We start from the raw sequence: 72,089 nt of genomic DNA on the forward strand, positions 1-72,089 counted from the left end.
CGATTCCGGTGAGAACACAAAAATTAAATGTGATTTTTTTCTCAAGCTGGTCTTTTGTTTCAAAAAATAAAATATGTAAATTTATAAAAATAGAGTTGTTTTATTTTAATATTATATTAATTAAAATAAAGCTCACAACTCTTGGCAGGTGAATAATTAAACTTGTGTTTAAACTGTTGTTGTTGTTGTAAACTTATCTGGTTTAAGAGAAAGACATCAGCTGAGAATCTGGCTTTTAGAACGTGGTTTTTTATTTTAAGATTTTTTTGTGTCTTTCTTTTTTATTTGGACAAATTTTTATTTTCGATGTACATATTTTTATTTTTTTCCATAGTAATAAGAGTTTTTATACGTTTATAGAATTTAAGAGATAAGATTATGTGTATATATTAGAACTTAACTATAAGCACCTGCTGACGAACTGCATTTTATGCAGTTCAGTAGGACTTGATAATTTATATGTTAATTTTTTTGTATGCTTTTGAAAAATAAATATTTTTTTTAAAAGTATCATTTATGACACTAGAGAATCCTTAACCTTTATGCGAAGTATCAACATTTTTTTGTGTATTTTTTTGTAATAATTATTAAAACTAGAAGGTACTTCCAAATATGAAACCCTTTTGTAAACATAAAAATATTTTGAAATATTTATGAAAATTCAGTGTTGCTAATATTAAAAAAAGAACAATTAAAAAAAAAAACACTATTACAAATTCTTCTCGGCTGAAGAAAATCTTAAGTTCATTTAATTTTAAGGTCATTTGTATAAATGAAACATAGCCTTTGTAAATGTATGTAGAACATTGTAATAACATCCCGCAGTGTGTTGCAGGTTGACTGGTTGTTGGTGCCCCCAGGGGGCCAGCCCCCAGCGCTCCGCCCCCGGCCAGTGTGGGAACTCAGTGCTAACGAGACCGCAGTGTGTGTAGTGCGTGCCCGCGGATATTAATACACCATGCCATTTACTTTTACCTATTCATTATTATTACAGACATTGTATATTCTAACTCGGACAAAGTATCTGATACTTTCAATGCGTCGATAGCCCCTCCGACTACAGCGGACAGTGTTCACTCAGTGTACCCATCCTCTCTGTGCCGTGTCTAGTTTTGTGCCAATCTTTTGCGGGTTGTGTACTCCTACTGTTGTAATTACTGTGTACCATTTATGTCCAGATCTCGATTTGTAACGGTTCGACAGTATTAAATTAAAATGATGTTAAACTACAGTTACATAGTACAATGATTTAATTTAACACTGTCAGAGTATGTCGATAGATATTGCGTACAAATATAGTACTAATAATACGCGGTTTTATACTAACGAGGGTTTGGGAGTATTGGGTGCTCGGTGTAACGACTACTTCCGTTTCTTTCGCAATAGTATTACGAGTAATAATTCCAATAATAGTATAGCCATTGCTAGGTCCAGATGGTAAATAAATCTGCCAAATTGTTTTTGTTAATAATTTTATACTTTTTTGTGTAACTTGTAGCGAGATACGATATTTTCTAATCCCTAACGTTTATTTCGGGTAAGGAACTCAGTTCATCCGTTGGCTCCATTCGGGGTAACTCTGCCTCGAGACGTTCCCCTAGCAGAGTCGCCTTAACTCGACGCCAGACTACCGATAGTACCTAATTGATTCATCACCCGCGAGTATGTATTCCTTTAGTGTAATATTTCGTACTTGTGATATCTGTAGACCTAACCACTATTATCTGTATCCTTAAATATATCAACTCGTGCACTTATTACTAACATTAATCTCGCTTTGGCGCAATCAAATATGTTGCTTATTCCTTTCAATATTTTCCAATCAAATAGCATCATTAAACTGTAAATACTCACTATATCCATATGTATTTATTTTGTTATTGTGAAACTGTATTTTTGGCCGCCCACTGTGAAATTGTTCAGATGGAAAGATCTATGTGTAAATGACAAAGTTTTGTATAAATTTTGATGGTCAAGTTTTGATTGCTGTATATCGATTTCTGTATATTATATCGTCGTTTGAAACTATTCATTTTGAATAATTTTATGTCAGTTATGGATAGCAAATTGTACCTAGTTTATAAATATTTTTTTGCAACATTTTGTCGACAAACAATACCTCACACGTCGAGTGTTAGGATATAGAGAAAACATTAAAGTAGATATAAGTTGCTCTTTTTGCCACCCAGTTCTCCCGCCACGCCTACGACAAGAATTATTTTTGTTATTTAATTATTAGGTAGTGCATATTGGCATATTGGCGACATTACTGGATTATTGTAAATTACTAAAACATTATTATTTCTTAGATAAATATAATGGAAGCAAACTTAGCCAATAGGTGCGGAAGGAAGGATCTCTTTCGATACTTCCCTGCTTCAGGATAAAAGGGACATTCTCGCTGTCTCTCCATACATCATATTCTGTATGAAAAAGGAGCACGGACGGTGTTCCCTTTTGCGTAATCCGATGTTCAAAGTAATTTCTAATGTATATTTTTGCTTCAGTTACAAATGGAGAGTGTTTATAGATTTATTGGATAAAGCAATAATGAACATGTTTAATTATAAATCTTTACTATAGGAACTCGAATGTTTCCACCTTAAGATGAATATAATTTACTTTCTAAATAAATAGTTTATATTTGTATATCTTTGAGTTTATTCGCTACATTCCGGATTTCTGTAACTATTATTTATGAAAGAATTTTCACCTTTGGTTTATTTCCCTCATTAACAGAATTGTAAGAATAAACATCCTAGATTAGGTTAGTACAAATACTCAGCTCGGGCAAGCCGAGTTGCGTGTATTTATTCTAATATTGTATCCGGAACATTCTGCGGTGCGCTTGGTTTGTCTCAGTGAGTGATTTGCTAATGTTGCCAGCCTGCAGTATATTCTGCTCGAGTCCTCATCCAATGTATTTTCAACAAATATGGGATTATAATAAAAAAATATAAAGCGAAGTGCGACTTTTTCATTTATCACCTTCCCTTCCCCATTGCAAATTTAACAAACATTATTAATACAATATTTTATTGTGTCTATAAAAAACATTATTACAATAGAAAAATATTCACAAAATATTTTCCTAATTGACAAGATTGTTTCACACACAAAGTATTCAATTTACTAGGACGAGTACAATTCTATATAAAACAATACAGAATGTTTTGAAGTGTTCATAATTTTCTTCATTTGAGTGCATTTCACTGTGATTTATCTGAAATTAAAATAACTTTTATTGAAATTTGATGCGAAATCAATAAATCCATAATAAAAGTATAACAAAATTACAACATAGATACTTAATCAAGGAAATTATTGGTTTGAAATAATAATTTTAAAAATATACATCTTTTAGTTTCATTCTGATGTTTTTAAAAATTTTTCAGAAAACTTTGCACTTAATGATTTTTTAATGGTCGGCCTCGTGGGTGTAGTGGTCAGCGTGTTTGCCTGCCATGCAAGAGGTTTCGGGTTCGATTCCCGACATGGTTGATATGAAATATTTATTTGATTAGGTGTTTTTACGCTTGAATATTTCATAATCCCTAAGCCTACCTTCATGTAGGAAAAATGATCAAGATACACTGAAATTGGTGTGCCAATGCAGTGCCCTGTGCACAATTAGGTGCAGAAAGGGAATGAAGAAGCTTTTTAAATTTCTGGAACCTGTTTTTTTTTCAATCAAGTTTCAGATAATTAAAACCGCGACTGGATACTTTTAATTAGTTTTTTCATAAAGTAAAAGTCAAGATTTATTAGATGAAAATATTGAATACACCACAATTTGTATCTTATTTATTGAGTATTGGTGATGAAATGATATACCATTGATTGGGCGACATTGGCTGCTATCGCCTATTACAGCCAAACAGAAACCTCACTGTTTTGTAGGAAAGAGCCCAAACATAATAATAATATATTCAATTAGACATCCTGATACAGCATTTAAGGTAACTGCTACAGATTTTTTACATTTACTTCATTATTAAGAAAATCACTAGGATTTCAAAAAATAAAATCCAAAAGTTTTCAGTATCGGTCCCTATATTCAGAGGAGCAAAATGATGGTACAAATCACCTTTAACATATTGTAATCAAAATATAACAGGAGTATAAGTAGACGTATTTAAGAAGATATCCATGTAAATTTTTTTTGAGCATAATTACACATAAGTATTAGGCGTTAACATGAATTGTGTCTGTTTTTTCGAAATTAAGAGAAAAATAGGACAAATTACAACAAATTAGTCAATAATGTATTCTCCTTCACTATTTCACAATAATGTATTCTTCTTATTCTCATTTGATTTCTCCTTTATTCCCTCGATTGAATGCGAACAGAAGCGGATGTCAAAAATTCTCACTTTCGTCTGCTTGACATTCTATTTTGAAGGCTTGTAATAATATATGTAACAAAAGCAAACACAACATCTCGTACGGCAGAAATGATTATTTCGAATGCCACGTACCTTTACCAATTGTTTTACTTAATATTTTACGTAATAAGAGCACCAAAGTGCTCATTTTTTAGTTTGAATAAAAAATGGACAAAACATATATCAAATACAAGATAAAGATATTATATGGAGTTAAGTTGGTGCCCTGTGCACCACTATAATTGGGCCTTCCGGCCTGTTATGAGGCACAAACAAATTAATAATAATGAAATTCATCTAACGTGTTTCCTTGTTAATAACATGAAGAGCCAGGATGAGGATCTTCTCCGCCGCTGTCTTCACCAGGTCTGTGTTGATGTTGATATCTATGGCTCTGGTGTGGCACACCAGCATTGCCAAGCGGCTCTCATCCTCTGTCACCAAACCTACACACAGTGACAACTTTACAACTTTCATACTCCAACGTCCATACTTTGACAACAATCAGAAAATGTTGAATTTTTCTGTGCTATTTGTAAAAATAATAATGGGGGTTTTCGTTAATTTAATCGTTATTTAATTCTGCATTTTACTAAGCGTTCACTTGCTCGCAGAAAAAATATTTGTTTTTTTTATCAATTTAACAATATTGTAGGTAGCTTTACTTTACGGGTTGTATAATCTATTACATAATATAGACTGTGAATATCAGATTAAATAACATTACAATTGACAAAGTTAATATTTTTTTGTGGTGCCGTAGTTAGTGTTGCGGACTCACGGATCAAAGGTTTGAGGTTCAAACCCCACTCTACCCCGACCCGATTCCCATTTTCTAATGGTGAGTTATTTACGACTCATTGAAAATGGCCCAAAAAATCTAAATATTTGGGTTAATAATAAGAACGAAAATATTTCCCTTTTCATTAAAAAAATAAAAATAAAAAACAGATAGCCGCTAAATTGCCAATATCTACAGAAAAATATGCTCATATTATGTGTAGAAGCCGTATTCAGCAAGAAAATTGTCCTATTAATGAATGAATTCTGACACGCATTTGTACGGTTTTGGGTGCGTGAAACAGTTCATGGGATCGCGCTCTAGTATAGTTATTGGGAACATACAAAATGATTTCTTTCAGTATATTTGGATAACACGTACTTTCAGAAATCAGCTTATATAAATGTTTTCTGAGATCCAGCATCCCTGCAAGAAAGATGTACACAAGAATGGATATAAATTATTCGAGACCGCATTGTATGCATATTTGCATATTGTATTTGCATTTTTTGGTTATTTTGACAGGTTTTAGCATATTTTACTGAAAACCTGCTGATGGGGCATAGTTGCTATATTTTTACAGGTCGTAATAGTTGTAACCTCAAAGACGCTACCGCTGTAGAGCCGCCCAGACGGACAAAAATAATTCTAAAATTATCAATCACGAAGTTAGTTATAGTTTACAGAAAAACAATGGGCCGTACGTACTTAATTCAAGAACCGTAAGTGCTGCGACGAAATTGTCCATTAAATGTTTGTTGTTAACCCAAAAACCAAACTAAAAATTTTAAATGCCGTCTCTTCAGCTGTGGCTCGTTATTACTCTGAGGTTGAAGCCGACCTAAACAATAAAACACACGGCTCAAATGGGCCTGAATGAGGAACTTCAGCCGTATGGGAAATTGGATACAATACATGTTTTTTTACGCGCGGTAAAAATTGAGCATTAAATTGTACGGCAATGTTTCCCGAAACTGTACAAAAAAAAAAAATATTTTAATAAAACTGAACTACTTTAAACGACGTCAATTTGGAAGATGTTAGTCGAGTAAAAAACAAAATAGAGTTTAAATACATCTTTTAATTTCCATAAGTAATTTTATTTTTACCATAAAATACAATTGTACAAAATATTGCTAGTTTTAGGCAGACTGGGAGGTAATTTTGTTTTCTTCATAATTTTACTAGGGGGTTTCACTGTAAATTTGACAAATATGGACAGGAAGAAAGGGGTTGAAAATATGCCCCAAAATTATTGTGATATTGAATGCCCGAAATGGTAAACAATAAAATGCAACTGTTATGTACAAAAAAAAAGACATGGGATCTTACTTGGTTCCTTGGCCATCCGCGGTAGTGTGGATATAGATAGCGTAGTGGCGTCCATTCCGCGGTGTATGTGCTCCGAGATAACTTGAGTCATGACTTTCCGCGATCTCACGATAGCACGTTCTAGAGGAGACTTGGCATTTATTTCATCATTATTGTCTTGTTGTAATATTTGCTGGGATTCTGTCAAAGTTATTTCACCCTAGGGGCATAAGTTTGAATGCATCAGAATCAGCCATGGCTTTGATAGCAGTATAAAATAAATGTGTAGCCAACTCTAAGGAGTACTAAGTTACTAAGGTAAGCACTCGAAATTTAAATAAATATTGAAACAACATAATCTAGGCAAGCACTGTAGTAAAGAATTGTCTCATTTCAAAAAACCTTTTAAAATACGGTTTTGCTTTCACTAAATATTACGAATATTTGTTCAAATAGCAGTATCATCAGTTTGAGTATGTCTAACTCTTTGTAGACAAGTATTTGTTTTCTCCTAAGGGTTTCATAAAAATTAACAAAATGTATCTTCAAACATAAGCAGTATAATGAATATAGTTTAATTTAATTGACAATTCTTGATGGAATTCCATTGTAATGATATAATTACTTATATTTAAATTTAAATAACCAATTAAAAATACATGGTACACTTTCACTTATTTATTTGACCAATTAGCGCTTTTACCCTCTAATGGGCAATCTTCAGACTGGACCAGTCTGTTAAACCAATAAGTTATTATATCAGTATAATGAATGTTATACTGTGCGTAAAGTGATTACCTAAACGAGCTAATGATAAACCCTATATAAATAAATGCCTAGACTACCATATTTTCTTCTCAAAGTGGTTTTCCATGTCCACGTTAAAATATTTTTTGTACATTTTAAGTAGTTTGAGTGTTGTGATTTTCTAGGAACTACAACATGCTTATATTAAAACAAGACATTCAAAATGTCTAATTGTAATTATAATTGATGTAAATATTTATCTTCGTGGTGTGATGGTCAGCGTGTTTGCCTACCATGCGAGAGGTCTCGGGTTCGATTCCTGACATGGTTGATATGAAATATTTATTTAAAAGGGTGTTTTAAAACTAGAATATTTCAAAGTCTCTGGACTGGTATCTGAAGCGTAAGACTGATCATCTTACCTTCATGTAACAGAAATGATCAAGATACGCTGCGATTGGTTTACCAATGAAGTGCCCTATGCACCATTAGGTGAGGAAAGGTAATGATGATGAAATATTTAGAATAGTTAACTTCACATTTGTAAAGCTTTGTAGTTGTAAATCTTCATCATGTCCCTGTGGTACATAAAGCACTGCAGCGTATATTAATCACTCTTTAAATGAAGGTAAGGTGAAGTCTTACGTTCCAGGAACAATAAAATATTGCAGTGCAAAACCCCCTTTTAAATCAATATTTGATATCGACTTTCCAAGGTGTCGAATCCAGGGCCTCAAGTATGGCAGGCGAATGCGCCGACCACGACAAAAATGCTAAAAACGTACCGTAAAAATTAAAAGCTTACAACCAAAACATTCTTTAAAAAAATTAAAGATATAATTCTATAAAAATAAGGGATGAACTAAAATATTCACTGTTTTATTTTTTAAAAACGATTATTGATGGCGTAATTTCGCAATTTTTAAAATGCCCCAGCAGTTCTTTAGTTCAATTTATTTTCTTTAAATTATTTGAATAAATTTTACTTTAGTTCGAAGTCTTTATATGAGAATATCATTTACATACCAAAGTTTGGTCTAAATTTTAAGAGGCGTAATCTGCCAGTAGAAAAAAAATAGTTTTAGGTGTCCAAAACTTTTAACAGAAACACCTTGAAAAATTATTGTTTGTTTCTAATGCAAGTTTATTCAATTTTTTAAATTGCGTGATTTTGAAAAAAACAACGTTTTAAAATGGCTAAATCATATGATTTACTTGCTTTTTATCAGATTACAGCCTTAAACTGCTCGGATGTAGAGAAAAATTCATTTGATAATACTAAATTTACATATGTGAAGATTATGTTCCGAGTACATATAAATATTACTTTATAACAAGTACCTTTCTTTCCCTTTTCCCTCGAGTTAACTTATGGTCTGGGCTAAAAGAAAAACAATAATCACAAAAAGCAGTTTTTGTTTGTTATATTAAACACAATATCTTTGCACGCTACACATTAAGTGTAAATACAAGAAATGTCTTTACTTTGCGGATTGGGTTGCAGCAGCAATGAAGTTCTTAAGGATGTGAAGTGCTCTGTTATATACTTCCTTCAGCATTTTCCCCACGTGGTGTTTGGTATTTGTTAAAATAGTACGCCCCATTACTGCATTCAACGCAGACCGGACTGGGTCAGGCTACAATAATCAAACAGACTCATTTAATACAAATTAATAGACTACAAGATTTGGTATACCAGTATATCTCTTATTTTAACTAAAATAAGTTAAAATCGAAAAAATAATAAATAAATAATATATCTCTCATTTTTTAAAAGAATAACGTCGAAGTTTGCTATAATAGGCCAAAATTATATGATAATTTTAATAAATTATGAAAAACAGATTATTAAACACCACATAAATGTAATGAATTTTTGTTTTTAAATTCCTATTTTAAAATATCTCATTATTTGCTTAATGTAACACGACATTACAGCACCATTTGCAGGGGGGTTTATAGCAGTCTTTTAAGAATTGATAGTATCATCAAAATTATCACGATCATCCTCTTTTCTGCTCCTCGTGGTACATAGGTCACTGCATTAGTAAACCAAATGCATTGTATTTCAATAATATGTTATTTGAAAGTAATCTGAGCAGACCTTCATTTCAGGTCCCAGTCTAGGAACAATGAAATATTGATTAAACTTCTTAGATTTTCATGACCGTTCAGATGCACAAGAAGTTTTTCCGGGTAATAACCGGCATAATAATGCCGTGTGTCTTTTGTACTATTTACCGACGTTTCAAATCGCATTACAGCGTCCAACATCAGGGTTGATGAAGTGATACATCAATATTGAGTTAAAAAGAAACTTTTATAGCAATATTTCACATCCATCCTGCCAGGAATCGAACCCAGGACCTCAAGAATGGTGGAAGAACGCGTCAACCACCAAATAATGAGGCGGACTTATCTCCACTCAATTGACTTATTTAGGATTTTTACCAGCCACCGAGTCTAAAACACTCGTCCATGGTTTTGGTTCTATTTCAGATACAGAATTCTATTCTTCATCCGCCTGGACAGAGACATATTCAACAATTTATTCAAATATATTTTCTATTTCTTTTGAATATGCTGTGTACATTTACTTCCATAAAAATATTAATTATTAGCATGAAAAATACTACAGATATTGTGTATAAACATACGATTAAAATTAGAGAATTATTATAATACTCATGAAGAATTTTTTAAAACATCATAAAAAATAATCTCTTCAAAAGTAAAGCTTTCAACAAATTCAGACACAATTCAGACTACCAGATGAAGACTACTGATTTACATCATTGATTGATTGATTGATTGGACTATTATTCATAAAAGGTAGTAATTATTATTGAACTTTTGCCCTAGCTTTTAGTTGTATTTTATTTCAATTGTACCTGTATGTAAATATCATAAAAAAATGTATTAACCATTGTTAAATGGACATAATACGTCCGTAAATAAATACATAAAATGTTATGTTGTATTTTGATACAGATAACAGAATTCCGATACAAACTTATTAATAATATTACAATATACTTAGTATTAACATATTTTTTTGTGACTACAGCGGGTATTGTTATTCCGGGTAGCACACGGGCCGTCCTGTGCTCTCTATTGTTTTCTCTGCAGCTCTGTGCAAATCGGTCATCACAGACTTGTATTTTTATAAAATTGCTATTAATTAGACTAAACATATGTGCATATAGATCACCGGAAGACATTCTTTATTGGGAAGAATTACCATTTCTTGGATCCTGAATATCTTAATATGTAGGTTATGCGAATAAGCAATGGATTTATATTGAAATAAGTAGGTTCCGAAAAATATATAATAAAAATAATATAATATAAATAAAAAATAAAAAATAAAAATATATATATATTTGATTTAGTACATTGAAATAAGCTGTGCTATAAAGGTGATTAGTAAAATCAGTGAAACAATTCAATAATATTAAACTCAATTTTAGGTTGTTGTATTCAATATGACGTAGGGGTGCTTACCACATTCTGCCATCGTTTCATCCAGAAACCTGCACGGTCCAGCGTTGTGTTAGAAGAACTACGTCCACATACTCCACTCTGGACAGCCTCACGGAGTACAGAGCGGGCCGGATATGGCTTCCTCTCTTTCCTGAGAGCTGGTTGTTCCTGCTACACTATGAAAACAAAATAATAAGGTCTATAACAAAGCAATATGTCAAGATTACTTAAACATAGGTTCGTTAGACAGTACAAAGAATCAGACACTTGCTTACAAGAGAGGGGATAATAATATGCTCCTATTAATTTTCAAACATGTATATTCTCAGCCTCCCCCCTCCTTATATCCACACTGTCACTGTAGCCTTCCTAATTTTGTGCCGTTTCATCTGCTAAAATAGAACTGGGTTGCTTAAAATTACTCCAGTCATCCCCATTCAGTTCAAACTATTAATTTATCATCTGTAATATTTTTCCTTCTCTTTTAAATTCTTTTAAAATTATATCACTGTGCCAAAAATATTGTTTTCACCTAGGTGAATCTAGGAATCTAGATTCCAAGACACATTGAAATATCTGGCATTGAAAAAGCGGGTTCTCTTACAAGATGGGGTTTTGAAGTTGGTAATTTATTTATTTATTTTTTATGGATAACTTATATAGTGCCATTTTCGTAATAAAATACCTCAAGGGCGCTTTACATGGTGATTCTATTGTTAAATTAATTTAATTGAAGCTTTTAAATTTGTAATTTAATTAAAATAATTTTAGTTAAAATACGACAGGGTAAATCGCTCGGATATTTCAGATCTGATCTGAGAATTAAAATTTTAGCATTTTTGCCTCCACATTCGCAGGCATTGGAGATATAAATCACATTTTTTTAATGTTCTTTAATGACTGGGTTGCCAAAATTATTTGATATTTTTCATATGTAATTTATAAAGTTTCCAATTCATGTATCTCAAATTCTTTCTTGCACAAATTGCTTATTGATCAATTCTGTTTATAATTCGTTGTGTTCAAATTGTTCCTTGTTATGATACACTCGCATATAATATTTGTTCCATTTAAATAATACTTATGTTTGAATTATATTTTACAATAAATTTTGTTTTAATTTTTCTAGTCATTAAGTTTTATCTGCCTACATGTTGGTAGTCAACGGTAGAAGGGACCGAACCGGACCATCTGTAATTTTTCAGGTTTTTAGTTTTTTAAAAGTTTTAGTAAATATTTCAGTAAATACACTTACAAAATAAAATGGCACCCTAAAGGGTATTCTAAAGAATGGTAATTTATTATTGAAAAGTAACACTAAAATATTTTCGTTCGTGGATTGAAGTCTTGAACTCGAGTCTTATTTCATCTCACCTGAACATTAAAAAAAAATACAGATGGTCCCTTCTGCCATTTGACTACCGATGTATTCTACTGTAGGTTTTTGGTGGGTTTTTCCTGTTAGTGCCTATTTCAGTTTATGTGCGAATTTCGTTAGTTTAGTTGTGCGAGTATGTTTATTATTATAATTATCATTTTATGTTATTCTTGTGCACATATTTTTGCTGTCTACTGTTTGTATCCATGTTGTCATTCCTCTCTGTTATTATAATTAAATCATTATAAATTGTAAATCCATGTAACTTGTTTTGAACGATGGCCGAGCTTAATACAAGCGGCGGGGTGTTCAATTTTATTCGCCATTTCAAACAAGCACCAAGAAGCAAACACAATGGTCAGATAACTCATCAATAGGTCAGGGTAAGTAACATGCACGAGTGAAATTGCCAGCACAGTGCTGCGACGGCCGGTGATACAATTGGAACTTTCTGGATATACCTCGTAATATGAATCTAAAGTATTTTCTATAGACGGGTGAAAAAATATTGTTTTATGCATGGCATGGCCAGAGGCCAGACTGTGAAGACGAAATAGAGTGGGTGAATGAAAATACGAGTGTAGTTTATGTTTACTGAATCTTGGACTCGCCTCTTCCCTCCACTTGTTGGACAGCTTGTGACGCAGCTCCCTGGCGTAGTCCCTCTCGCGGTCCGCCCACGGCTTCATGTTAGTCCGCTGGATGACCTCGAGGTGGCGGTCGCGCTGAGCCTGGGTGGCGGCCTTATTGCGCAGGTCTTCGGCCACACGCTTGTTTAGCTGCTCTGTGTATGCCTGTAGCATCTCTGCTCGCTGCTTCGTGCGCTCCTGTTGCGAGCGCCACAGCTCATTCCAGCGTCGCAGATCCTAAAAATTATTCCAAAGGTACAATTAATATCTTTAAAGGAATTAATAGTTACAAAAAAACTAAAAGTTTTTTTAGGGACATGTAGCATTAAAATATCGCTTTTCCACCCCATTCGTAGTAATTTACCCCGATTGCTGAGCCTAGTTCAAAGTGTAATAAATTAATATGCATATAAAAAGTATTTCTCTGTTCTAAGATTTACCCATACTGACTAAATTCACAATAAGAAAATTAAGAAACTTTAAAAAAAATAATGATTGATAATGGCAATCATATTAATTTAAATTAAAATGGATTAAAACTCGACCAGTTAAATGAGTGGTCAGTAAAAATATTGTCTTGTAGAGAATAAATTCTCACCCTGAATAATACCTACTGCAGGACATTTTGATGACGGACTGTTTCCAATAAAACGATGTAGTTTTAAGAAAGGCTTTTTTTTACCTCTTCTTGCCTTTTTTTGACTCTATCGTCCCTCGCTTGTTGCAGACTCTTCTTCATCCTAATATCTTCCAACCGCATTCGTTTCAGGTTTTTCACCTTCTTCATCATGGCTATTTCCCGACTTGCTTCCACCCTCTTCCTGATAACTTCCTGTCGAGCTCTTGCCTTCCTGGCGACTTCCTGCTTCCTCTCTTCCTTCATCTCCTGAACTCTGATTATCCTCAATTCTAAGTTTTTTTGGCGTTCCTGCAACCTGAAAAACAGTTCGTGAATAAAGTGAATAGTAAGATTTTTTGTCACTGGACATTTTTTTAAATTAGAAATATAAACATTCAATATGAAAATTTTAAATAGCATTCTTAACTGCAAAATATTTAAACTAGTCCATTAAAAAAATCTGTTTAAATATTCTATAAAAAATTTTGCTTTTTAAACCATTTTTAGTTAATTTTTTACATTCGATTAAAATGTCAAATTAGGATTTTTGCTTTAATGAGAATTGTTTTTATTCGATTTTCTTCTTTTATACTCACTCCCTTTCCTTCTCTTTGCGTTCTTCTTCTTGTTCCTCCATTATGCGTCTCATGTTTTCTTTTGCTTTTTCGTCTTTAAAATAACGTATTCTTCTTTTTTCTTTTTCTTCAATTACTTTTTTGAAAAGCAAAGCATCTCTACCCACCTGGTCCTAAAAATATATTTAATATTCACTTCAAAATGCATAAAACATAACATACCGAATGTAGGGTATATGGAATTATTTGTGAAAAGGAGGTAAGAGGGTCAGTTTTTCACTTCAGGGACTACGAAATATTGTAATAAAAAATCTGCCTTTCAAATATTTTATGTCAATCTTGCTAGGGATATATCCTAGCGCCCCAAGAATGATGAATTTATGTTTTTCAATAAATCGCCCAATTGTCCAGCCCTCTAACTCGGAAGATGTGATAACATTTAAAAAGGTGTATTATGGAAATTGAAATTAGCTGAAATTTTACCAAAATTGAAACCACAAAGAAACTACCAAAACATATTTTAAGAAGCATTTTTTCAAGATGGCGCGGCGAGCGGCGAAAGTTGAAGGACACAATTCTAGGATTATATTTTAAGTTCTCATGTAAGATGAACAGATTATCTAAGCGAGGAAGATTGGTAAATCAATATTTTTTGTACGAATTTGCCAATCGAGTTTCATACACGGAAGAATAATTGAGAAAAACTAAATTTTCATCCGAAAGGCCGTGAAAATTTTAAAAACCGATCACCTTTTAATATCTCGAATGACTAGACTAAAATAATGAGGTGCATCGGTAATTACCCTTCTCTCCATCTCCATCTTGATCTGTTTGGCCCTGATGCAGTGCTGGCGGCGGCGGTGCTCGTTGTACTGTTGCTGGGAGCAGGGCGGGTAGGGGGGCAACACCAGGGAGCGGCACTGGCGGAAGAAGGGGCGCAGGTGCGGGTCGTGCAGAGGATCGTACTCGGGCACCGTACCCGGCCACGTGTCGAACTCCGACCCCGGAGGTTGCGGGTACAACTAGACATACGCGGACGAAACCGTTGAATTACTTCAAAATTGTCAACATTCCCCAATAGGCAACTGCAACATCATCTTACTGTAGCTGGATTATTCGTTCCATTTGTTAACCTTTAAAGGCCAAGGGATTTTTTGGCGTACTTCAAGGCTCGCAGTTTGAACCATACTTATCTAATAAATATTATGTAGGTTGTTTTAGCTTACGTAATTTTGTTTGTTTCTTGTGAAGTGTATAGATTTGTTTGTCGAAGCGAACTAAATTCAAATATCAATAATTGTACACACAAAAATGTTTTCTTTTTACATGCCATAAATATTAAATAGCACTTTTTATTTTAGAGTTGTTTTTAGTTTTTATTTCCTTTAACCAATTTGTTACAAAATTCCGATTCTCCAAAATAAAATAAATTTAAATTTTGAAACTATTTTTTAATTTTATTTTCATTTATTTATTTACACTGAGAACATTACAGAGTATCCAATTCATTCTCATTACATTACGAAATATACACATCAGATATATTAAATGTGAAAGAGAAAAAAAGCCGTGTAAAATGGACATATATAATATGTATTAAAATTTGGAAATTGCCTTCCTAAGAGAAATCCCACTATCATGAAATTTATCGACAGCCGAGGCGATATGTTTGAATAACACTAATAAGACCGATAGCTCGATGACGGGTAAATTAAAAGGGCAATTTGTTCTATGGTTTGACATGAAACTAAGAAACTAATTTTCAATTTGTTTATCCATTTTTGTTATTTATTTCGGGATTTTACTCTAGAGCCAGGAGATGTTACCCAAAATAATTTTTGTGTAGATGTTTATTTATAATTTTGCCAAATCAATAGCCAATTTGTGCAACATAGTTAAGAGATAAAGTATAATATAGTAAAGAGAAAGCAGATTAAATACAGTAAATAAAAAGATTATAAGATTTGCGACAGTGAAACATCATTGAGGTGAAAGGTGTAAGAAATAAATGAACTATCTTAAAGTGCCAAATAAAAGAAGAAAAGTGTGAATTGATACCTACGTGTTTGCGAAAATGTTCAATAATAAACTATTCATAATTATATATAAATAAACCGAAATAAAGGAAAACTGCCATATTAATAATGAACAGATCTTTGTAAAAAGCCGAGGGCTTTAAGAATATAATAAATACGACTTATTTTAAGCTCAGAAATACCAATTCAAAATATTCCGCAGCGGGACTTAAGTAAGATTTTTTGTCCAAACGTTAATTTATTCTGGGACAAAGAATACGACAAAACACGTTTCCTTTCAACAAAACATCGGCTGCTTCGCTATTTCCATAAACCCTTTTGTCAGAAACCAACATCTATAGTCGCTAGGTGTTCCTGGGTCCTCCCAGAGGGCGCGGGGTCCGCGACTCGGGACTCGGGACTCCACAATTCCACATTGTACAATATTATACCCTCCTTTAATGCCAGCGAGAGAAAAGAATCTCCCCTTCGATCCTTTTACGACATCCAATGATGCAATATTTATATAGCCTTTATAAATTAGGAAATTAATCATATTGATAATATCATGCATTCAAACATCTTAAAGCATTTTAAAAAACAAATGGCGTGAAAATTTCGAAAATAATGCATGTAGGTAGGTAAATTTAATTTGTTTACGATACAATTATACGTTTTGAAAAAATCTGTTATATATTTTGAATTTAAATTATTAAACAAACATTAAATTAAAAATAAATGATTTATTTTCTAAATTGAAAATAATGATAATAAAAAAATTATTAAAAACTTCATGATTTACATTTAAAATACTTTGGTTTCCCTTTAATACGAATAAATTAACAGCAAATAACATAAAACATAAAAAAATAAAAATACATCGAAATAAATGGAGGTGATTATCAAAATAATTGATCGCTCTGGTTAAAAAGTTGAAATATTGTAGTTTTATTCTACAAATGGAGACAATGACATTATTGTTTGGTTCATTGGATCTCTGACACCATTCTTCACCCGACTAATCCCCTGTAGCGACATTTTCAGTTTAATTATTTCACTGTCCACTGAGTTGGGAATGGATTTTAATTATTTCTAAAAAACACATTTAAATTGAATGAACGTTCGTGTATTACAAAAAGTAATTATTATAACTGACGAATTCTTGTATAATGTACATTTTTATTGTGGAAATATAAATGGCAATCCCAGAATGAATTGAAACGGTTTTAAAGAAGTTTCTGGAATACTCCAATCAGAGAAAAAATATATTTTAAATATATTTATGGATTCTAAAGAATTTCGGGAATAGTACGAAATTGTTAACAGAAGAAAAGCTAAATAATTATTTGTCAAGGGTGAATATTTAGGCAGGTAAGGAAAGTTGCGAAGAAAAGTTGAAAAGCACCTAAAAGGGGTAAAGAAAAAGCATTCAGATACAAATGTGATTATTATTATTTGGAAAATATTACTTGAAAATTGACAACATGAAAATAACGAGGAAAAAAGAAATATTGAATAAAAGCAAAAAAGTCGTATTAATACATCAATATTTTCATGAAATGCACTTGTGGATGATATAATTGAGATGCTTTGTTTTGTCCCCTTATTACGTGGGTACAGATTTTATGTTGACCGTGGTTTGAACATAATTCAATTTATTTTATTTACATACTTGTAATATGTAAATGATAAAATTTATCATTTTAATACATATAATAAATAAAAAATCAAAAGAGCCAGAGAGAACCCCGCATCACAGAGAAGTGAAAAACATGAATGCCCAAAGTATGTGATATTGCGTTACTTTACTTCTATTGAATGAAAATCTAACAAGTTGGACTGTTGTGGCCTTACGGATATGAAACGCATTTGCTTTTTGAATAGGAAACCATAGAAAACTATGTATTTTAGGAGAAGCCGGACTATCGACGGACACCAACAATCGAACGGACCTTACTTTCCCCTTCGGACTGGAGACATTTGGCGTACTTCTATTGTTGATTAAAAAAATGATTGTTTAAGAGAGTTTCTACCTAAACATTTTTCTTGAAAACGTTAAGTGACAATTATACTTAAAACTGTTCAATGTGTTGGTTGGCCTGCTTGTTTGCGTTTTTTGCCTTGTTTTGATTTTTTATTTGATTTACAAAAATTACGTAACAATATTATATATTCTCTTAGTGAAAATGTTGACTATTTATGCACACATAGAGTTTTAACAAATCCTGGGAATTGAATGTATTATATGAACAATATTATTTACTAATAAACAATTGTTATTGTGCCCCGACTCAACACGGATTTTCTAGCGAGTCGGGGCAAGTTCACAGGTATGGGTCGTTCCTGATTGTGTCGCTATAAACTGTGTCTCTGTCCCTAATAAATGTATGCACAATGTTATTAATTAATAAAATTAAAAAAGAAACAGGCTAGAAACTTCTCCAGTTTATAAAACAATTTTTTTTTTTTTTTAAATGTTTGTACCTATTCTGATACACCAATATTTTAATTTTGGATAGCATTTTAATTTAGTTGTAAATAACTCTCTATTGGAAAATGATATTTGAATTGTGGCAGAGTGGGGTTCGAACCACGGACCTCCGATTTGTGAGACCGCGACACTGGCCACGGGACCACGATCTGGTTCAATTATTTGACAAAACAATTATTTTGCATAAAAATATGAGATTTCTTATTTACTACCCGAATATTTTAATTTTCAGATATTTTCCCAAAAATCGTACGTGAATTGTGCTGGAAAAATAATTGAGTCGTGGTAGCGTAGGATTTGAGCCTCGGGCCTTTTATCTGTGAGTTTACAACCACTACACCAAACACCGCAGACCGCAACCAAATTTCGTATTTGCACTTTATAAAATAAATCGCCATTTTGATAAAATAAAAATTAAAGCGCATTTGTAATTAATGATGGAGTTTAAAAATTTTGTTTTCAAAGACAGTCTAAATTCTTCAAAAATATCCAACCCCTCATATTGTGTCGACGCTAGGTCTTTGTATGCGCATTGGATTGTCAGTTAAGGGGAGCAATGAGAGATATTTTTATTAAAAACAGAGAAAATGACGAGCGATCAGTAATAATTTTGTCAATTGTCTTATGAATAAGGCAGTTACCTTGTTACCCAATCTGTTCTTGGCGAAGACGACAGACAGGTCGTGGGGGATCCGCGTATAGGGGATCTGGCGGTCCAGCGGGATGGAGTGCCACTGGGGGAGTCCCCGCGGGGGACGCTGTAGGCGGGAGGGGGCACAGTGTCCTCCAGGCGGTGGAGCCCTGTGGGCTTCCGGGTCGACAGGAGGGTCATGTAGTCCATCTGTAACGGGACATGCGATGTAGCTGGAAGGTTTAAACTACATTGTCGGTGGTTTCCAAAAATAATTTTGAATAATTTCGGCGAATTGATCGTGTCCAATCAGTTTAATAGGCAGCGAAGAATTCACTTCCCCATTTTTATTTATTAATTATTTGTTTACGGACTTCTTCAGTCCAAATGTTAAATAATTACTCGATCCAATGAAGTAGCTAATATATTACGTGTATAACCTTCTGGATTACCTTCTCGCAACTAGATTACAGAGAGCTCGTTTGAACATTTTTTGGCAACGAGTAAATTTTCTTCGCACGTGGGCAGCGCAAAGGAGACTCGAGTCTTTAGTAGCTCAATCACAAATAACTATCGACGTGCTAATAAGCGACGTGATAGCAATTTCTCACCGTGGTTCGAACCGGCGCGGCGCAAAACGACGTTTACCCGTATTATTATAGGTGAGTGTAAAAAATAAAAGTACGTATTTTTCTCAAATGTACTTTTGCAGTAGGTACTTGTCGGGTTTATTTCTTTGTAACAATTTATAATTACCAATCTTATTTTTTGAGTGTTTATACCCATTAAATAAATGTAAACATTTTCAAACAACATTGCGATAAAAATCAATTTATTGTAATACAAACAACATTAAGCGAATGAGCAATAATAATATCAGAGTCAACAAAACGAACATGTTGACAAGATTGTGTATCTATGTAGGTGACGTAGAGTAGTTAATGGAGCACGGAAAACAACCCAATGAACAGTGCTTACCCTTGCAAGTGGAGTACCTATTAAAGAGGTGTTATGTGTTGATTACATCCAACAGACTTGACTAATGATTCGCTTGTAAGTGTAAACATTACTCGAAATTACGTTAAATTGTATTCAATTAATTGGCAAAGGAAAACGTGGGAAAATCTCACAAAGGACAGTGAAAATATCTGTAGTGAACGAGATTTTAGGAAAAATGATCAATTATTGCACTGAATACAACTCAGAATCCACGTTTTCATCTCGAATGGGTTCTCGGTTGATAAATATAAATCATTCAATGGCGATAGATAAAAATGGTCTTATTAAAAATATTGTTGAGAATAAAAATGCTCACATGGACACATAGCCAGACGTGACCTAGAAAATCTGTAGAAAATAATAATCAAGGACGGCGGCGGCGCGGCGTGCCGGGACGGAAAAGCGGAGGCGGAGCTGCAGCTCGCCGGGTCGACCAGGAGTGAACGCAAAAGCGCCCGTAGAAAACGATTTTTAAAGAATATTTACGTACTAAATACACGCTAACCGAGCGATTTCTTCGCGCGCAATAATTCCTTTCAGAATTCTAGCCCAGGTGAAAACACAGGCGAGTCTGCATGGAGCCGTAGAAAAGGCGTAAAGCCGTGAAGGATCGTGGCGCATTGTTAATAGAATGGCTGGGAAAAGTACCGATGATCACGACCCTCGGAACTGAGAAATGAATTAAATGAATTAAGTGGATCATAAAAAAATATTAAAAAAACAAACCTATTTTATTTCTCAAAAATATTGTCTAAAACAATGATCCACAAAGTTAGTGCTACGAACATCTGAAATATCGAATTATTTTTTTTTTCTTATGAGAATTTATATTATTACATCTCTCTCTCCAATCTGTGCCTCATGTCTGAGGATGGTGATTACGCCCGACTCCAGGCATGACTCGTCTGTGGACAGTCTCCCTCCATCTGGAACGGTCTTGTGCTCTTCTATAGGCATTCGTCAGTGATGATTCTGATAATTCAGTGACTGTGCCGCTCCACCTTATCGGTCGACGTCTACGCGACCTTGTCCCTTCGACACTTCCCAGGGGAATAGTTTTCTCCAAACTATCAGAGTTCCCCTGGAAATATGTATAAAGAACTGCAAAATTATTTTCTCGCACATGGATGTTAGTCTTTCTCCCATGTCCAGTTCCTGGAGTAAAGATGTATTCGTGCGTCTGGCCGTCCACGGAATCCGCAGCATTCGCCGCCAACACCACATTTCGAAAGCTTCTATTTTTTATTTTCAGATTCCCTCAGTGTCCAACACTATTATATATGCAAACATAAAAAAAAACACACTAAAACTTATTTTTGTAAATGAAAAATATTTTTCAACCTCAAAATTATAAAAGTTATTTCTTATATTTCCTCGCTTTCACTGACTCTTCTAGCTTGCATTGTCTAGATTATAAACAAGCAAGAGTCACTTAACCAAATTTAACCACCTTGCTTCATTAAAACCTTTCCAGATTTTTTTAAATGTATCACAAGGAAAAAGTTACCCGTGGAATTTATTAAAAAAGACGTGAATGTAATAAAACTGTGCATTAAAACCTCCGAAACAACAGATTTTTCCTTGGTCCGCAAACAAATTGTGATTTCTCAAAATTAGGTTTTTTGGTATGGGACTTCTGTCCGAACGGGGACGAAATGGTGCATGTTTTTTTCAAAGTTGACATTTATTTGAAATCTATTGATCTACGGTAATAACGATAATTGTTTTATATCGGTCTAGATGTAGCTGGGTATATTTTATTTTAAACAAACGTTTTATTTTAAATCATAAAATTTTCACGAAGTTACGACTGAGCTATGATTGATTTCATGTCTTTGCTCGAAACAATTCTATGATTTCGAAATCAATTTATGTAGTTCAATTTACATTAGGTTTGTTAAAATAACAGAGAAACAAGTACCGCAATCATCGTAATGAAGAAAGTTTCCAGCCGTTGTTATTAGAACCAATAAAATAGTACACACTTACTTTGATACGAAGGGAATAGAATAAACTTTACAAAACTACTTAAACTTTACTGTTGAAAACTTTCTAATAATTTATATTAATCACCCGCTGAAATATCTGACATTGTACTCTCCATCTCCACTCCACGTAAAGTGGATAATTATTACTCAGTAATTAGTTTACTTTGCAGGAATTACAATAAATAAATAAACATAAAGAGTTTATCGTTCCCATAATTTTAACGACAGTTTATACTATCGATTGAGATGTGAAGCTACAATGATGAATGTTTTATTTCGTAACGCGATCCGAAATTGCAAAGGTCAGGTCGGAAAACACACACTCCGATTTATCCCTTTCAGATTCTGATAAAAGGGATCATACCCGACACACACCGCGGTACGATGCAAATCTATTCAACTTGGAAAAAACACCACATAACACGGGCCCCGATAGATCGATGCTGTGAGCTGTCTGAAACGTTGATAATAATTCATTTCGACACACCGCATAACAGCTATAAAATGCTTAAATTTTTATCAAGATTTTGGTATTAAAGATGTAAAATTTGTTAGCCTTGTAAATGTCTATAGTGAGATTCATATTTTTTCGATTCTTCGATATGTTGATTTTTGTGAATTTAAAGGGCTAAAACCTTTATTAATGCGGATGAGATTCTCCTGGATGAATTATTTTACCTGCATGAAAAGACTTTTCAATTTTTATCTAGTCGGTACTTCTTGGACCAGTTGGTTTTATCAAAAATATTTTGAGTTTGTCCAAATAGTTGAAGACAAGGACTGGATTTCACACCCTAGGGAATGATTAAGATCAAAATATCACAACAGGGATGGAGAATATTCTAGAGAAGGTCAGTAAAGTGCCCACTTACACCGGCCAATGAGAGGTCATAATCCTTGTAGATGCGAAGGTTTATATATTATTATCTCTTAAATATTCTCCGTCTCTGTTGTAATAAGTTGATCTTAATAATTCCCAAGGGGGTGAAATCCAGTCCATGCGGACTTAAAATATTATAATTAAAATGAACTTTACAATACAAAATATTAAACTCATTCTTCAGTGGGTAGTGTATTTTATATATTTTAGTAAGCTGACATACATTTTTTATTTTTTATTTTTATTTTTATCGTTACACCATATATCCATGTTTTCATACTGCTTTTAATGTTTGTATTACTCAACTCATTAACATTATGTTGTTAAATCGTAAAAGGCACATGTGCTGTAGAATAAATAAATAAATTATTAGTATTTATTTTTGAAATAAATTTTTATAAAATTATAAATAAAGCATTTAATAAATTACAGATTAAAACATAAGCAAAATAAAATGTAGCTAAAAAAAAAAAAGCAAAACAGTGTACGCAAGTAATAATAAAAATAAAAGAAATTTGAAATTTATAAAAAAACGATTAAAAAATTGTGTGAAAAGGGGGTATTTTTTTTTTCAAAACTCACCGTCATGATAGTAACTAAGATTTAAATAAATATTGTTAAAATTAAGTAGAGAAATAAACAAAACTGAATTAAATATTAACGTTGAAATTTGTTGCAAAAGAGAGGGAAAACATTTTTGAGAAGGAAACATGGAAATCTAGGCATTTACAGAGCTTAAGACCTGTCATTGGCTAGTTTAAGTGGCCACTTTACAAACTGTGTAATATTCACCATTCTGCCTATGTTTGAAAATCCACGTTTCCTCAACTCTTTCATCTGTTGCTTTTGTGAAGTAAAAGAACTGAAACTATTATCATGCGGGTGAGATTCATCCGGCTGAACCAATTCACCGACTAGGCAACGCCAGAAAATAATTTTCCAATTTTTATACTTCTTCTTTTATCTGGTAGTTAATTCAACAATGTTTTGAGAATGTCCAAATGCTTGCAAACTGGCTTGATTTCCTACCTCAATGACAGGTCCTAAGCCCTGTAAATGCCTATACTTCCATATTGCCTTCTCAAAAATGTTTTGCCTCTCTGTTTTCACGAATTTAAATATGAATTACTCCCTAGGAAGGAAATCCAGACAGTCTCCAAGCATTTGGACATACTCAAAACATTGTTGAAATATTTACATTTGATTAAAAAATAACACAGTCATAAATGTATATTTATTATCAACAAAAGGAACTAAAAATAAGTTTCATTTATTTTTGATAAATTTTACTAGAATATTCGAATTTTAGTATTGAAAAAAAGGTTGACTATACGGACAAATTAATATAGGCAAGTACGGTATTGTGAGAATTAACAAGAACAGAGGCAGATATATTTGAAATTTAGACGTTTTTAAAGAAAATATCGAAGCTGGAAAGGAAAAAGTTACCAAGCGACATAAAGAAACTTTAGAGAAAAGTAATTTAAAGTTTTCTTTTATTATTTAAAAAAATCTCATAAACACGTATTATTTTGGCGTGATTACAAATTACAAATTAAAAATACCAAATACTTAATCAATTAAAAAAAAAACAACCTCAATTGGCTCTTCCGTAAAATTGCCAAATGTCGCTCGGTAACTTTTTTCTTTCAAGCGTCGTTATGTATCTTCGGTTGTTATTTAATAGAAGATATGTCAACACGCCTGAGTTACCAGCTTTATCGCTTGAACGTTTATTACAGAATATATTTAAGACATATTGCCTTAGCCTTAGGTTCAATATCTGGTGAGTTTCTAGTCGAATCAAAAAGATTCACCTTATCGTTTTTTAAATGGTTCAACGACTTCATGGAAATATAACATGGAGCTGGAAAACTTGGTTGTCCGACATCTTGTTTTAAATATCTCACAAATCCACAAAAAACGCGTATATTTCAATCATAAAACGTAACGAGCAAAACGACTGACTTTGACAATAACTCAATGCATAATAACAGGTTACGTGGTTTTTAAAATGTAAATAGCTGTCGAAAGTATCTTTAAAAAATAAAGAATCGCTAAATATTAACACTAATTCGCACAATGTTGTTATATTATTATATGTTTCTATTGTAATCGGGATTCAGGGCCAGAAATGTAAAAAATGTTACCATGATTTGATCGAATCAAGGCATAAACCATAGAATTAAGAATAGTCCAGAAAGATCGTAGAATCATATTTGAATACATCGGACTGTGTCCAATAATTCCCCCGCTATATCCCACTTTCACCGCGCGCGTTCGTGATGTCGCCGTGTGTCACCGTAAGGTAATAAAAAAGCATTCCGTTAAATTTCTCTAAAATTTAATTGTGCACGCGGAAATATTGATTGACACAACAGAGTAAAATGTCCACGATAAAGTTGTTTAATCCGAGATCCTATTTTCATTAGTTCTCTCATTAATGAGCAAAGTAGGGTAAAAAAAATTACTACCTTGGCAGCACTACTGAAATGTTCATTTTGTTTCTTCGACAATTTGACAGATGGAAAAATAATTCAATTTTTAAGTAATGCGTTTGCATACTTAAATATTTGTTTGCTAATTACACATGAAATGTGATACCATCCTGTTTCTTTAAGATCCTAGCAGTATTTCTACACTTTAAAAGGGCACAACACGGCATAGTTGAATTCAAATCAGGAGTTGCGTACTGAGCGACGTCTACAAAGAAACAAATGGGTCTAAACGTAAACCTACTCATTTATGATTAGTTTAGTCGCCTTCTGTTTGATGTGCGTATGCGGTTTCTGGACTATTCTTAATTCTATGGCATAAACGTTATCTGTAAACAAAGCCTACCTACCTGTATATATAAGTATGACGACAAGCGTTTGTACCAAAGTTGTCTGATGATGACAGAGCAGGGGAAACTCCTACTGGAGGTAATGGAATGATTGATAGGTAAGATATTGTAGAGTTTAGGATCAGAATGGGGTAGAGGGTAGCGGATGGAAAAACTTTGGATTAGGTGTTTGCTAGTTTGATGGGGATGAGATATAATCCTAGACAATAAATCTTGGTGTTGTTAAGTAAAGCTCCTGTCAGATTCCATTCAGGCTCCGGCCTCCCAGCCGTCCCGGTTATGAAACTACATACAATTACATTCAGAAACACGCATTTTTTTACTGACCAAAAACCGTACTCAATTTGATCATTTGTTATTTGTTCTTGCGGATGAAAAATACAGTTCTGGATGGGAAAAATAATAAAAATATTAGACGGGTGTTTTTTGTTCAATGGCTACCGTCAGGTAAAACACAAAAATGGACTTTTGGAAGTAAATTGGTAGTTTGATTAATGAAGTGAATTTGTTCTATATAACATGAGCAACGAAATATTTTTCAAAATAAAACTACGTGTTTTCTAAATTAAAAGTAAAATAAATTGTAGGTGTTTCCTAAAAATATTGTTAATTTCCATTGACGTATTATAAATAGATACTCCCTCACTAGCTGCTTCTCAGATTAAGCAATTATTGCGTTTTCCTTAACCCTTTATAGAACACTTATCTTGTGTTGATTTACGTCTTGCAAACCTGATAAAATATGTTATGTTTTAAGAAAATAAACCTATTGCATTTGAAAATTCTGACTGTTCTACCAGAGTTACGTTGACAAATACGAAGTATTAGAAATTTAATACCTCATAGGGAAATATCATTATTTTGAACATTTTTAAAGTAATAAAAGTCAATTAAATACTGTCCTGTAAACAAATATTTTTTTGTTACTTATTAGTAGCATAATAAATATTTTTTTGATTTGTAATTTTAAATTTCCGCAAAAACGGCCATTCCATTGGCCACGCCCCTAATACGTCACGATTCATGTTTATTTGTTTCTGATCATTCAAATTTGTTTAGAACATTGTCACGAATCTTGACGTCACAACTATCAAGGCCAAACATGTCGCGTTTTTCTAGTGATGTATTAAAAAAAAACTTAAATTTATGTACTAAAACATTTCTCCACAATATCCCGATTGATTTTTAAAATACAATTAATTATTATAAACCCATTTTGTTTATTTATATTTATTGGTATTCGTAGTATGTGATATTTCCCTATTCTGGTGGAAACATTATTAACATATTAACAATGAATAAATAAGAAAAACGATTCACAATGCACATGGAAATATTCAAATGAGAAAGATAAATACAATATACATAGGTACGTATATCCTAGGTTTATATTTTTGTTTAACTCATTATTATAGCAACGACACTTCTGTCAGTATTGTGGGCATATAATTATAATATACCAGTAGGCGCGTAGAATCAAGTTTGCATACATCGCACTGTTTCCAAAAGTTTGCCAACTGATTAAAAAAAATAATTTAAAGTAGTTATCTATTTCGCAATAGTGATATTGAGTAAAACACAATATATAAATAATGTTAAACACGATAAAACGTAATACAACGATCAGCAGAATCATTTAAAAAGCATTATGTAAATCTCCACGGAAAGGAAGCCGTATCACGCTTTAAATCGTTTCCATAATCATTTTTAGCAATTTGTATATCCGGACCGTTACATTTTTCAGGCGAAAAATTATAAAACCATATATTTGTGTTAGTTTATAGTTTATCGAGATCGGTGTTGTTTCGTTCGTTTACTAGTTGTGCAATATGTTGTAAAAAATATTATGAATGTAAAATTAACGGTAAAAGAGATGTATGCCGAGAATTTACGGTAATGTAGGAAACGGCGAAGACGACCAAGAAAGACGCGAACTATCAGATAAACCAAAATCTCAAGTCTAATCATGTCAAAGCGGATACAACCGAAGGGCTTGTATGAAAAAATGTATAAATGTGAAAGAAAAAAAGGAATGCATGTCTGAAAAGACGTTGGTGGCGGTCGTATCCTCTCTGCCTACTTCTACGGGGAAATGGCGTGATGGTAGAAGTAGAAGTAAATGTATTATGACACGTGTAAAAATATATTGCGCAGCGCGTGTATAAACAATGCGTTGATAAATTAAAGCTCAAACATTTAAACTTTTATTTAAAGTTTACTAAGTCAGTTTTATGGTATAGCAGCAGGATGTGTTGTAATGCAGCTTTTTACAAATGTTAACGATTATTAAAAATAATAATAAAAAACTTCCATAATCAATTGAAAATATAATGTCCATGGGCCCTGTGTAGCTCTATGATGCGCCGCTAACAGCTGAAGGTACGTCGAATGAAAAATTGTAAAATTGATTAAAATAGGAAACGGGCAACTAAAGTTAAAATCTCAACCGTCCAAGCGCTGGCACCCAAGCACCCAAGAAGTTTTTTTTTAGTGATAATGGCGTTTTAGGATTTTGGTTTTTGAGGGTTGGAGCTTCTACCTCAGTTAGAGATCAACAGAAGACACGAGGTTGCTGTTCAATGCGTATTGATTACATGGCAAATAAGATACAGCCCTTGGTTTTGGAGCGCGAGCATAGCGACGATGATGAGTTGAAGAGACTGCACTTGGAACTACATGCTGGAACTGAGTGACTGCGTTGAGCTAAGTCTTTGGACTGGATGAGCTGACTGATGCTGAACTGAACTGTACCGGACTGAATTGGGCGTTGACTGCGCCCCGTGGTCTCTTAATAGGTCACGTTCCTTTGTTGATCATTTCTCCATGGTAGGGTCGGTGTTAATGTACTGCAGGACAATGTTCTCGTCTTTCTGCGCAAAACTGTTAGAAATGCATAAATTGTCGGATTGGATTCTATAGAAAACGATGACTCGCTTCATCGGTCGTTGTACTATAATTTCAGGTAAAATGATTTAGCACGTGTGTGTCATCGATCATGGACTATGAACCCGCATCTTTAATAATAAAAATTGTAACTATCCTAGTTCAGGTAGATTTAATAATACTGTTCTGCGTAAAACATAGAACTAGAACCCTAGACGAATGTTCTCTGCTCGACGGCTACTCTCGTGTCCTGAAATAAAAAAATGTTTTTAATGGTTAACGCTCTTGCCTACTTTACTTAGGTCCCGCGATCTATTCCTGGCATGGTCGACATAAAGTATTTATCTAGTAGTCGGTTTTCACTGCGACATTAATCGTTCGACTAATCTTGACTTCATGTTTACCACCATTTATTCGCTGCGATTGTTGTATCGATGCAATATCGTATGCATTATTTGGTGAGAGTATAAATAATGTTAGCAAAAAATAATGGAAAACGAAATTTCTCGAGGGTCTGATCGTCACAATTTTGATCTGATTTTAAGAATATGTTGTCGGCCTCGTGGTGTAATGGTCAGCGCGTTTGCCTACCATGCAAGAGGTCTCCGGTTCGATTCCCGAAATGGTTGATTTGAGATATTTATTTAAAAGGGTGTTTTTACACTGGAATATTTCATGGTTATTGGGTTGGTACCTGAAACGTAAGACTGATCATCTTACCTTAATGTAAAAAAAATATTAATATACGCTGCGATTGGTGTACCAATGCAGTGCCCTATGTACCATTAGGTGCGGAAAGGGAATGCTGACGATTACACTACACTGACCTTTCCACGAAATTATAATATTTTAAGGAGAATAATTATTTAGTCATTTTGTGGCGTAATAATAAATTGTTTAACGTCTTTGATAAAATAAAATAATAAAAAACATTAAAACGCGAGTATTTTTTGTAAAAAATAATTAAATTTACAAGTTTTTTAACGGATGTACCTTAGAAGATAAAACACGGAAGATTTATTGTTGCCGTTTTGAAGTTAAAATTGCAGAAATTATCGCAATAAGGTATTTTATACCTAAATAAAACACCCCAGTCAACTTTCGATATAAAAATGTTTTTTAAAAGTTAAAACAGAAATCTGAAGTCCACTTTGTTTAAATGTAAAAAAACATCAGTAGTCCCAGATACAGTATTTTAAAATGTGCTATTATTATTTTAAAATAACATCATTTTACATAGAAATTTCTTTATAGGTTGAAATTAACTCATTTTTAAAAAAAAGTTACGATGTTTTAGAAATCACTTGTTCCCTGAACATTTCGATCAATGTGACTCCCGCGGTTTATCCTTCAAGGTGCAGGATATGAAATCTAACATCGGCCCTTCTAGATCCAAGCCACAAAAATAAATTTCTTCGTAACGGGATAAAATAATGAATACATACAATAGGTACGTTTAAATATATTTAAAAAATAATACATGCATTAGTAATGCTTATATATATTTTTTTCATTTTAACGTCTATGTATAAGGGGGTACATATTATGTATACTGTGTGATATGGATACTGAACTAACAAATGAAATAAGTTCGTATTTTTTTCACATCGTTCTCATTAAAAACATAAAATTGTCTAAAGTAAAGTTAAAATTAATTCGAAATGTTCTCAAACAATCCAAAGTTATTATGAGTACAGCTAATTCATTTCGTATTGTATTCCTAGAAACTTTTATTATTTGATGAAAAATTTAAGCGTTGCGGGAATAAAGATTTTCAGGCTAATTACTTTCCCGACCGCGAGCTCTTTCTACCTATATATTATGTGTAAACATAAGTTGTGTCTCATTTTTTCAAATGTAAAAATGAGCATCGAAAATAAAACTGTAAAATTAAGCTGTGTCATGTATTCTGCTCACTTAGGAACATCTCGGACACTCTCAGAACTGTGTATTTTGCTCTTTTCCAGTCAGTGGCAATCTATGGTATAGTGGGCTGGAGAGGTTGCGCGGTGTCTATCATGAACTAATAAATGTACAAAAATAAATACCGAGAGTAATGTTCCGATGTCCTCCAACATACCATGTGAGACATTGATTCAATCTATGAAGGTACTGGACAATAGACAATTAAATAAAATATTTAAGGTTTATACAGTAGACACTTTATATAATTAGTTCTATTATACAAATATGTAAAAAAGAAAAAAATAGAGAACTTGAGATGAATAAGTCACTCAGATACCAACATAAAATTAAAATTCCTAAATTCCACACAAGTCATGCTTTGTCTTCAAAGGTGTAAAAAATTATAATAATCTTCCCAACGAACTAAAAACTATTAAAAATAATATATCAATAAATAAATTTTAAGTAAAAAAATTAGGTTCTGGTACTTAGGTTGAATGGAACACAAGACGGTTGCTTGGTGCTGCATCTAGTGTTTTTTTATTATTATAAACCTTCAAAATGCAATGTCAAGTAGACAAAGGTGAGCATTTTCGACCACTCCATCTGATCGTGTTCAAACGAGGGAATACAGAAGGAGGTGTCGAAAATGTTCACTTCCGTCTACTTGCCATTTCATTTTAAAGGCTTGCAACCGAGAAAATAATATTTACATCAAACGAAAAAGCGAGCATTATAACTTGTAGTGCAGAAACTTTTTATTCGAGTGAAGTATACCGTTTTATTTATGGTGCTCATTTTTAAATTTGAAAAAAAAAACGGACACAACTTATGTTAATACCCCATATGTTATAATTTTTGGGTAATGGTAACCTAATGTACTTTGCGGGCGAAGTAAAATAGCCTATAGCCTTTAAGCCATTTAATGGTCTGTTAAATAAACTTGTTTACTTGATTGATTGAGTTCGTGTTTTATTCACTTATCCTGAATTATTTCATTTTGATAAAATCTAGCTTCGATGTTATTTTTATAATCGTAACGTTGGCGTTGAGCGGTAATCACTGAAATTATTAGACACAAACGGTATGAAAATAAACTAAGAAATCAATTTTGCTCTACCTTACTTTGTTACATAATAGGAAAATATCCATTTTTGTACAATGAGGAATTCCAGCCCAACCCGGAATTTAATTTTTAAAATGTTTTCGTGTACACGTGAATATTTAAAAAATTTGGAGTAGGATGAAATATCTCAAAAACGCACGCAAAAATAAAAATTAAAATGTTAAAAATAGTATTCATTTTAAAATCGTAAATAATGACGTCACTCCTTATATCTACGTGTATTATTTCCGGTTTCCGCTTTAAAGCCCCCGCACCTTGTAAGGAACGTTTTGACCATAGAAAAAAAAGAGTATACAGTAAAGAAATAAAGAGTATGTAGAGAATAGAGATACCTTGTTGACATTTCAACCAGAGTCTACGTCAACTTTCTAGGTTTTTCTAAATCGAAACGTGCGTAAAAACAACCATAACATAGAAATGAGCAAATTACGATCAACTAAATGAAGTTATCAAAGCAACATTCCATAGATTCTTGTCAGTTTTGTTATTGGCTGGAGAAATACAACTTAACGCAGTCAATGAAAGTAAAAACGCCAACCGTTTCATGACGTCACTACTTAAAAGTGACACACTGATTACAGTCATTTGGCGCGGTATTTGATAAATGTAACTTTAAAAAATCATATTTTTGTAAATGACGCACAATATATATTTTTTTTTGCTTAGTTAAATAGTACGCTAATAGAAAAAAACAAATTAGAAAACAGTGGAATTCCTCATTATAAATTAACGAAGATCTATGAAATACTGTGAAGTAATTTTTTTTTAATTCCCGCGAAAACGGTACATTGCATTGGCCACGACAACAATACGTCACCGTTCGTTTAAATTTTGAACTTTGTTTGTGACCGTTTAAATTCAAATGGAATATTGTCACGAATCAGAAGAATCGAAAGATAATATATATACGACAAATCCATAATAACAAATTTCCCAACGAAAATGATTAAAGCACATTTCAATAGCCAAATAGTCACAATTAAAATCAAGTTCGTTCATAATTTGAATTTATTTACATTATGTAAACAATGATGTAGTAAATATTTTTATACTTTAAAAAGTATCTATTTAAGTACTAAAATTATTTACATTTCAGGTAGTAAAATAAGATAAGAAAATGACTTCGTACTTGCATATAATATAATCCATAGTAAAATTTTATGTGTAAGCTTACCATTTTCAAACGATCGTAGAGCCAAGTTGGTGAAGAGAAGTTTTACGGTGAAGGATATGACGATAAACGCCAACGCGTATAATATCTCCGAAAGAATGATCTTCGTCGAGGGATTAATATAAAAATGTCACCGAAGAAGCGTACTTGAGGGAAATTTCGGGGCTCTGACACCTCCTGGATTTGGCAATCTTCCAGGTCTGAAGTGGGAATCAACAGGAGAACGCTCGAACGGGTAGACAAATAGTCTCGTTACACGCGGAGCTGAGAAGCTTCCAACCGCGCAGATGTTGCCGAGTGTGGCGGAGATGTCACGCCCCAACGTTGATTCCTACAGGAAAAAATAGTATTTCAATTTCAAAAAGTAAAACAAAGCAGAAAAATGTGAAAAATATTTTTGAGAAAGAAATATGTAAGTCTATGCATTTTCGCGGCCTATGACCTGTCACTGGGTGGTTTAAGTGGCCACTACATATACTGTGTTACATTCACCATTCTGCCATGTTTAAACATGCAAATTTCCTAAACTCTTCCATCTGTTGACTTTTGTGAAGTAATAAAGCTGAAACCTTTATTGATGTGGGTGAGATTCATCTGGCTATTGCCAATATGGTGGTATCTTTACGAATAAATATTTTAAGGCAGTCGGCATGATCCATAACAATGTCCGAAACCACAACCTCAATTTCATTTAGTATACGACAATATTATAATTTTGTCTTATATTTAATGGAGTAGAATAAATGATTTGAACTTGACGTTGAATGTTAAGTCTGAACCTATACATGGTGTTTTAGGGCCAGACCGCGAAACCTCAGAGAACATTCCTCATGGTGAACTTAAAAAAGAATCTTAATACTTTTTCTACAAAATCTTTTTTTTTTAAATAATTTAAAATTTAGTGAATTTTTGATTTTTGAGACTAGCATCCCTTTTACAAACCACTACCCTTCGCTACAAAAGATACAGATTAAAAACGTATTTGACTAACGAAGCAATACGCACCAGACGCGGACAAGGGAAGCGGCTGAATAGGGGAAGGCTTAGGGTTTGTGGAAGGGATGCTGGTCCGAGAAATTAAAGATTTACTCCATGGTTCGAAAAAAAAAAATTATTAAAAAAATGATTTTCCGTAATAAATAAGTATGTGTCTTTTTTAAAGTTTACCATGAAGAATTTTCCTCTGAAGTTATGCAGTCTGGCCTATTTACATAAAAAAGGTACCAAAAAAAAGTAAAGAAGTTGGTGCATACCTAATTGACATATACATAGACATGCCCTGAGACCTTAAAAAATAATGATACTTAACTCATTCCCAGACGCTCTGTCATGCCCAGTGCGTATGTAGTAGTTTTTCTACCGCCAGCCAGGCAAGACGTTTGGAATCAAAACCAAAATACCTACTTATGTCATGAAAGCGTGTAAAAACCTTTCGGATTAAGATTGTAGAAATGATTGTCTACCTTTTCATTTGTAAATTGTAAATACATGTTCACGAGTGATTAACAAAGCTTAAAACGATTAGTATTAAAAAAATATTCTCATTTTTATATTAATTGATAAAGTTATATATGCACGTTTTTTTTCATTACAATCTTCTTTAATACGTTTAGTTAATGTTATAACAATAACTAAGCAAAAAAGAGATTAGTTCTTGTGCTTGGAGAGTGACACGGTTTCAGTCATTTGAAATAATATAATTTCGAATACATATGAGATTTTTTTTTGTATGAAATAAAAAGAAAAACAGAAAATTAAGAAACTAGAAAATAGAATGCTGTTTTTACTCGGGTTCAAAAAAAACTTTAAATTTATTTATTGATATATTGGTTCTAGTTCATTGGGGAGATAATTATATTTTTTTTATCCATTTTCTATTAAAATAAAGATTATTTTTTGTAAACGCCAAATTACGCCTAGTGGCGCAATTGCTAAGCTCTTCTTACTAACAGGGGTGGACTGATACGAATACGTTTTTAAAATATACTAAATGCGAGTAAATATTATTTTTGCAATCTCCAAAATCCAGCGAAAATAAATAAATGGGTCAAAATTACAAGAAATTTTAGGAAAACATCTGATAGGGTTCCACCAAGAGTAAAAGTTGATTTTCAATGTTAAATACAAACTTTTTTTATGTGGCGAAAATGAGCAACCCTCCAATCGGTAGTATGTGGATGATTGTTGAATGCATCCCTGGTTTAAATAAACACACCGAGTAACTGTGTGTTCGTTTTACTTTTACTTTTTTTTAATAATTGACTTTATAGGGTTCGTCTTTGTATTGATATGTCAATGGCATAGAATTAAGAATAGTCCAGAAGGAGTGTAGAATCATACTTGAATACATCGGACTGTGTACAAAAAGCCCCCCACTTTCGCCGCGCGCATGCGTGAAGTCGCCGCGTAATGTTGCTTGATCGTGAAAAATATTATATAATCCTAACACAAAGGTAAGAAAAAAAGAAGAGTTTGAAAAAAACCTCTAAAATTTAAACATTAAACGGAAACATTGAGTAATACAACAGAGTAGATAAGTAAAGAGTTATTTAATAATAATAATTTGATTAATGAACTTTGAACTTAAAAAATAAAACTAATTTTATTTAACATAAAACGGATATTTTATGTCATGTTAAAAAATATTTGATGCTTCAAAGATAATGTCGGTCAAATTTCCACCACGGCGTTGTTTAATCCGAGAGGTCTGATTTTCATAAGTTCTCTTATCAGGTGAGCAAAGTAGCGTAAAAAATTGACCTGGCAACACTAACAAAATGTCCGTTTGGTTTGCTTTTGACAATCTGACAGATGGAAAAAATAATTAATTTTTTTAGTAGTGCATCTGTAACTTACAGATGCATTTGCTACTTATACATGAAATCCCATCCTGTTTCTTTAAGATCCCAGCAGTATTTCTCCACTTTAAAACGTTACAACACGACACAGTTGAATTCAAATCGGGAGTTGCGGACTAAGCGACGTCTACAAAAAAAATAATGAGTCAAAACGTAAAACTAGTCTTTAAGAGTAGTTTAGTCGCCTTCTGTTTAATGCGCTATGGTCAACGGCATACCTACAGAGATTGATTAAAAATAGAGTAATGCCTCACCGAACACAAGTTTCTCACGTACGACGGTTTTCTCGCTTGCCTCGGGTTTGACACCAGGTAAAACTAAATATTATAAATACGCACTAATAATTTTCCGAGATAAATTTCAATTTGAAGCGAGATAACAGCTTTAGGGAACAAATAAAAGAATACGAAGGCGCCCCCCCGTCACTAATCTAATTACAGAAGAAATAATTTCCGCGAGCCTTTGTTTCCATTTCTCGCTTCGAATTCACAGAATTACAACATTTTCGTTGTCCGTATTATTGCGGTACCTGCTTTCGGGAAACACGAACATTCACAACACACATAGGATGGAATTTTAAAATATGAAGTGTTACAGGGGTAAAAGGAAACATGATTGATAGATTATCGTATTTTTGTTGTTTTAATTATAAAAATAAATTTCTTTCAACTAATTACGTAGTTGTTAATTAGCGAGTGACCTTGTAAATGTGAAATCTATCGAATTGTAAAATAATGTCAACAACAACATCAACAACAAACCATCACGCCGTTTTCCCGTAAGGGTAGGCAGAGGATAGAACGCCATATCACTCTGTCTTTGCATACAGACCTCGCTTCCTCTACATTCATACATCTTCTCATGCACGCACGCCGATTATTCCTACTCTTGACATGTCCATCTTTAAGTATTTGATGGACTTGGTCGTGCCATGTCTTTCTCGGTCTTCCTCGTTTTCTGCATCCATCAAAATTCGCATCTTAGATCCTATTAGCCGTTCTTTTGCCGTCCATTCGCTCTACATGTCCAAACCAACGTAGTACCCCTTTATTGATTCTCTCGATAGCGCATTGCTCAGCCTTACACAGTTCACGGATCTTGACATTTGTGCATCTATCATACATCGTTTTACCACAAATTCACCTGAAGGATTACATTTCGACAGCATTCAACCTACTTCATCATGATTTTTCCAAAAAAAATGCTATTATCCAACAAAAATATAATTTAAAATTACAAAGTTCGCATTTTTGACATGTGCATGAAAAAAATATTTTATCTAAAATGATATAAAAAACTAAGATATAAAAAGAACCCGAAAGTATCATAAATTTACTACTAATTTTAATTCTCTATCGAAACGAATATTAATGTTTTTTTTGTGGATATTTAATTTAACTATGTATACATCACGGGTATTATTATTTAGTTTTTTTAATGTTATGAATGTAATATCTCTAAACTACGATCAGGGATATAAAAAAAAGAAAGCACGAAAATAAAATGTTCAAATAGTGTGTGAATATCGGGGACAAAATAATATATTAAAGCATTTTGCCTCCGTTCCAGATTCGCTACAATCATCGTATCTGTTTTTCACAATAGTTTCCTACTCGTTACCTGAAAAGCTACCTGGCTTTGTGTTCCTCACAACCTCGTTAGGGTACTTCCGCTGAAGACAACTTCCCAACAACCGTGTGAAAATTTTTGGAAAAAAAAAGGTTCGAGTTGAGTTTACGCATTCCCCACTGCGCGCCATCTAGTCAATAAAAAATGAATAATATTTCAAGAACATTAATTTTCCACGTCTAGTTTTATAAATTTTGATTGAGCAGCACCGCAGTTGGCAATTCAATGTTCTTTTGTATTCAAACATAATATGCACAAAACATAATATTGAAAGTTGAAGTTATTGAAATATCTGCGATCTTCAAAAATTTGCCTACTTTGGGATTATTTCAATTTGGGAAATTATTTTTCTCTCAGAATACTAAAAATGAGAAAACTGCTGTTGGAAAGATTAAATATGGTTAAAATTGCGTTTAGTTTAGTATAATCAAACTAAATTTTAACAAGAAATATATATACACAAATAACATAAAAAAATAAAACACATAAAACACGCTGAAAATTTAAATAACGCTGTCTTATCTACAAATTATTTTTGATTACATCAAAGAAGGGTATATAAAAGCTTGGTTTTTTATTGAGGTCAGTAAGAAAATTATATTATTCATTGGTTTGGAGTCAATTAGAATGAAATTCATACATTTGGTCACCTCTGTATGCTACGCATTGTAATTATTTTTTTATTTAAATAATTTATTGACAGTTCTTGATGGAATCCCATTGTAATAATGTAATAACTTATATTTACATTTAAGTTAATAATTAAAAATACTTGGTACACTTCCACTTTTTTGTTTGACTAATTAGCGCTTTCATCCTCTAATAGGCGTCTTCAGACTGGTGAATATTATACAGTGTAAGGATAATTTTAGATAAGTAAGAAAGCGCTAATTGGTCAAACAAATAAGTGGAAGTGTACCAAGTATTTTAAAATTTATAACTTATATGTAAATATAAGTTATCACATCATAGTAATTAAATTGAAAAAAATCAGCATAAATTTCCCCGGTTAATAAATTGCATTAAACGCAAGAATATATAAACTATAATCTTCTCTTACATATATAACATACATCAAATTTACTCCAAATTAGAGAAAGCTGACCTGTTTTTTTTGTATATGGTTGTATTGCTGCTATTGTATGCTGACTTGGTCAAATGTGTCTAAAAGGCCTATGTAGCATCATATTTATTTTGTATATACTAATTTATATCTATCCAAGTCAAATTTTCACATTAATTATCTGTTCCCGACACTACAAAATTCACCGATGACCAAAAAATATATGTGTATACTATAACTTTATTAAACTTCAAAAGCCAATTATTCTTATTTTTATTATTAAATTGAGTTTCTAATATATTCATTTGTTTTTTAAATAAATAAGTTTTTTTAAATTTGTAAATTATTTATAACCTCTGAATATATAAAACATTTTTTTTGCGTTAGTAAATAATAATAATAACTTTTACGAATTAAGATAAAAAATGTTGAAGCGGGGTAATTTCACTGGAATGCATTAACAAAAAAAATGGATTTTCAAACACAGGCAGGCAGATAAAAACCTCTGTTTACGTAATCATTTATTAGTGTGTTAAATTTATTTTATAAAATAAATTTAAGATAGTTAACCAGTATTTATTTTGGTTATTTATTACGAACAGGAAATGGAAGATGAAACAAAATTAAAATGTTTGAGTAATTCTTCTTCTTCCTAGTCGGCCAATCGTGATTAAGGATCTTGACCACCTTGTAGTACTATCGAGACTGCATTCCTCCATTTGTCTCGACACCTCGCATTTCTGAGAGCTATCATTAACGAAGTTCTAGTTTTTATCTGTTTCGACCAGCTTATAAGATACCTCCCTTTCTTTCCCCTACGCTGCCGACCACAATAAGCTTCTCTGGGTAATCTTTATCTTTTTTGCGTGGTGGCCAAAACATCGCAGAACTCTTCTGAGGCATATGTTCAAGAGTTTGTTAGTCAGCTTCAGTTCCTGAAGAACGGAGGCGTTGGTGCATCTGGCTGTCTAGCGTGTTCTCAGCATACGCCTCCAGCATCACATCTAAAGGCATCTATCATCAATGTTTTCAGTTTGTTTAAATTTTTGTAAACACGAACTGGATTCTAACCACTTAGGAGCTGTAAATATTAACATATTACAACAGGCACGAAGAACATTTTACAGAAGGGAATATAGAAGTCTAGGCACTCACAGGGCCTGTCATTGGCTAGTTAAAGTGGTCACTTTACACATTGTGTAACATTCACCACGAATCCTTGTTGATGAATCCACATGGTCCAAGAAGTAGAAAAATTAAAAAATATTTTCAGGCGTTGCCTAGTATGTAGGTGAAATAATTCAATCAATAAAGGTTTTAGCTCTTTACCTTCAAAAACATCAACAGATGGAAGAGTCGAAGAAATAAAGATGTTCTAATACAGGCATAATGGTGAATGTAACGCAACTACACTGGCTCAGTATAAGACATAGAAGAAACATTCACATTCTATCACTTCTTCACAATATTTCAAATAATCCCACTTCGCCTGTTTATCTGAGAGAGCTCTTCCAACCTCTTTCACAACGCGGACTATCTCTTCGTTCTAGTAACGAGAGAACCCTTTAAATACCCTGTCATCGCTCAAACTTTCTTGCCTCCTCTTTGACAGTAGTAGCCGCTCGATTGTGGAATAATTTACCTACTAATGTTAGAGACGCCCCCTTTTTATTCACATTGAGGTCAAGATTGATCTTATACGGATAGAGTCTTGAGCTTACAGGTACAAATTTTAAAAATTATCGTACCTGTAAAAATAAAGAATGAGGCAAAAGACAACAATAAAATATTATTTGATTTTGTTAACGTTTTGCCAATTAACAAACAGTGTCAATATAAGATAATGACAGATCACTTCCTCGATTGCAATTTCAAATCCAAAATAAACCACCAGATCATGACCCGACAAGTATCGGCACAGCAGCTGATGGTACCACGACAAAAAAACTACTATGGTGACAGAACAATGGGTAGTGTAGTACCAAAACTGTACAATTTAATACCAGCCAAAAATCGTGAAGAAAAAAACCTAATTTCGTTTAAAAAAATAGTCAAAAAATTATTAAACAGCAAGTGAAACTTAAGTGTATAAATATATCTTATTCTTTAATTATTATTAAACTATGTACTTACTTATAAATTTAAAAAAAAAATGTAATGTAACCCGCAGACAAGCTTCGGCTTTGCGGGAACAAAAATACAATTTTGTATGTTATTTACTTGTTAAAATGAATAAAACTTAATAAAAAAAAATGAAAAAAAATGTAACTATCTAAATATTTCACCACAAGGCCGACAAAACAGCGCGTTAGCCTGCCATGCAAGAGGTCTCGGGTTCGATTCCCGACACGGTTGATGTGAAATATTAATTTAAATGGGTGTTTTCAGACTAGAATATTTCATAGTCCCTGGACTGGTTCCTGAAGCGTAAGACTGATCATCTTACCTTCAGTAACAAAAATGATCAAGATACGTTGCGATTGGAGTACCAATGCAGTGCCATATGCACCATTAGGTGCGGAAAGGGAACGATGACGATGATCTAAATATTTCAATTGTTCCTTTATCCTTCTTCGTTCCTTCCCATCCCCTCTCCTCTTTTCATAGTATAGTGTTAATTTTTTGATATATTTTTATTTTGTTAACCTTTGTATTTAATTTTTGTATGATATTTTACTATTGTAAGATTCAATATGTCCATGTATATGTAGTTTTCTCAAACTAAACGGTTTGGTTAGGTAGAAAGAAATTGCCTTAAGGCAATATGCCCGCCCTTATATATATAAATATTGTATTTGTATATAAAATGTTAAATAATAAAAACAAATAACGTTACACAGTATGTAATGTGGCCATTTGAACCAGCCAATGACAGGCCATAAGCCCTGTGGATGCCTAGACTTCTATATTCCCGTTATAATATGTTAGCGTCTATTATTTTCTATAGATTTATGATCTAATCTTTTCCGAGCCGGCCATTGCACTTTTTACCATCCCAGCTCTTCTTTTGATACCACTCTCGCAGCTGCCATTGTTCAAATCACTACTCTACGAGGCAGGATTTTTCCCGAGTAGTCATCGAGTCAAAAACACTCGTCCAGGGTTCTGTAGCTTAATCACAAATAACTATCGATGTGCTTTAAAACATGCTAAGCATTTGAGCGATCACAACGAACAACAATGAACATGCTTAAGTTATCGCAGTCATAAGTCAACGCGGGTGTAATCACTAAGTCAACGCATGTGTTGGTTTATTTTTTGTTTTCCTCGTAAATAAATACAGTTCACTGGCGAAAAATCCGCTTTTACTTTAAAAAATAATACAATATATTGCATTTGCAAAATAGTAAGGAGTATCTAATACAAAAAATTTAAAATTCAATTACAACTACTATGGCGACTGCTTTTCTTGACGATTGGCTTGCCAACCGCTGACTAAATGCAATAAATAGCATGATAAATAAATAAAAATAGCCGTTTTAGAATATTTTCCACATTTACACCGGTAAATTTCAAATATGTTATGGCGCAGCAGGATTATAAGTCGCGAAACGTAAATATTTTTACATTTAATATTATGTGTTCACGGATGTTCCATTGTGATCGCGAATACGATAAACAACTAGGGTGAGAAATTGGTATCACGTCACTTATTAGAACTTTGATAGTTATTTGTGATTGAGCTACTGGTATAAATATACAAACTTAGGAACTATGAGTACGTTTTCGTGTCACTACTTCAAAAAATATTTTACTCCATAGGACGCGTTTATGTATTCATATGTCAATGTTTTTAAATTAAAGATAAACAACCGTGGTTAAAACGTCGCTTATTAGCACTTCGATAGTTATTTGCGATTGAGCTACTGGTGAGTTGTGATTACGATTCACAAAAAGAACTTTCGTTTTCGCTCGAGTAATTCATAAGAACGAAATCATTTATTTTCGATAGAGGGATTCGGACGTTTGTCCTTAAAATATGAATAATAGTACGAAACATGTAATAATATAAAAGGCAATATTATTTCTTTTCGTGGATGGAAGAAGCTGACACGAGATAAGGCTTTCACTCCTATACAACTTTAGGGAGGGTGAGTACTTTGTATTTCCTCTACACGCATACTTGTACTGCACGTCTCATGATAAGTGTCCGTTAAAAAGTAAGTAAATGGAGTGAGAAAACATGAAAGAAAATAATGGGAAAATACTTACGGGATTCCCGGAAAATATACCGCGCTTTTACCTTGAAAAGCTTAGAAGGATTAACTTACCGTAAGTAAATGTATGCACTCGCCGGAAGTGGTAATACACACATGATTTTTAACATCATTTAAAACGGCTAATAAGAAAATTTAGGTTTTAAATAAAAAGGTCCATATTTCATTCATTCATTATTCCTTGTCCGCTCCCCAGTTGAATCATATGGTGTCCACAAGCATCTCTGTCGGCTGCCAGCTCCTGCGGATCCTCCCGAGTCAGGTTCGCGTCCCGCAGTTCTGACACAAACTGCCGACGAACAGTCAGCAGTGAACGTCCAGAACGTCGAGAACCTGATGCCTTGTAAAGTAAGAGAGCGGGGTTAAGGCTCTGAGGAGGCATCCGCAGCACATGGCCAAGCCTCCGCGTATGGCCTCCGCTTATTGACAGTTGTCACCGGAGTTTGCTGCGTCCGTTCTCTTATTACTTCATTCCGCACAAAGTCAAACCACCGCACACCCGAGATTTTTCTGAAACACTTATTCTCAAAACTCTTCTGTTTTGGGATTTTAAGAATTTTTCTGTTTTGGGCCCTAGTGAGGTACCAGGATTCGCATCCATAGAAGAGAATAGGTTTTATGCTCTTCAGACGCCTGCTATTCCTAGCCGCACTCCCACTTCCTTTTGAAAACTGCCATTTTCCGGAACATATACTCCTAGGTATTTAAAACTCTCGACCCTATCGATGACTTGGTTCGATAGAGTCCGGGAATTTCGGGCATCAAGGGATGAAGTATTACGCAGTAGGGTTGGATATTGGCGAGCCCCTAACGTATATTGCAATTTGCAACCACAACTGAACAGATATTTTAATTTCGATTGCATTTATAGGTACAAACATCTATTAACTCTAATAACATAAAAGAAAATAATGGAAAATTAGTTGTTAGATAAGTTTTCTATGAAAAAACAAAAACGTCATCAAAGCGCGGTATTCTCAAACCGGTATGTTAAAAGCGTGCCTTTAGTTTGATATTACCGCGCCTTTTTTGATCCACATAAGTTTAGTTTAAAATAGAGACTTTAATAAAAAAAACGAAGATTAGAAAAAAATATAAATGTAACAATTAAAAATTGAATGAAATCCTTTTAAAACCATTTCCTATTATAGTTTAAAACCAAAAAATTAAGACAAAACTTTAAAAAAGTACCATTTCAAAATCAAGTTTTTACACTCTATTACACTTTTTTGTCATTCGTGCAATAGTCACAAATATAGTTATCTGGTGTATTTTTTCCACTGCATTCTTTGTGCACCCAATTACAGCAGCAACAAACGACGAAATCACATTTCTTGGTCTCGTCCAAATTCCCCACAAAAAGCGCATAACTCATTAGAATCGTCATTCACTATATCATCATCACATAGGAAGGATACCTCTTCTTAACTCGTTTCGTCGCTGGATTTCAATCGTAATTTTCCTCCTGTAGCCTGGTTTTACTTTATTTTTAAATCGTTTATTGCTATTTTCGTCCTTTTCTTTTTTGATCTTTCGTTTCAAGCATTGTTTTTAGAGGTATGGCAGTTAGAAATGGCGCGCGCGGCTCAAACACGGTATTAGCCAACTGAGTCATTTTAGTAAAAAGCATATTCAAACAAATGTATTGTTTAATGTAAGCATAAATACATTCAGCTCTGTTCACTATCAAACAAATGGTGATATAATATATAAATGCCACATACCTCCAACATTTCAATCTAACAAAAATTATAATAAAACACACCAAAATAGAGATCGACTGGTCAAACACGCTCAGAACACCGGAAGCTTCTGAAATAAGTGTATACTGGAATCCTACTCTAAGCCAATTGTATTACTGTAATCTAACATGTTCAAACTCGCATAGTTTGGGAGATAGACGGGGGCGCGCCATTATCAACCGCGCGCCAATATCCAACTCTCCTTTACATGGGTTTTTTCAATATTCATTTTTAAATCCATGCATGCCCAGTTCTACTCTAAAAATATTGAGATATGCTGTGATTGTTTTGACAATGCAGTGCCTTATGCATCATAAGGTGTGGATAAAAGAATGGCGATGATAATATCTTATCTTCAGTACTTCACGATGAAAATTGCAGTATTTTCTGCACATTCAACAATACCCCTAATTTTATTTCTCTAACTGAAAAGAACACTAAATAAAAAGCTACTGAATTGATACCGGAATAAAATGATACTTTCGCCTTTGTTAGATATGTGATAATGACAAAACTGCCTTAAGACAAATCAGTGTTCCAAAAACCTTTTAATGTGTAAATTTGTGTTTCAAATTCTGGGACAAAAAATTAAGTTTTCAAGAAATGAAAACTTGTTAGGTACCTAGGTACACAGATTAAAAGGATTTTAAAAATTTATTTATGGTTTATTGTTTAGTAATGCGATGCTGAAACTAAAACATCATAAGCATATTACAACAGAGATGGAAAACATTTTAGAGAAGAAAATGTGGAAGTCAAGTCAAGTCATTTACAGGGCTTATTACCCGTGATTAGCTGGTTTAAGTGGCTTCTTAACAAAGCGTATCACCAATGTTTGAGTATGTCCAAATGCTTGCAGACTGGCTGGATGGTGAATGTTACACAGTGTGTAAAGTGGCCACTTAAACCAGCCAATGACAGGTCATAAGCCCTGTGAATGCCTAGACTTCCATATCCCTTCTCAATAATGTTTTCCCTCTCTGTTGTAACAAATTTAAAAGTGTATCACATTCACCATGTTTGAACATCCATGTTTTTAAAATTCTTTCATTTGTTCAATTTTAGGAAATTCATTATTCAATTTTGAATCAAACTTAAAATCGTCATCATCATTCCCTTTCCGCACCTAATGGTGCATAGGGCACCAGTCGCAGTGTATCTTGATCATTTTTGTTACATGAGGTTCAGTCTTACGCTTCAGGTAGCAGTCCAGGGACCATGTCGGGGATCGAACCCGAGACCTCTTGCATGGTAGGCAAACGCGCCTTCCACTGCACCAGTTTTTTTAAAACATATTATTTTTTTTATTGGATGTGAAATTTAAATGTTAACGGTTTTATATTTTTCATCCATTTTGGAAAAACTTATTTTAACACACATGAAAAGACACTCGGTTACAGTTAACAGTTTTATAGTTTTTCATAGCCATTAGCGTTAATTCACAAAACGATGAAAAAATCTGTTTTTAAAGTCGTATAACCCTTATATACTCGTATATATATATATATAATAATATATATATATATATACACACATCATTAATCATGCGACGTGAGATTCGAATCCCTGAGGTTTTGTTTTTTTGCAAATTGCCATTTGGACACATCTGTTGGTCATCATTACAATTTAAAACTTTTCGGACTCTGACAGCGCAAACACCGCAAGTTTTATAAAAAGAGACGAAGATTACCGTATGAAAATAAATTGTGGCAGGGAACAACCGAGTGTTTTAGCTAAGTGCCAATGGTGGAGGATGGTACAAGTACGGGCGATATTTCAGCCATTCGTTATTTCGTTCTCTGGCCGAGTTCCGTTCTTCAGTATTCAGTATTCAGTAAGCTCGGAGCCGCTGTGGGTGTAGGACGTACCGCGCGTCGCGTTGTCACTTTTCCAACAAAGTTCCCGTGCTGCCGCGAGTCGCGATTCGCGATCATCCCTTCATCGTACAATTGCGCGGCAAAGTCGCCCGGACACAGAACTCCCAGTTCGAGAAACATTTCATTGTCACCTCAACTGTTACATATGTGTTTCCCACTACGTATGTAATCTTTGGTGGATTGTTTAGTTTTTATGTGCTTTAAATACGACCGTTTGTGTGGGAACCCGGAAATATTCCGCGATCTGCGAATATTTAAAGTCTTAACTCAAGATTCTTATCGGCTTATTTTATTTTGTTCAATAAATTAGAGAATTTTAAAACAATTTAAATCTTATCGCCATCCAATGCAAATTTTAAAAAATGCTTTCTCCTAAAATATTGTTGATTACAGGACTTTTATTTCGGATTCTTAATGCAATGCAAATTGGCTCTTCTAAAACTATTTAAACCTAAATATTTGAATACGATTGCGATGTTATTTAATTAAATAATATCAAATGCAAATTGCGAGGTGATCACTTCTATGCTAGTGGAAGTCCGGATGGTAATACTCGTATCATGGCGTATAAATTTCGAAATGTGACTTTTATTTACCTATGACAAAACGTCCTGACTACTTTATTAAGTATATACGAACATTTATATATTGAGCAGGGTTGTGGTCCCGTGGCTAGCGTTGCGGACTCACGGATCAGAGGTCCGAGGTTTGAATCCTACTTAACTTCAACTTGATTCAACAAGATTGATTCTAATAGTGAGATGTTTAAAACTTGCTGAAAACGTATCCAAAATTGAAATACTTTTAGTAAATCATAAAAACGCACAAACATGTTTTATTGAAAAAAAGTTATACTGCATTTATTATCATTTAAAAATACTTTTTTGATTTACATCTTTTATCTTTTCATCATTTTATTATTCATGAATGAATGGATTGAAAAATGTAAGTGCTTCGACTTTTAATGGTCACTATAATGTTTTTTTTGCTGTTTAAACTAGTTTACCAAAAATCAGGTTTTTTAATGAAAGCATTAAAATTATCGACGAAAAGGATACGATTTTTCAAGGCGAAGTCATAAAATATTAAAATTAACGGAGCATTCTAGACGCTAGATAGCAAAAACAATCTACAAGACGAGGGTATCGTGTCTTGGGATGCGAATTTCATAAATTCTCTATAATCCGAGAAATAATTTGCATGTTGCGTGCTTTCGTCTTTTTGCTGGCATAATTTTTTCGTAGCTAAATATATACAGGCAAGTCGCAGTTCCGCAATAAGCCAGCAACTGCATTTTTAAAAATAATAAACTCTTTCGCGAGTAAAGTTTATTACACATACTACGAAATGTGTCGTGTTTATTTCCAATTTTTTTTCTAATGAAATATTCATAAAATTGTCATACCTCTCTGGGAGTGTAAACTTTTGCAGAAACTAGTTAATCTTAAATAAAAACATTAAAAAAATAAAATAAAAGTGAAGTGGTGGATAAATAGATAATGGAAAGCATTTCCCTTTACCACTGAAGTTTGTCGGTAAAGCAATTTTTTGATTACGAAATTTTTCTTGATCTAAAACGAAAAAATAAATTTGTTTGCATGCCTAATGCTTGGCTGACTAGCATTATATTTGCACATTATGAATTATGTCTTCGTAGAAGCTTATCATTTTATTATATCTACGTAAATGGCTTTTTAATTTAACAATTTTAACCCGATTTAAAATAAAGGACACATTATACAGCTGCCAATGTAAATGGGTTTCGATTCAATCAATTAAAAAAGTGAGTTGATTGATTGATTGATTGATTGATGATGAAAATTGGCTTACATTTATAACGACCGAGAAAAAAAACATTTTTGAGAAGATTTTATTGAAGTTTAGGCATTAACAGGGATTATGACCTGTCATTGACTGGTTTAAGTGGCCACTTTATACACTGTGTAACATTCATCATTCTGCATATGTTTAATTATCCACATTTCCTCAACTCTTTCATCTGTTGACTTTTGTGATAGGTTTGAATTATTCGGCCGGTGGAGGGGTGGAGACGGTTCTGGTTCTCCCGATCGGACTTGTTTTTTCTGGTTTACTTACAAGCTAATGAACTGACATACCCTATCGCTGTCAGAATTGGGATAATTAGATTGAGGGTCACAGACAAACTGACTATATATACTTAGGTTGCTCTGATTGCGATAGGGGCATTGAAAGCGGTAAACGAAAATTAAAAAAAAAACGCGAATCTTTTGTAAACAAAGAATTTCCAAAAAATATAGAAAAATCCTTTTTCAAAATGCGGATCAGAAAAGAGGCCACAAGACCTCTCAAAAGCGGTTTCCCTCTGTGTTGTAATAATTCAGATCTCATTTTTTCCCTAGAGAGTCATATTAAGCCCGTTTTCACAAATATTTGGACATACTCAAAACATTAAAAAAAATAGAAAATTGGTGTGTTTAAAAAAAAAAAACAATAATAACCCAAAGTTTATTTTATTGTTGATCATTTTTGTAAAACTTTTTATTTATTTACGGACTTAGTTGAGTCCATTCAACAATGGCAAGCACATTTCCTTATAAACACATATAGAAATAAAATGCAATTAAATAAAATTAAAGCTAGGACAAAAATTTAATAAAAATTATTACCTAATTAATCATGCAAAATTGTGGCCTATTCTTTTGTGTCATTTGTCAATTAACGTTAATAAATAAAATCTATAAAGCGGAGACATTTCGCGTTGGCTCCGTGAGGTAGCTTAGTAGTAAAGTATTGTCACGGAATCGTCACGTCTTTATAGAACATTCGCGACTTGGTTGAGAACCGATTGTTTGAAGTTGAAATTGCCTCGCATATTCGATTTTTAATTTGTGAATGAAATATACATTAGTCGATAACTTAAGTTGAGCCCGTTTTTTACAAATTTAAAAATGACCACCAAGAGTTTTTAAAAAATGGTAAAGGTTATTCGAAAAATAAATTTTCTTAGTAAGGAAGTTCAGTGGTTTTTTTTGTATATTTTTATTTGTCAATAGACTATCAAACTATTTTTTTTTAATGCGTCGTATCATCAGCGCTACGATTTTTTGAAGTTGGTCAGTCCTTTTTTACACCTAATGGTACATATGGTGCATATGGCAGTAGATTGATACACCAATCGCAGCGTATCTTTTTTTTTGTAACATGAAGATACGATGATCAGTCTTACGCTTCAGAGGCCAGTCCGGGGACTATGAAATATTTTAGTTGTGTTTCAAAACGCCTTTTAAAATAAAAAATGTCGCCCATGTCGGAAATCGAATCTGAGACCTCTGGCAAGGTAGGCAAACGCGCTGACCATAACGCCACGAGGCGGACATTTTAAAATTAGTGATTTTGAAATTACCGCGCCAGCGACGCGACGTCCAAGTTCTAGTCTATGAATTCTGCTGATAATTCGGAAGAGCTTGTAACGTAATTCAAAGTAGTTAATTTTTACTAATTTTTCCATGCATTTTCGAGATACTTCGCAGTGCAAATGAATGCATTTTTTTTTACCACGTATGAGAATTATTTTTTTGTTAATTTCCAAATTTCAAATTTCCCGTGGCACCGAACTTCTTCTTCGGCCACAAGAGAGATTGTTCACGAAAACTTGTCTCCGAATAACATATTTATCCTTAGAGTAATAACCTAACAGAGTCACCCATTCGGAGTGAACCCATTCCACGATTAATGACCACAAAGCTAGCTACAGTTTTCAGCAATACATACAACGGGCCGTAGGTACTCGGGTTGAGAATTGCAAGTTTGTTGTTAAACGGAAAATTAAACCAAAAATTTGGATCGCTTTTGTTCTATGCAATATAGCTTAAGGGCTTCTCTAGATAATTATTACTCCGAGTCTTTATCATTGTAATAATCTTATCGTTACATTAGAAGAGTACTAATTAAGATAATTCATGTATACAGAGGAACACACTGCATCAGTGGTAGGTGTTGTGAGTCACAATATTTGATTGTGTTTATGTACATTCCCCGCTGCACTTATCGGGTCAATTCTGGAATGTTCTACGTCCCATTAGCGGATACATGAGTAGGTACATATAGTACTAAGTCCATCGGGTAGGCCAAAAAATTATCGAATGGAAAATTGAAAAAATATTTAAATAAAATTTTCAGTGCAAAAGAGGGCAGCGTAATCATAATTTCCCTTTCTGCGCCTAAAATTGCATAGGGTACTGCATTGATTCACCGTCGTTTTTTTTAATGAAGGTAAGATGACCGGTCTCACGCTTCAGGTTCCAGTCCATGGACTATTTATTTAAAATACCTAGTCAACAATGTTGTCAATCGAACCCGAGACCACGAGGAGGACAGATTACACATGTTGTGATTATTTACTTAATAACAATCAGATAAAGGTGTAATAAATGACAGAACAACTATAAATACTTGTTTAATATTCATTTATGTTTTTTTTATATTTTTACACAAACTGTGAACGTACTTCTGATTTGACTTAATTTTTTTTTATGACAACTAATCAGCACCATACGCGTTGATCATTAAGGTGGCTCCACACGCTGGCTGATACGTTCACCAGTGCACCGGCACGCGTATTGGTAACGAAATCGTCACGCTGCCTACACGTCCGCGACTTCGCTATTCGTTAGTCGTTCAGTAATTATCGATTATCGGTGCGGGCCGATGTGCGGACGCGTATTTATGGAGCGCACACAAAATACGTGGCTCAGGCGCCGAGATGGACATGGAAGTTGTTGCAGCCGCTCCGTTTTTAAAATTGTATTTATTCATTTAAATTTAAGGTTAAAAAATATATGGACGTTTGCGGACTTATTGCTAAGAGCAATACTATCAACAAAACAGGATTCTGTTTTTTTCCACAGAGAATAGGGAAATATCACATAATACGAATACCGATAAAAATGCATGAAATGAATTTAGAATAATCAATTGTATTTTAAAAATCAATATGGATATTGTGGAAAAATGTTGGAAAAAAGTTAAACAATTTTTTATTTTAAATACGTCGTTAGAAAAACGCGACATGTTTGGCCTTGATAGTTGTAAGGTCAAGATTCGTGACAATTTTCTAAACAAATTTGAATGGTCAGGAACAAATAAATATGAATCGTGCGTATAGGGGCGTGGCCAATGGAATGACCGCTTTTGCGGGAGTTAAAAATTAAAAATGATTTTTTATGCTACAAATAAAAAGCAAAATTATTTTTTTACTAGACCTTTAAAAATGTATAAAAGTGATATTTCCCTATTATACGAATATACTTCATCTCTCGGACCCGGCAAAATATAATAAACATCTCTACGAAAGTCTCGGTTGGTCTACAAACAGTAAATTAAAAGCGGATGACACTTTTTAAGTGCCTTTGCCTAAATCCACAGTGTTTAAATTAAAAATTATAACGATAGGATGGTAATAAGCGATTACTCTTGTCAAGCGCTCTCAAGGTCCTCTACCTCCGCCCAGAAGGGTAAAGTAGGGGGGGGGGGAGTGGCCCGAGATTTGGCTAATCTGAGTAAACTTCCTTATCAGAGCCTTTTACAGTCTCCTCAGGACCGGCATTAGAGTTGGCGACCGGGTAATGCCCCTCGCGCGATTTTACAGACCGTCCGACGAGGAAGTTCAGCCCTACGGGAAATTGGATGTGAAAAAAGTTTTGAAATATGTTACACTAAAGTTCACGAAATTAATTTGACCAAACAAACATACGAGTATGAAGGGTACAGGATATAAAGTATGAATGTAAACAGTTTTGAGGTATAACGTTTATAAGTTTTTAAACCTCTTGGATATTTAAATAAACTTATATAAAAATGTTTTATATAATCTAAAATCGTTTACATTTATATTAAATTATTAGTTGATTTGCAGTATTTAACTGACATTCATCTTTATTTCATGTATGCATTTGTTTTGTTCAATTGTCTGAGAAGTATAAAGCCTTTATGTCAATTTTTTGAAAACAGATATTATGTATATCACGTGAACTGCCGACAAATTTCATTATTAGTTTAAAAAACATCAAAATTGCTATTCATCCTTTATATCCTGTACCCTTTATGTATTATAATATGATAATAAACGTTTCTTTCCCTTTTTGGTTTTATTATCTCGGTTTCAACCCAGATTTTATTCAAATGTATGTTATTCCTACTAAAAAATGGTTTCTCTCTCCGTAGCAATAAATTTAAATCTTATTAACTCTCTAGGAAATAAAATCCACCCTTGTCTACAAATATTTTGACATACTCAAAATATTGCTAAAATAAACAAGATTATAAATAAACTTAATTAATATGAAATCGATCGAATTATTGTAAAATGCATATTGTGTTTTGTTTTTCATGATATTGTATGTAATTCAACAATGTTTGAGTATGTCCAAATTGTTGCAGACTGGCTGGATTTCCTCCCTAGGGAGTTGTTCATATTTAATTTTACACTTTACACACATGGGCAGAATGGTAAATGTTACACAGTGTGTAAAGGGCCACTTAAACCAGCCAATGACAGGTCATAAGCCCTGTAAATGCCTAGACTTCCATGTTCCCTTCTCAAAAATGTTTTCCCTCTCTGTTGAAATACGAGTAAATTGTATTTAATTCATTACACATTGGTGAAAGTTACTAAGTAAATCATTGAAAAAAATGCTATCAGTTAAAAACAGAAGTACCTATTCAAATATATTTTTAATATACGTAGGTACTTTATTTATTTTATCTGACGCAGCATCCTTATTCCGGTACTGATTTTTTCTCCCCACTCTCGCCTCCAGCTTCCTACCCCCGCTCACCCGCAGTGACGGATCTCACATGGATAATCTGATAAGAATGCCATTAGAAAAGCGACTAGCAAAATTCACACAGAAATATTTTGGTTTGTCATAGAATAAATATCCGAATCCACGGAACAGTATTTTTACGACTCGCAACTTGCGACCACGCGATTGTTTGGGCTCATAGAAAGTAGTGTTCAATTTATTATATGTTTATTGTTATGAAGAGAAGTAATGTTACAGTTTATGATTAGCCGGTGAACAAAAACACGCAATAATAAGCGAACGTAGAATAAACTCACAAGGTTTTCACTACGCAGAGATTTATATTTGAATAAGGTAAAGAATGTGAAGTCTGACGTCTGACTATTTTCGTCCATTTTAGTTTACATTATTGTCAGTGTGCGCGTTCAGCGCGAGTGTAGTGAGTATAGTAACTAGCAGACATCCATCAGCCAATGAATTAGCGTGACGGGAGATATTATTTTGTTCCCCGTTAGAAGATTGACTCTAATAAAGAAGACCGAGGAAGACGTCTGCTAGGGTTAAATATATTACGGAGTTAACCTTTCTTCGCTGGAAGATTATTTTGGCTGATCTGTGCAGTGTTTCGACTTTATAAAAGATTAGAATTCAACTTCGTCATTGATAATTATTATAGTCTCCGCATAGGAGATAATTCTTGATTATAAGCGTGGTGTTTTAATTAATAGGGGAGTTTTATTTTTAACTCTTTATAGCATCGTATGACAGTTCTGTTACAAACCATTTCAGTGTTTACAAAATCCAAAATATGCATTGAAGTTTGTTTTAAATCAATGTTACAGCACGAATACACACCATTAAGTGCAATTAACGTACATTTTCTCATAAACAGATGATTACATGATGATGTTGGTTGTTAGAATCGCCGTGAATTTGCCCTATTTGCGCTTTGTTTAAAAAAAAAACAATTGTATCAACCATAGAATTAGGAAAAGTCCAGAAGGAGCGTAGAATCATATTTGAATACATCGGACTGTGTCTAATAATTCCCCCACTGTGCCTCACATTCGTCGCGCGCATTCGTGATGCCGTCGCGTAATGTTACACGATGGGAAAAAATATAATTATAACACAAATGTATGGTAAAAAAAAGCAATCTGTCAATTTCTCTAAAATTTTATTGTGCACGCGGAAATATTGATTGACACAACAGAGTAGATAAGTAAAAGGTCATTTAATAAGAGTAATTGAATTAATGAACTTTAAACTTAAAATATAAAACAAATTTTATTTTACATAAAAGGGGTATTTTTAGATCATGTTAAATGATATTTGATGTTTGAAAGATAATGTCGGTCAAATGTGTACGATAAAGTTGTTCAATCCGAGATCCGATTTTCATTAGTTCTCTTATTAGATGAGCAAAGTAGGGTAAAAAAAATTACTACCCTGGCAACACTAACGAAATGTTCATTTTGTTTCTTCGACAATCTGACAGATAGAAAAATAATTCAATTTTTAAGTAATGCATTTGTTACATACACATTCATTTGCTAATTACACATGAAATGTGATTGCATCCTGTTTCTTTAAGATCCTAGCAGTATTTCTGCACTTTAAAAGGACACAACACGGCGAGTTGCGTACTGATCGACGTCTATAAAGAAACTAATGGGTCACAACGTAAACCTACTCATTTATGAGTAGTTTCGTCGCCTTCTGTTTGATGTGCGTATGCGGTTTCTGGACTTTTCTTAATTCTATGACTATGAGGCATTTTAACATAATGTGACTAAAATGCCATACTCCAATTTCCTATTGTTTTTTCATTTAATTACGAAAATTTTGAAAAACTAAAAAGTACTTAGGTATGTCATTATTTGAAAAAAGCTATCGAACACCCGGTATTTTTGTATTTTAAAGAAGTTGAGTAATAAATGGTTAATACTTCATCACAGACATGCGCTAGCTCAGACTACTAAAAATATTGTATTAATTTTTCAATATGTTTCAACTGAACCGGGGTTCGAAGGATATTATATAATATCACGATTAATCGCATAATATTTATTTCTGGTACAAACAAGCATAATTGGTATTTATAATTTAGTAGGCGTCTTTGATTTTACGAGACCTTCCCTCGTTTCTCCGCGTTTGACTACTGAGATTCCTACGGGCACCATAAAGTCGCGTTTGCTGCGTGTCAATCCAAACTTAGAAATAGGCTAAGTCATTCAATTGAAACGCCGCGAAGCTGGTATTCCTCTCCTAATATTTTAACCAACACTCCGAGGAGAGTGATAATTAACTTGATAAAATATTAATTTCTGTTTTATGCTTTTTAATTTTCCTTGTTTAGTAGGTATTACGTATAGATATATTAACTACACAATTAAACTATATTTTCAACATATTATGTTTAATTTGAGTAGTATCCATACAAAATAAATAGTACTTTTTAATATATGTCGGATATATATCGCGATTGTCGGCCTCATGGTGTAGTGGTCAGCGCGTTTGCCTACCATGCAAGAGGTCTCGGGTTCGATTCCCAACATGGTCGATATAAAATATTTATTTTAAAGGGTGTTTTCACACCAAAATATATCATAGTTCCTGGACTGGTACCAGACGCGTAAGATTAATTATCTTACCTTCATGTAACAAAATGATTGATGTGCCAATGGAGTTTCCTATGCACCACTAGGTGTGGAAAGGGAATGATGATGATATATCGCTATATATATCCGATATTTTGATATTTATAAGGATACCATGATATTTTTGAACCCTGGCTTTAACTTTTATACACAAAGTCTAATATATTTTGAATTTTTTTAACGCATTCTTGATTCTAATTTTAAAAAATTGAAAACGTTTTGCTATCCCGGTTTTTTTTACTTCCAGTTTACAATTATTGCAGATGACTGATTTTCTTGATTTTGAAAACATCCCACTTGTTTCACGAAACGGCCTGAGATAAATATATTTGAAAAACTTATAAACAGATTTTTTTAAATGTGTCTCACTGGGAAGTGATTGTGCTGAGGACGCATGGGTGTAATAATATTAATTTTATGTCCAATAATTAACTGCATCAAAACTAAACTTCGTTTTGTAAGAAGGTGATTTGGTCCATGTGTGTGCGAATTCACAATCCTCTAAATTTGAGAAAACTGAAAAGTGGAGAGAAGGTAAATACTAAAAATAAAAATTAAAGTAAAACTTTAAAGCGTTTTGTTTTATTTATCCAAACATTATGCTATTGTGCTGATGGCGGTTGTGTTGAATTAAAAAAACAGAGAAGAAGTTCAGTTGTCATTACTCAAATAGTGAAAAACAAACAATTAAACTGTAACTAATTTGGACAAAAGTAATTCTTAAGTTACAGTTTCTCATAGTATTGTTGCACCAGGTACCAGAAAAGCAGTGTACCCGAATACATTAGTATTAACAAGTATACGTGATGGTGATGTGAGTGTGCGCGGTCGCCATGTCCGAGCGGTTCAAGGTCACTAAGTCCGAGGAGATGAAGATGGCTTCCTACAAGAACTACGGCGCCACCGGGGGCGGCGGAGAAGGGGGCAGCGGGGAGGACGCGTCCCTCGGAAGACTGTTGCCAGGTCAGGAGGAGCCCCCCACACCCCCACCCGCACCCATCCCCTGGCCCCCGGAGCCCTACACCAAGCATGGTATGCACGCTAGACACTAGACTCGGCTCCCCAGATGATTGTTCGGTGATGAAACATCGATCAATATTCGCGTTCCAAATCGCGAGACGAGAAAATGCCAAATTTTCTGCCCTTGTTTCTCAATTGTCAACCTTTGTTTTGAGTGTGTATAATCGAGTTAGATGTCTGAACTAGATTTAAACCTCATTTTTTAATTAAGATATTAATATTCCTATCTCTACCAAAAAATTCCACACTAAAGTTTTTCTTGGTTTTTGTTGACACACTGTTTTTAAATTTTGAGATAGGTGCCGGTGCAAAACTTAAAAAATATTTGTTTTGATCTTCTGACCATTGTTTTTCTATGAATCTCTTCTAGAAAGCCAAATCATGATTTTTATGACTTCAGAAGTTGTAAATAAAATACAGTTTTTTCATCGAACAATCATCAACACCTAATTATTATTTTTCCACTTCAAATGCAGTTTATTGTACTTGTAATTACATGATTTTATTTATGATTTATTAAAAAATTGTGTAAAATAGAAGAAGACCAAATCTTAGTTCTTGGCGAATTCCTCTGTAGATTCGTAGAAATACCCCGTTCCTCTTTCTAATGTTGTGTTAGCAAAATTCCTGCAATATGTTGCATGGTGATTAGAGATAAGATACATGTTGCTGTCTTAGTTCTTCTTATTTAAATTTTTTTTTTAAGTATTTTAAAATTAATTTGTCATCAATATTTCTGCATCTATCAAAAGGTTTAAAATATTACATCAATGGAATTTTGAGGAAGTATTTGTAGTTATAAAATCAAGTAGTAAAACGGTTAATTGAAATGCGTCCAGTGACCGAACACTGTTGTAAAGTAAAAACGTATATTTTGTAATCCAATTAAAATAATCAACCTAGTTTGTCAGACATTGAGTCAGCCGTAGGTATACATTGTACAGTAAACCTCAGCAGTGTTTTGTTTTAGGTCAATCAATTCCGATTTTCGATCCCAATGATTTGGATAATTTACTTAACTATAAAGTAATACTGAAAAAAATAAATGAAATAACAAAGGATCGCTCAAGAAAAGGTTAAATATAAGACGCTAAATATTAGGTTAAATTATGGATTTAATGCAAATCCTATTTTTTTATACATGAATACATTTATATTTATAATGTAATTATTCTGTTTTTGTTGACATTTATAGGGAAATTCAACTAATGTCCTAGTATTTCATTAGAGAGGTTTTATAAAAGCGTATTGAAATATTTTGTTAACTTGTCAAATATTAGAAAATTTAATTTTCAGAGTGGACTGACCAAACATATTTTGGTATCATTCCTCAATAGGAATGAAAAGGAAATAATATTAAAAAGCTAGTATAATATTTTACAAATATATTTTTTAGATATGTCAATTTTTGAATTTTTTACTGCAGAAGAGCGTGAAGATTTTACAAATTTTTCAATATCCATTGGTGTTATAATTGTGGGCACGTTAATAAATGTGTATAATTAGCTGCTTTCGGTTGTTTTGGTATTATGGTAATATCCCAATTTATGCTGGTATTGTTTAGTAAACCACCAATATGAAAATGATCAATCCCATAATATTGTAATTGTGTAAAACATTTCAGATAATCAAGAGCCCGGTGAGTACCTGAACGTTTATTACAAGTTATTTATGTACATAATATTTTTATATTTAACAGTCATAGAAGTTAAAAATATATGACACTTGATAAATTAATTTAACGTCGGTACCTACAAATGTGTTTTCTATTTTTGAATAAGTTTATAAATTTTATGAGTGAGAGATAAGTAATAATAAAGGCTCCCATCAAAGCCGAGACTCCAGAAATGTTGATACAGTCAATAATTAATTTAACGAGTACTTATTAAGATAAGTTAAATCAGTTACCTTAATTGTTTACGACTGTATGCTCCCAAATCGTCTAAATTGGTGGCGTTACTGGCCCAAGCTCTGCCTTGAAAAGATCTTAGGGCTAAAGTTTTGGTTGGATTGGCGGAGTCTCTTATTCTAGGGATATTAAAATACTAGCACACTTGATTAAATATGAACATTTTATTCCCATCAGGCCCAGTTGTACAAAGTTAAATTAAAAGGTTGTTGCGTTTTCGTTATATCGGCGAAATAGGTTGTGGTACAAACTTGTGCTACCTTACTTTTTTTCTGATACATATTTTGTCCATTTGGATATAATCGCGAAAACGATTTAACTTTATGTTTTTATGCATCTGGCCCTTAGATGTAACAATTAATTAATAATTAATCAGAATTTCAGAGTTGGTACATTAGCTGAAAACGATTTTTCATTTACCATTTGGTCATTTTTGTGTGGGTGATACCATAAAAAGCAAATATAAATATTTTTGCTTAAAAATAGAGCGTACCAGACGGATCATTACGTAATGCGTCAACCCGGCGCAGCTGGTGAAGTTTGAGGAAAGTGTGACAAGTTTAAATCTAAATTTGTTGCATGACATGTTTATACAAACCATACACGAGTTGATAATAAACATGTAATGGAAACATATATATATATGAGGCGTGACTGGCAGATTAGAAAAACTAAATAATATATTTTAAAGGCTGATTCAATATTTTAACTTACTCTCGCTGCTTAAATTAAATATGGTAAAATAACACCAATTATTCTGGATGGAAAATGTAGGGAAAATAATTAAGTTGCTTTTTGTACCTACATACGAAATATTTGAGACGCATTATCGTTCAAACTGTTGAAATAATATTTTATGCGTTTTTCGCAAGTTCCAACAAATATTATTTTTTTTATAAAAAAAGTAAAAAGATGAAACAATAATCGATTTTCACGTATTATCGTGAAAATGGCTTATATATAAATACTATGATCAAATAGACTTACAGTTGAATTCTGTAAGTACAAAAATTGACCAATATACACCAGTTTTTGGCTGGTCACAAGATACTGCTTGAAGTAAAAAGTACAGTAAAATAAAAATCAAAATATTCACGTAAAATATATAAACTCTAAGCAATAATTGTTAAAATAATAATAATTATTATTCACAAGCATGGGTCGTTCCTGTTTGTGTCGCTATAAACTTTGTCTCTGTCTCTAATAAATGCATGCACAATGTTATTAATAAATAAAATAAGTAATAAATTAACTCCGAACAATATTTTATTTGCTATAATTGCGGTTTGAACTTTGTTATAATTTTAGCAATTATTGATGTGTAGAGAAAGAAAATTTGTTTGTAATCAAAATCCCATTATACTTTCCGAATTATATACATATAAAGTTTACATATATATGCATTAGGGCGGGTGTATTTTCTTAAAGTAATTTCTTCCTACCTACCCAAACTGTTCAATTTAAGAAAATCAGTGGTACTTATATGAACATATTATATATCGGTGATATAATCAAGTGTCTATGTAAACTAATTGCTATTCCCATCTCAATACAGGACTTTTAGTCTCATGGAGTTGGGACTTATGCCTCAAATAATGTACAATAAACATATGTTTGTAAATAATCAAATAATAAATTGTAGGTATATTTTAAAATTTTCACTATAAAACAAAACATTGAAACACAAATATTTTTTTAGAAATATAAATCGAATAAATATCTTTACTATACTTCAAAAAGAGGAGGAGATAAAAATGGAAGGAAAGAGGTAGGGGAAAGGAAAAACTCAAGTATTCAGGAAGTGACATTTCATAGGTGCTTTGACATTAGTGGGTGGATTATTCCATAATTGAGCAGCTACTACTGTGAAAGAGGAGACGAATAATTAGAGCAGCGGTATTGAAAGGATTATCTCCTTACTAGAACGAAGAAATAGCCTTTGCTGTGATAGATGTTTGAAGAGCTATCTCAGATGAACAGGCAAATTGAGATCATTAAAAATATATTAAAAAAGTGATGGAATGTGAATGTTTCTTCTATGCCTGATACTGAGCAAGTGTAGTTGCGTACGATATTTGGTCATGTGGTCAAATATACGAATATTAAAGATATAACGTATACAAACATTCTGCAATCGTTCCAACTTATCAAGCAGTTTAGAATTAATATCTGCATAATCAAAAAGGGGAAGAAGTAAGCTCTGGATTAATAAATTAGCGAGAAATTCTGCAATATTTGCAAGTTAGAGTGCAAACGCTATAAAATTAACGAATAACTTCGTTTACCTGGTCGTGCCACCCTAAATGCTTATGTGTGATAATATCTAAGTTTTTGAATAAAGTCATGAATGAAATTTCTGTGCATGAAAATAAATTTATTTGGAAAAACGGAAGTCTGGGAAAATCAACTTATTTTTCCACCAAGTTCTTCCATAAAGAAATATCAAAACAAAGTTTTTATTGTGAACCTTAATATTTAATTGAAAACAAAAAAGTAATACCAAAAAATCCTCATCAATAAAGGTAGAAAAAGTTTTCCATATTTCAAAGCCTTTCCTTCCCATTAAGTACGAAATTTTTAAATTTATTTTAATTTTAATAAACGACCTTATTGAAAAGCGCGAGCAACCGTAAACTTGCAAAAAAATTATGGAAAATGCTTCTCAAAAGTGTTTGATGATTCCGGGATTAAATTTCCTCAGATTTCTGACGAAAGAAACGGCAAAACTTAACAAATTTATTCCAAGAAGGGGGAAAAATGAGAAACTAATTATCAGAACGAAATAAGAATGAACTCTTACGTAATTATCAACGATTCTATATTACTGGAGCATAAATAATCCAGCAAAAGTCACAGTGTGAAATCGACAAGCTTTGAAAGGGACATCCATTCCGAATGTCATGTTGCATTGTTCCGATAAAATCCCATTCTACATAAATCAGAAAACATGCCCATTGAGTTTTTTCTTGGCTGTTATTACGACGTGTGTCGTTCGAAATTTGTTTATAAAAATCTTGTCGTTAACTTTCGAGAGTAAAATCGGTGTGATTCGTACGAGAACCTGGCGCCTTCAAACGTGTATGGCGATATTTTTTCATGTCATTTTTTCCTTCACCGCAACCAAAGGTGCATAAGGTACTGCATTTTTTGATAAACTAATAAACCACTGAGCCTCTATTTTGAGGCTTGTCATGGGATAGAGGGTATATGGAAGGAGGTAATAAAAAATATACACTACAACATCCTGACCTATGGAGAAAAAAATCTTTTTTTTAGATTTTCTCCTTGCAACTGACGGGAATCGAACCCGTGATACCAGTTTCACAGTAAACCGTCTAATTAACTGCGTTACGGCGCCTGTTTATCAAATGCAGCGTATCTAAATCGTAATATAAAATTACAGTTATAGGATGGGTGCGCGTGAGTTGATTTGAGGTTAAATAAGAAAGATGGATTTAAATTTTAAGATTAAAAGTTATTTATCAAGTAGTTACAAGCGAGTTACATCCTATTATTTCATACAGAAGGAATTTACAATAGAGAGCACTGGCGGAGAGCTGGTGGCCGGGCGACACGAAATGCCAAGATTAAATGTAATGAGTTCTTCCGATGCACGGCGTTTAATATCTTGTCCGAGCTGACGTTGCAGTGGGCTACACGTTGCGGGCCAAAACGGAGTTCGGACCTGTCAACCTCACGGCTGTAGGTGTTGCCCTCCACACAGCAAATATTTTTTTTTAGTAAATTCTTCACGTTAATCCTACCGGGAATCGAACTCAGGAACTAAAGCATATTTGGCGAACGTGACAACTTGGTCAAACGAACAGATACATAAAACAACCTAATTAATTAAAAATAACAGCGGTCTTTTGATGTGGAGATAAGGCTTGCAAAAATTTACTTAAATAAAAGTACATTGTGTGATGCATGAGGAACGTGGAATCAGGTAAGACTTCGGAAGGAGAAAGAAAGAGGAACCAAAGAAAGAAAATGAATAAAAAAATGTAATAAAAAACAATGAAATGACGGGAGTTCAGAATTCTAAGTAAATACAATAATGTTTTAGGTGTTTCTTGAAGGTGGCTACACAAGGTGCAATATGAATAAGGAATTCATTCTCACCTTGAAAAGATCACTAATCTAACTAGATTTCTGTTTCAAGGGTTTTTACCATCGAGTCGAAAACGCTCATCCCGGGTACTGGTTCTATTTCACAAACAAAACTATATTTTTCAGCCGCCCGAACACAAATTTTAAGCATTCACTTACAAGAGCCTGATGAATTTTTTGTCCAATTTTCTTATGTATGTAAGAGGGGCTTTATGCATCAAATTACAAAACGCTCGGAAATCCACCACAAAATGTCATTGTTACCCCACAATTCCTAACATTTCTACCAAAAACGTAAGGTCACCCTTTAATTTAGGCTGAAAATATTCATTTCTACCCTTTTTTGCTGACGATTTTTACAAAAGTTTAATTTGACAATGGTGTATTTATTTAAATGTTCGTGCCGTAATATTAGACCAAATTCAATGTATGTGAAAATGAAAAGAACTCCTTTTATATAAAAGATTAGTTGTTGAATCATAGTTCTATTGAAAATCAAAACATAATAGTACTAACGTTGAATCCAATGATTCGGCAATCATCACCATCATTCCCTTTCCGCACCCAATGGTGCAAAGGGCACTGCATTGGTACACCAATCGCAGCTATCTCGATCTTTTTTTTGTTACAAAAAGGTAAGATGATCGGTTTTACGCTTCACGTGCCAGTCCAGGGACTATGAAGCATTCTCGTTTTAAGACACCTTTTTAAGGCGGCCTCCGTGGTGTAGTGGTCAAGACGCTTGACTCACGCACGGAAGGTTCCGGGTTCGATTCCCGGTGAGAACACAAAAATTAAAATGTGATTTTTCTCAAGCCTGGGTGCTCTGTGATGTAATTCACCACTGTAATTAGGTCTCCTGGCCTGTTGTGGTGCAAAAAAATAAATAATGTAAAATGTAAATAAATACTTTATGTCAGATTTTTTCATTTTTCATACCACAATTATTCGTTGATTTTAACACTATGATTTAACAATAATGTGTAATGTATTATGTACTACAATTATTCGTTGATTTTCACACTATGAATAAAAAATAATGTATTATGTAAAAGCGAATATTTTAAACTTTTACATGTATTGTGTATATTTATTAATTAATTAATATACACGGCACGCGATACTTTTAACCTTACAAGAATATATATTTAATAAAATATAAATATTTTAATATAATGTGAAAAAGAAAAAAAGAGTATTATGTTACATAATACTATAACACAGGAGTTTCATATAAATAATTATAATCCGACCTTCTAGTCCTATTTAAAATTCTTAACTCACTCTTTGATGCGTCTGAACTAATGAGCTCAATAAAATTTAGTATCCCGATTAGAAACCTCAGACAAAACTTACTCTTTCATACCGATAACCATAGAACTAACTATGGTTTTCATTCCCCTATGCCCAGAATTCTTAGGTCTGCCAATAAACATACCAGTCTTGATTTCTTAGACAACAAGATGTCTTCTTTCAAACGTTCGCTGAATCAAATTCAATTATAAACACCTCTCTCCCGCTTCCACTCCCACCAAGTCTACTAAATACCATTATGTCTTTCTACTTTCCTTTAGAATAGTTTTCTATGTATGAATATGTCATTAAAAATGCCCATTGGGCGTATATATAAATAAATAAATAAAGAACATGCTTAGATGTAGAATATAAAAAATAAAATCTTAATAAACCAAAAGGCATTTGTGCCTTGTAGACTAATAAATAAATAAAATAAAAATACGTCAGGGCCGAACTAGGCATACATATAATGTCATAAAACCTGAAAAAAACGTCTCCATATAAAAAAAAAAAAAATTAAAAGAAGACGATTTTTTTTTAAAGGCACAAAGAAACGTATACTTGTATTTAATGCAAAGAGCAACAAAATTCTTTTGAATCTAAAAAAAAAAATGATCTTATAAAGTATATACCCACGTAAATACACAATAGTATACAAAAGTAAACATAGAAAGCACAATAATCTAACAAATGTAAATTACCGTCCACCATCTTTGTAATGATTAAATAAACTTGATTTATATAAATTTTGTCTAATTTTTACCTACAAAATACTCTCTTGAGGATTAAATCCAGCCTTTGTCTACAATAATTTGGGCAAACTAGAAAAAAATATCGATTTAACATAATGGTTCAAGAAGCACAAAAAATTAAAAGTATTTTCAGACGTTGCATAATAAATATGTGGGTGAAATAATTCAGTCAGATAAATCTCACCCGCATCAATTAAGATTTTAGTTCTAAATTTTAGCGAAAATCGACACAAATACGGATTGAAAAAATACGGATTCAAACATTAGGAAAATGCAATGTTTATTTTGTTTTAAAGTGGCTACTCAAACCAGCCAATGATAGTTCATAAGCCATGCAAATGCACAGAGTTACACATTCCCTTATCCAAAATATTTTCCATCTCTGTTGTAACTGTAAAATATATTTTGTGATTTGATTTAATTACAAAAAAAAGTTTAAAATTAGATTTAAGTTAATGTGGAAAATACATAAAATAATACATTTGTCACTCCGGAACGTGCTGAAATGGTTCAGTTTTACAGAAAAATGTAAATAGTAATAAAAATAATAAGGAAAATAAGTTTTGTATAACCACTTACCGACTTTTCTATGTCCACCGGTTTTTGAGACGTACCCGTCTCTTCATCAAGACACTAATTAAACCAACATGCAATCCAACATGCAAAACCCACTATACACCTTCACCATAGTTGTTGCGCAAAACAATAAAACCAACACGACCTACATTTTAATAAGCATTCGCACTAATTAGGATAAACATGCACTGATAAATACAAATAGTTGTAAAAAGGTAGAGGTGATGGAGGGAGGGGGTGAGTTTAATAGGTTAAGGGTGACCATTACAGTGGGACATCGTATAAAGGACTTTATTGATTATTGATCAAAGGAACATTATTTTTGAAATCAATCCTAATGTGAAATATTTCCATATTATTTACTTTTAACCCTTTATTATTTGTATGTAAGATATAAACTCCTGTATTTTTTAAGTCACAATTTAAATTGATTAGGTGATTTGCGAATTTGGAGAAATCATTATTGTGAAGACACCTCATATGTTCTACCAAAATTTCTTGATGTTCTTCCAACGTAAACTGAAGGACAAGAATTGCATTTGCATGTTGGTTTGCGTGTTTAATTACATGTTGGTTTAATTGGTGTCCTGACAAAGAAAAGTCGGTAAGTGGTAATATACAAATATTTAAAAACATTAAGTTAAATGTTTGACCACAATGTTAGTGCTTTAAATAATAATAATAAAATAACTTGCTTCACTTTTTTTTATTGTCACCCATTTTGTCAAGCGATGGTTGCAATAAATCTCTCAATCAATTTCGTTTTATTCCCAATGGAGTAAAAAGCATAATCAAGTTACTTCCAATCGGTTCACCGTTGGACCACAATACAGCCCTGTCAGTTTTGAGAGAGGCTGGCATCCCGGGCACCGCATCCGATCAGACGAAGGGAGGCAGAGTGATTAGCTCTGCGCTCCCGGGACCCGAGGTCGGCGAGTTTAGTATAATAAGCAATAAGCCGTGCGGAGACCGTAAGAATATTTTTAATATCGCACGATTCGAGTAAGAGTATCTGTAAGAGGAGAGAATAGAAAGACATAAAATATGAATCGGAATAATAATTCTGAAAGGGTTTCTCGGACCTTTGTTTAGAAAAAAGGTTTCGAGAACTATCCACCGCCCTGCGGAGGGGCTGGCGAGGGTGGACGTTCAAGGGGCAGGAAGGGGGTCGGTCAGGGGGAAGGGGAGGGGATAATTGAATCGGGAAAGTTTTTTGCTGACCCCAGGACGATGGGCCTATTGCCTGTACTTTTATGAGGGTCATTTATTTCGCGAAATTCATTTTGTATTCAGAGACGACGCGCCGTATATTTATAATACACTTAAAATGCACTGAAATGTCGACAATTAACGTGATGCCAAACAAAACAAAAATATTTTTATAAAGTGAATATTTCTAGTAGTCTAGGCATTATTTACAGGGCTATCTTGCAATGTGGTCACCAGTAGACCACTTTGCAAACTGCTTAATATTCATCTTTCTTCGTGTGTTCAGACATTCCTTTAGTTGTTCTTTCATTGCAAGGTTGATTTTTGTGAAGTCAAAGAGCTGACACTTAACTTGTCAGGGGTGGAAACACAGTACCCACGACATAGAAACATTGAAGTATTTAAAAGAGGTATATCCGGCAGTGGAGAGAAGAATAAGAGCTGTAACCTTTTTTGATGTGAGTGAGATTATTCTTATATTTCATGGGAAGATAATCAGCTCTGTAAATACCTTGACTTCTACATTCCCTTCTGCAAAGAGTTTTAAGTCTCCGTTGAAATATTTAATATTATATTTTTACGGTCACTTTATTTTTTAATTGTTTTAAAAGTACGATTCGTATTTAAATTACATTCTAATAATTAGGGATTAAAATAATTGAGGCACGCTTATATATTTTTAGCCTTTTTACATAATTGTTGTCTATTTTGTTTGTCCGGGTTATGTTACTTCAAATCAGATGTCCATGATTTGCTCATTAGTTTCCTCTTCCAATCCTATCAACCGCGTACTTCATTATGTCAAGAATATGAAATGCGAAAATGAAAATAAATCCTGGAAATATCATCACGAAAGATCCTGAAACAAGTCTTTAAATATGACGAAAATTCCGTCGTAAACGATCCTTATAATGTGAGGCAATAAAATCGGTCCACAAGGTCGACAAGTTTGATAAAAAATGCTTAACCCAAAAATTCTAAACGATTTTGAAAAGTAACCTTTAAAAAATACAAAAAAAAGTTTAATCGGGAATCGATAAGCTATTCCTGCAACAAGATTTCTGTTTTTTTCATTTATTGCAGAAATCATTCAAAAAGACACACGTAATGCTACGTGTTTTTTTTAAAGTAATGATTACACTAACGTATACAACATACAAAATGTGCCTATGTGTGCATAATAAAATGTATGAATCTTATATTTTATTATGCTATACACATTGTACAAATTGGCTACGGCTGTTGACAAATAATTAAATAAATTATATACACATAGGTCTGTTTTAAGTATAGGTTTCAAATTCTAATATTTTAATACGTATATTAATATGTTTTTTCGCATTTCAAAATACATATAATATTGTAATTTTTATTTTTGCATTATTAAATATGCTTCCACTTTTGATTATATTGTTTCCAAACTTAACGCAGGGTTTTTTGTATCATGAAGTTGGGAATGTGTTACTCTTTTATTATATTAGGAAAAATAACAGATGTCATATGAAAAATAGAAAATAGTGCATACGTCCAGTTAAAGTTTTTTCGAAAATATAATGATAGAACATATTATACAATAAAGAGGATTTTAATAATATAGTTGACCAATACGAAATTTACTAACGATGATAACATGAACATATTAAAAGGTTCCAAAATGTAATAAAATAATCATAAAATTAAAGGTAATAGGTATTATGTAATTGAGAATCGGGTTGTGGTCCCGTGGGTAGTGTTGTAGACTCACGGATCAGAGGTCCGAGGTTCTAACCCTACTCTACCCCGCCCCCGACTTGATTTCCATTTTCTAATAGTGAGTTCTTTACAACTCGTGGAAAATGGCCACCAAAATCGAAATAATTGGGTAAATTATAAGAACGCTAATATTTATTTTTATAAAAAAAAACGTGGATCCATTAATATAAAAATACAATGCGATTAAGAAGAATGGTGGTCTGACTTTTCTTTATGCCAACGTATTCCCGATTTTTCTTCTTAGATTATGACGCACTTTAGATATTTACTATTGGTGTGTCTCTAGAGTTTTGTTTTTTTATAAATTGTTTCGTATGAGAGCTAGGACCATACAAAAACTCTATAAAGCGCCCAGTTTAATCTTCCGTCTTCGGACGTACGGTATACATGTGTTGACTATTTTTGAAAAACCTAAAGGGTTTTGATATAGAAAGCTTAATTTTGATTGTCTTCCTTAACAGTAAAATCTCTTGAGTGTGGAAAACGGTACAGCAAAACGTCGATTTTATCAAAAATAGTTTTTAGGCATAATCAGTCCGATGTGCAGTTGTCGTTTTCGCCCAGTATCGGTTTTTGCTTTGTCTCGGTGTTTTGTGCCTGTATATAATTCATTATTGTTATTGGGTTGTAGTGCAAAAAAAAATAACCAGCTGTCAAACTAAAAACGAACTTTTCCGTGTAATGCCCCCTACCAACATAGTAGAAAAAAAAAGAGACAAGTAATTAAAAAAAAAAAATTGCCGCAATTTAATTTCGGGAGGTAAGGACGGCTGATTAGTATTACAGCTTATACGAAAAAAACAGTGGAATTTCTTCAATAATATTTTTAAAATATTATATTCTGAACTCAAGTGCTTCTGAACACGAAACTTCTAAACAACAATGAATGTGTCTGAACCTTAGATAAATAATTCGCTCCCGCTTAAAACGAAACCCTTTTTTAAAGTATTTTTATTTTTATTTTAAATAAAACATATAATACATATAGTACATATTATACTTCCAGCCGTTATTTAAAAAAACTCGTTTAGGACCGTACATATGAAGAAAATATTTTTGTGATAATACATAGTTAAAACATTAAAAATAGTAAGAAAACATTATATAACAAACATAAAACACAGTACTTAACACCATCTATATAAATTACATTAATAACTATCACTATAAAAAAGACTGAAAGTAATATTTTTAATTGCGACACTTTTAGATTTTTTATTTGACTTTTCGTGTTTTTGCTTATCTGGCAGTTTATTAAATTCAGAATGGCCAATATTTTACAGAAACCTTCTGCCAAACTTCGTTGAGGAAAACTTAAGACACATGAAGATTCCCTTGTAATTGTGAATATCATAACCAAATGTGTATTTTAAATTTGTGTGAGCAGAAAAGTTCTAGATATTGCATAGAACAAAAGTGTCCAAAATTTATGGTTCGGTTTTTAGTTAAACAGCAAACGAGTAACGAATGGTTTCGGTGTGCGCTTGCAATTCTCAACTTGAGTACCTACGAGCCATTGCATTGCTGTAAACTGTAGTGAACTTGGTGGTTGATAATCGTAGAATGGTTTTTGTCCGTATGGGCGACTCTATTGGCCAGTAGCATATTATTACTCCGAGGTCTGCTCCCTATAAATACCATACACACAAGCCAGTAACTCATTCAACCGTATCGGCGGAAAATTCTTACTTTATGAAATAAAATACGATTTCATCAAATCTTAGAAAATAATTGTATTTTCCTAATTATCGATGTATCTTAGTATACCGGTTTCAAGTATCAACCCTTTATAGGATACCCAGAACGAAGTGGTAGACAAATATACTCGTATCGGCAGGAATGAGATATTTATTTTCTAACATTTCGTATTAATAATAAGTCTTATGTCGCAAGAGTATCGTAATAAAATTCACCGGCAGATCAATCTTCCACTCCGCCTTTTCAAATGAAAAAGAGAACGTATATTATTTTATTAGGTTTGCTAGAGGTAAATACATACAAAATGTGTGTTCTATAAGGAGATAAAAGTCAATAATACAGAGATATTTCACATAAATAATAATGTATCTTCAATCAATAATCAAATAAATATCCTTTTAATATGGCCCATTATGCGATGTTCATTGTAATGGTCACCCTATACCCAGGGAATTCATAGTCCTCCCTTTTGCCCTTCCTCCTTTGTCTATATTTCTCCCGCAAGATCAAACATAAAAACAAATGTCAGTGCAAGTTTGTGTTAGATAATACTAGCATGTGTCATATCAATGAGTTGTTTTTTTTTTTAAAGTTTTATTTATTTTAACAAATCAGTAGCATACATTATTGTATATTTGTTCCCGTAAAGCCGAAACTTGTCTGCGGGTAACATAACATTTAAAAAAAAATAAGTAAGCAAATAGTTTAATAATAAATTAAGAAAAAAATATATTTATGTGCACATTTATGTTTCACTTGCTGTTTTAAATAGTTTTTTGACTATTTTTAAAAATAAATTTAGGTTTTTTCCTCACGATTTTCATCTGGTATTAAATTATACACTCCCCATTGTTCTATCTCCATACTAGTTCTTCTGTCGCGGCACCGTCAGCTGCTGTGTCGATACTTGTCGGGTCACGATCTGGTAGGTTACTTTGGATTTAAAACTGCAACCGAGGAAATGATCTGTCATTATCTTATACTGACACTGTTTGTTAATTAGCAAAACGTTAACATAATCAAATAATATTTTATTGTTGTCTTTTGCCTCAATTTTTATTTTTACAGGTACGATATGTTATACGATATGTTGTATGTTTTCGTGTAACTACTATAGTGAAGGTGTAAAATGGGATTGGTATGTTCGTGTGATTAGTGTACTGACGAAGAGACGAGTAAGTCTCGAAACCGGTAGACGTAGAAAATTCAATGACTTATTTTATACAATTATCTCATCATCATGACCCTATCCGCAAAGCATTGGAATTCCATTTGCGGCGTATATGGATCGTTTTTTTTTACATGTTAGGTAAGGTGATCATTACTTCGGGTGCCAGTCGAACCTAGTACCTCAAGCATAGTACGCGAATGCGCCAACCACCATACTACAAGGCAGACTTGATTCTACTCGATTTTATTTTTCACGATTTTTCTGAGAACAGCCGTCGAGTCCTGGGTTCTGGTACGGTTTCACACATAGACTGTATTATTCACGCGCCCGAACCTGTGTTTTCCTGCAAAAATACAATTATTTTCTAACATTTAATAAAAAATTGGATCAAGGTCAATGCTTGAAAATTATTTTATTACTGTAAACTATAAAAAAAACAAATGTTCGCATTATTTAGGACATCGCTAAAAGAAACTAATTTATTTTTTAGCTGACTGTAATAAAACATTTAAGTTTGTAAATGAAAATTCTTGATGGAAGTTCATTGTAATTTATTATACAAATAAAAGAAAAGCGATACTTTAATCTACAAGTTTGGAATACCCAGTGACCGGTTTCATCGCTTTTGCGACATCTTCAAGACTGGTATCTTTATTAAGGAGTTCAATGTATTTATATAAAACAGAGGTAAGGATAGATAATTCAATAATTTACTTTCATATAATTTTGAATTCCCTATCCTTACTTCTGTTTTGTATAAATACATTGAACTCCCATATTCCAAATTTGTGTATTAAAGTTTCACTCGTCTTTTATTTATGTAATAAAAAAAATACATTAAAAAAGTAATAGTCGTTTGACGAATGCTTAACAGCCACGTTGAATGAAACTTGTCTCCTCACATAGAAAATGGCAAGAAATAA

General features: G+C 33.1%; 2 protein-coding genes and 1 long non-coding RNA gene across 3 annotated transcripts; 1 reads left to right on the forward strand and 2 right to left on the reverse strand.

Annotated features, from left to right (window-relative positions):
* Positions 1 to 3,045: 3,045 nt before the first annotated feature.
* LOC148282566 (uncharacterized) lies at positions 3,046 to 10,989 on the reverse strand. Its single transcript, XM_088224878.1, has 6 exons — positions 10,729 to 10,989; positions 8,710 to 8,861; positions 8,566 to 8,605; positions 6,499 to 6,697; positions 4,688 to 4,831; positions 3,046 to 3,223 (listed from the first exon to the last, which is right to left on the reverse strand). The coding sequence occupies exons 1-6, from the start codon at positions 10,747 to 10,749 to the stop codon at positions 3,210 to 3,212; spliced, it is 570 nt and encodes a 189-aa protein (XP_088081004.1). The 5' UTR covers positions 10,750 to 10,989; the 3' UTR covers positions 3,046 to 3,209.
* Positions 10,817 to 36,166, reverse strand: LOC148282567 (uncharacterized). Its single transcript, XM_088224877.1, has 8 exons — positions 35,955 to 36,166; positions 32,846 to 33,173; positions 19,056 to 19,255; positions 14,712 to 14,930; positions 13,930 to 14,081; positions 13,397 to 13,649; positions 12,496 to 12,951; positions 10,817 to 10,906 (listed from the first exon to the last, which is right to left on the reverse strand). Exons 4-8 carry the CDS (start codon positions 14,727 to 14,729, stop codon positions 10,817 to 10,819), a joined length of 969 nt encoding a protein of 322 aa, XP_088081003.1. The 5' UTR covers positions 14,730 to 14,930; positions 19,056 to 19,255; positions 32,846 to 33,173; positions 35,955 to 36,166.
* Positions 36,167 to 46,214: 10,048 nt separating this feature from the next.
* Positions 46,215 to 56,811, forward strand: LOC148282568 (uncharacterized). The gene is made up of 2 exons (XR_015822063.1): positions 46,215 to 46,389; positions 55,921 to 56,811. It is a non-coding gene; the product is annotated as an uncharacterized LOC148282568 (long non-coding RNA).
* The last annotated feature ends 15,278 nt before the right edge of the window (positions 56,812 to 72,089 follow it).

The sequence above is a fragment of the Micrasema longulum genome, unplaced genomic scaffold (assembly GCF_059751315.1).
Source record: "Micrasema longulum isolate JH-2025_06_02 unplaced genomic scaffold, ASM5975131v1 h1tg000314l, whole genome shotgun sequence".
NCBI classification, from domain to species: Eukaryota; Metazoa; Arthropoda; class Insecta; order Trichoptera; family Brachycentridae; genus Micrasema; species Micrasema longulum.

Excerpts from the sequence above, each read along its gene's own strand:
- LOC148282566 (XM_088224878.1), bottom strand. The coding sequence starts at position 10,749 with ATGAAACGATGGCAGAATGTG. Across the intron at positions 6,698-8,565 it reads GAGGGAAAAGGGAAAGAAAG|GGTGAAATAACTTTGACAGA; the intron begins GTACTTGTTATA and ends TTATGCCCCTAG. Across the intron at positions 4,832-6,498 it reads GCGGATGGCCAAGGAACCAA|GTTTGGTGACAGAGGATGAG; the intron begins GTAAGATCCCAT and ends CACTGTGTGTAG.
- LOC148282567 (XM_088224877.1), bottom strand. Across the intron at positions 13,650-13,929 it reads CGCAAAGAGAAGGAAAGGGA|GTTGCAGGAACGCCAAAAAA; the intron begins GTGAGTATAAAA and ends ACTGTTTTTCAG. Across the intron at positions 10,907-12,495 it reads GCCGTCGCAGCACTGTGCTG|ACCTTATTATTTTGTTTTCA; the intron begins GCAATTTCACTC and ends GCTTTGTTATAG.